We start from the raw sequence: 72,089 nt of genomic DNA, 5'->3' as shown, positions 1-72,089 counted from the left end.
TTGAATAAATATAGGCTATTCAGATGGTCTGTGTCTTCCTGGGTGAGTGTTGGCAAGTTGTGTCATTCAAGGAATTGGTCCATTTCATCTAGGTTACCAAAATGTAGGGCCATAGAGTTGCTCATTGTATTCTTTGATTATTCTTGTTTTTTCATTGAGAAATAAATGGACATATAACCTTGCATTAATTTCAGTTGTACAATGTAATAATGATTCGATCTATGTATATATTGTGAAATGATTACCATGATAAGTACAGTTAGCATCAATCATCACACATAGTTACAATTTTTTTCTTGTAATGAGAACTTTTAAGATCTACTCAGCAACTTTCAAATATATAATACTGTACTGTTAACTATAGTCACCATCCTGTGCATTATATCCCTAGGACTTATTTATTTTATAAATGGAATTTTGTACCTGTTGACCACCTTCATTATTCTTTTAGTGCCTATGGTACCTGTTGTGATGTCCCCTCTTTCATTTCAGATATTAGTACTTTGTACCCTTTTTCTTTTTTTCTTAGTCTCATTAGAGGTTTATTGGTTTTATTGATTTTTTCAAAGAACCAGCTTTTGGTTTCATTGGTTTACTCTATTGATATCTTGTTTTCAATTTCATTGATTTCTGCTCTAATTCTTATTATTTCTTTTATTCTGCTTACTTTGGATTTATTTTGTCATTCTTTTTCTAATTTTCTAAGGTGAAAACTTAGATTACTGATTTTAACTCTTTCTTCCTTTTGAACATATGTATCCAATGCTATAAACTTTCCTCTAAGCACTGCTTTTGCTGCATTCTGCAAATGTTGATACGTTGTGTTTTTATTTTAATTTAGTTCAAAATATTTTAAAAATTTCTCCTGAGATTTCTTCTTTGACCCATGTGTTATTTATAAGTGTGTTGGTAAATCTCCATACATTTTGATATTTTCCATTTACCTTTCTATTATTGATTTCTAATTTAATTTCATTGTGGTCTGAGAGCAGACATTTGTATGATTTATATATATTTTTACAGTTTGTTATGCGGTGTTTTATAGGATGGAATGTGGTTTATCTTGGTGAATGCCCCTTGCGAGCTTGAGAAGAGTGTGTATTTGTCTGTTGTTGGATGAAATAGTCTATAAATATTCATTATATGTGGTTGATTGATGGTGTTTTGAGTGCAACTATGTTCTTACTGATTTTCTGCCTGCTAGATCTGTCCATTTATGATAGAGAGCAACTGAAGTCTCCAGTATGGAGTCATCCAATTCTCTATGAATCATTATGAGTTTTAGCCTTATCTATTCATAATAACTTTCCTTGCTTTGAGGTCTGCTCTATCTGAACTTAATATCACTACTCCAGTCTATTTTTATTCGTGTTTGCATGGTATGCTTTTCTCCACTTATTTACTTATAATCCGTATGTATATTTATATTTAAAGTGGGTTTCTTATAGATAACATAGAGTTAGGTATTGTTTTTTGATCCACCCTGGAAATCTCTGTCTTTTAATTGGTGCTTTTAGACCATTGATATTCAAAGTGACTATTGAATTATTGATATAGTTAGATTAATATCTACCATATTTGTTACTGTTTTTTATTTGTTGCTCTTGTTCTTTGTTCTTAGATTTTTGTCTGCCACCCCTTTTCTGAATTTTATGATTTTAATTGAGCATTTTATATGATTTGATTTTCTCTCTTTCTTAACATATCACTGATACTTCTTTGAAAACTATATTTAGTGGTTGCCCTAGAGTTTGCAAAATATGTTTACAACTAATCGAAGTCCACTTTCAGGTAACACTATACTGCTTCCCTAGTAATTTGAGTAACTTATAATAACAATGTAACTCTAATTCCTCTCTCCCATCTCTTGTATCATTGCTGTCATCCATTTTTTATATATAAGCATATATATAAATATATATATGCCTATATAATTAAGTACATCGTTGCTATCATTTTGAATAAACTATCTGTTCAATCAACTAAGGATAAGAAAAATCAAAGTTTTTATTTAGTCTTTATTTATTCCTTTTTCAATGCTCTTCTTTCTTTATGCAGAACCAAGTTTCTGACCTATATATTTTCCTTCTCTCTAAAAAAACCTTCTTTTAATATTTCTTGCATGATAGGTCTACTGGTAAAAAATCTCTCAATTTTTGTTTGCCTGAAAAAGTATTTAACACTCCTACACTTTTGAGGGACAATTTCACAGAGTACAGAATTGTTAGTGTTTTTTCTTTCTTTCTTTCAACACTTTAAATATTTCACTCCAAATTTTTCTCTTTTTGCTTGCATGGTTTCTGAAGAGAAGTCATAGGTAACTCTTATTATAGTTCCTCTATATTTAAGGTGTTTTCTCCTTTTTTTCAGAATTTTTTTCTTTATCTTTATCTTTGATTTTATATAGTTTAAAAATGACTTGCCTATGTATAGTTTTCTTGGCATTTATCCTGCATGGTATTTACTGAGATTCCTGGATATGTGGTTTAGTGTCTTATATTAATTTCAGAAACTCTGTCATTATTTCAAATATTTATTTTCTTCCTCTCCTTTTTTCTGTTCTTTCTGGTATTCCCATTATGCGGGTGTTCCATCTTTTGTGTTTGTCTCAGAATCTCTGAATTCTATCCTTTTTTTCCATTTTTTTCTCTTTGCTTTTCACTTTGTGAGGTTTCTACTGAGATATTCTAAACTTAGAGATTATTTTTCTCAGCTACTAATAAACCCATCAAAAGCATTCTTTATTTCTGTTACAGTGTTTTTGACATTCAGCATTTCATTTTGATTCTTTCTTAGGGTTTCTATCTCTCTGCTTGTATTATTCATCTGTTTTAACATGCTGTCTACTTTATCCTTTAGAAACCTTAGCATAACAATCATAGCTGTTTTAAACTGCTGGTCTGGTAATTTCAACATTTTTTGCCTTGTCTGGTCAGACATTTGCTCTTCTTCAAATTGTACTTCTTGCCTTTTAGTATGTCTTGTAATTTGTTCTTGATAGCTAGACATGTACCAGGTAAAAGGAACTGTTGTAAGTATAACTCTAATAATATAGTTGTAGGGGAAGGGAAGCTTTCTATAGTCCTATGATTAAATCTTATTCTTTTTAATGAGTCTATGCTTCTAGACTGTGAACTTCACCAAGTATTTCTCAGTTTTTTCCTTCTTCCATATGTGGGACAAGATTGCCAGAGTGGGCTGGAATTGGGTAATTCCCTTCTCCCACGTGGAAGTCTACAGATGACTATAGTTGGGTATTTCTCTCTCCCAGGTCAGTTAGGCCCTGAAAATACTCCAGCAGATTAGGTTCTGGTTGACTAGTTTCTCCTGAGCAAAGGCTTGTTGAGACCACCAGAATGCTCTGGTGTATTTCAGAATTGTTCCTTTTCACCTCCCCTTGCCAAAAGCATAAGGAGATTTTTCTCTTATATTTACTGTGAATACCTGGTGGAGCTCCTGGAAGCAAAACTCACAATACTGTGGAGCCCTCCATATGACTGAGCCCCCTTGGAGTTTTTACCTTTCAGGGTTGTACACACTGAGCCTCCAGCAATTCAATTGTAGTTCAGGTTTTCCTACCTTCACACTGGTTCCCATGATGATCTCCTCTCCTTAGTCTCTGCTCAGAGAAGCCACAGCTCCCTGTATTTGACTGCCTATTTCTCCAATCTTCGAGAAGTGAGTTTTTCCCTCACTTTTCTTACAAATGCAGAAGAGTTGTTGATTTTTGCTCTTCTTTAGCTTTTACTTGTTGTTAAGACAAAGTGATGACTTCCAAGTTCCTTACATTCAGAAATGAAAACTGAAAATTTATTAATTTATTCTAATTTTTCTCCTCTGTGAAATATAGCTATTAAGTTTGTTTTGACTAAAAAATTGTTACTGATAACTTATGTATTCCCAACTCTTTGGGAACTTAGGATAAGGAAATTAAAGATTCAATGTGAAATGCTTGAATCGTAAAAGTGTTTTATAAATGTGACTTATTACATCATATCAATTTTTAAACCCAGACAGTAGATGTGGTAGCCATTATATTACCTTGCACTTTATATTTATATCACATTATTATAATGTAAGTTATGTTTATATTATAATTTATTATTCCCCTCATTATCATATATTTCCATAAAACTTACATTTGGTTCTTGGCCATTTTCAATATATTTTTATTTTTATTATTTATGTAGTACTTGACCATTTTAAAATTTAAGTAGGGGCTTCCCTGGTGGTGCAGTGGTTGAGAGTCTGCCTGCCGATGCAGGGGACACAGGTTCGTGCCCTGGTCTGGGAAGACCCACATGCCACGGAGCGGCTAGGCCTGTGAAACATAGCTGCTGAGCCTGCGCATCCGGAGCCTGTGCTCCGCAACGGGAGAGACCACAACAGTGAGAGGCCCGTGTACCACAAAAAAAATAAAAAATAAAAAATAAAAAATAAAAATAAATAAATAAATTTTAAGTAAATTAATGATCCTTAGTTAATTACTTAAATGAAAATTTATAAGGTACAGTATAAAGAACAAAAAAATCTTCTGAGTGATTGATAAGAAAAAATACTCGAGCTATAGGTGATTATTCTATATTTGTTTAAGACCTTCACAATAATGAAACTATAAGGACCAGCTTCATTTAGGAAAAAAAAAGAGTACCTTATAACTATGATAGGTGGTATGCTAGAGAAACCTTTAATTTTATTTTGTTTTATTTGTCTCCAAATGCATGTTGATAAATCAATGTTTAGGCAAAAATAGTTGAGTTTCTGTTACTTTTCATTGTTAAACAATCCTGAATATTAGAGCAAATTCTATCAGAGCATCACATTAGTTTTTCATTTTTTGAGACCTTGACTTAGGTCACAGTGAAGAAAATGAATTAAGATTGGAAGCTCATTTGGGATGGATAGGGCCTTGTCTAGCAAAAAACTAATCAATGCTCCCTGCCTCACAGGATAGAATTTATTATCCATTACCTACTGCTAAGAGATGGCTGTCCATGGTCCTCAACTGGGGGGATCTCAGTCCATTCGCCAGAGGTCATATGTTTCCAGGGAAAACTACTGCCCAACTGGTATCACACCATTTTAGTATAGCAGAAACTGGGTCAGTGAAGACAGAAATCTATGGGTCAGAATTTAGTTGCATTGTTAATTGGTCAAAGAAAATGCATGTTTGGAGATTCATAGGTTGCAGATATAATTCTCCCTATTTACAAACCCAAGCCAGAAATCAAATCACTATCCTTAGGACACTTTTTTAAGAATACTGTTTCTGAAGTAATTTGTCATTGACAGATACTGCAAGAGTGTATTAGGAAGAAGACAATTCCAAAGATTAAAATTTGCATGGGAGTATGCAATATTATCAATTTTAATGGAAGAACCTTTCTCTGAAATAATCCTAGAGATTATAATTCTGTTAAATTAAGCTGTGCAATACACATAGACTTACAAATGTAAAATAGTAGAAATATCTGGATTGACTGCATATTGCTAATCTTAGCAAAGGGATGAGGATGACAAAGATGCACATTTCTCGTACAGTTTCCAGGGCTTTTTTACATTGATTATTTCATTTTATCCTCCAGACATCTTTTTAATTAGTTACTTCAATCCACAATTTTTCAGATGGAGATATTATATAAATTTCTCAAGAACACACATTTCATAAGTGGTGGAGCTGGACTCAAACTCGCATCTTTGGACTCTTAAGCACTGGTCTTTTTCAATAAACTTCAAAATTAAAAATAAATTTATTTTTCTTTCATTGGAGTGATATTTTACTTTCCCTTGAGACAATGGCTGTCTTTTTTTTTGGCTGTCATATTTTACTATCACTTCCACAACTCACTTCAAGGGAATTTATACTGAAGAAGAAACAATAGAGAAATTCATGAAGATCCAGGAGGATATTCTTACCTACACATTTTTTCACATCGGAGATAAATCATAAAAGGTTGTAGAAAAGGGAAATGATAGGAGCCGCAAACAGTCTTTCCACACGTGTTCAACCATCTTAATTCTTGCTTTTCCACCTTTACTTCTTTTCACCTATTTGGGCCTTTCTTGTTGTCTTAGGAAGAAAAACATCATCTGATTCCTCCAGTTAACACAAAATTATTAGTGATCTAGTAATTTATACCCCTATGATTCTGAACATTTCTAAAAGATAAAAGTATATAAAATGTCTATACATAAAGAAAACCAAACAAATGAGATAAAATCCATGCAATTGTATGTGGTGCTAAGGGTGGAGGTGGGGGAATCTCAATATAAAGAGGACAGAATATTCATACTAATTATTATATTTGGGAGTTTGGCAGCTGCATGATTAAAAGGTAAACTTGGACTGTGTTTCTGTTTTGTTTTTTTTGCATTATTTTTTTGTTCTCTTCATGTTAATACATTTACAAGAGAAAACTAATAATCCCACTCAAAAAGACCAAGTAGAATGGGAACAGTTTAGTTCTCCTCCCTATGCCTGAGACTTCACAGACAGTGTGCCCTGAAAAGAAAAAAATCATATTTCTATTTGTCCCTTCTGTATTGACAACATCTAGAAATCAAAAGGTAATTGTAGACAGATTGGATTTTTAATTTAAAGATATGCCTACTTAAAAATTGTCAAGAGCCACTTACTTTTTTTTTTTTTTTTTTTTTTTTTGCCGTACGTAGGCTTCTTACTGTTGTGGCCTCTCCCGTTGCAGAGCACAAGCTCTGGACGCGCAGACTCAGCGGCCATGGCTCACGGGCCCAGCCGCTCCACAGCATGTGGGATCTTCCCGGACCGGGGCACGAACCTGTGTCCCCTGCATTGGCGGGGGGACTCTCAACCACTGTGCCACCAGGGAAGCCCAAGAGCCACTGACTTTTAATCATTTCTTCTTTCCTAGCACAGAACAAAAGATATATATATATATATATATATATATATATATATATATATATATATATATATATGTTTTTTGTTTGTTTGTTTGTTTTTGCATTTTTTTTGGCAGTATGCGGGCCTCTCACTGTTGTGGCCTCTCCCGTTGCGGAGCACAGGCTCCGGACGCGCAGGCTCAGTGGCCATGGCTCACGGGCCCAGCCGCTCCGTGGCATGTGAGATCTTCCCGGATCGAGGCACGAACCCGCGTCCCCTGCATCGGCAGGCGGACTCTCAACCACTGCGCCACCAGGGAAGCCCAAAAGATATTTTTTAATAATAATTTCTTCCTACATAGAACATAAGGCATATATATTTTTTAAAGTGAACAACAGTATTCAACTTTTAGGGGGCTTTCCCCCCCAACCAATGCAAAGGAAGTATTAAAATTACAAAATAATTATACAGGTAAGTTTCAATGACAATAGTAATTTAGGAAATGTGTTCAAATAGAATCAAATCAATAATACTGAATCTCCTGTGAACACAGTTTTAGATATTGCTCTCTGTCCTTTCTAGGGTTAGGTTATGGATTACAAAAGTTGCTCCCAAACCTCCCTTTGGAATAATTATACTCTTACTTGCTTGTCTTTTCCCCCCAGTGCCATGAAAATTACAGCATTCTGATCAATAATGATACAAAATGAGAGAAACAGAAACAGTGATTTCTGCCTTTCCCAGGCACTTCACCTTTTTGTAAACACAAATATTTGTCTGCAATTACTTTTCTCTGAGGCTTGTGTTTTCTGAAACCTTTTCAAATGAGAAATACTGGATAAGTTTTCGTTTTGTTTTGTTCATTTCTCTTTTCACATCCCATTGGATTTTCAGCTAGTTTCATTTGTTTACATCATGCCTCAAAATATAATGGTGAGAAATACGAACACAAGTTTCAGCTGTAGTTAAAAAAATGCTACAAATGCATTTAAAATCAATACAAGCACCTAAAATCAATGCAAGCACTTAAAATCAGTAAGCATTCATACTATTGATTCAGATTTGTTGAGCTTAGTTTTATTTTCTTATTGCTAATGTGCCAATCCGATCTTAATTGGGTTGGGTATTAGAAGACCAAGGATACATTGAACCATATTCTCTTTAGCTAAAAGTAGGATTCAGATAATTTTAGTGATTCCTAAAAATAATGTAAAAGAAACTATGTCACTGCTTCTTGATAATAGGTAGAGGCATATCAAAACAGATTAAGTGGAAATTCTACTTCAGTTTGAGGTTTTCTAAATTGTTAAAGGAAAAAAAAAACACAAAAAAACAAGAAGCATTCACCTCACCCAGAAGAGGTCCTTTAAAACCCAACCCCCTGGGACTTCCTTTGTGGTGCAGTGGCTAAGAATCTGCCTGCCAATTCAGGGGACACCGGTTCGAGCCCTGGTCCAGGAGGATCCCACATGCTGCGGAGCAACTAAGCCCGTGTTCCACAACTACTGAGCCTGTGCTCTAGAGCCCACTAGCCACAACTACTGATTCCAAATGCCACAACTATTGAAGCCCAGGCACCTAGAACCCGTGCTCCACAACTAGAAAAGCCACTGCAATGAGAAGCCCACACACCGCAGTGAAGAGTAGCCCCCCGCTGGCTGCAATAGAGAAAGCCCAGAAGCAACGATGACCCAAAGCAGCCAAAAACAAACATAATTAATTAATTAATTAAAAAAACCCCAACCCCCCAAAAAAAATTCACACACAAAATTTGGCTACCAGACCTTTATTTTAAGTATGTGTTCTAGAACCAGGTGCACATGGATTTGAATCTTATCCCCACTGCTTTTTGGTTGTGTAATTTTGGCCAATGTTTAAACCTCTCCAAGATTTGGTCTCATTCTTTGTACGCTGTGGTAACATTAATGCTTATGATGAAGTTGCTGAAATAATTAGATAATTTGTTTCTTATAAAGTGCTTGACAGAGTATAAGGCAAGTAGTAAGTATTCAGTAGATACTATTAATTTTGTAACTTTATTACTATTATTATTAAATAGTCCATGGTAGCTGTCAGCTACTTCAATCAGGGACTACTCTATCTCCCTCTCTATTGAACTTACTGCAATACCTGGTAGATAACAGATTTTTTAGAATGAATGAGCAATGATGATTAAATGAAAAGAAATAACGAGGAAAATGGGAGTTAGTAGTACTACAGCCTGTTTCCTTTGCCTGTCATATCTCCTTTGCCTTACTTTTCTTTTCTTTAAAATTATTTATTTATTTATTTATGTTTCTGGCTGTGCTGGGTCTTCGTTGCTGCACCGGCTTTCCCTATTTGCGGCGAGCAGGGGATACTCTTTGTTGCGGTGCGTGGGCTTCTCGTTGTAGTGACTTCTCTTGTTTTGGAGCATGGGCTCTAGGCATGTGGGCTTCAGTAGTTGTGACACGTAGGCTCAGTAGTTGTGGCCCATGGACTTAGTTGCTCTGCAGCATGTGGGATCTTCCCTGGCCAGGGCTCGAACCTGTGTCCCCTGCATTGGCAGGTGGATCCTTAACCACTGCACCACTCGGGAAGCCCCTCCTTTGCCTTTCTAAACTAAGAAAAGTCTACTTGACTTAGCATAAAAATATATCTTTAGTTTTTAAGTATTGATTACCCGTCCTGATGCTGCCGCATCCTAGTTTGTTACTGATTATATTAAAATCCATGGTTGCCGACTCATAACCTTTCATGAAGCTGCCATGTCCCTAAGGACCTTTCTCCATACATTTTTGACCCCATGGACTGCATTCATTTGGTAATGAGATGTAGTTACACTTGTTGATGACTCCCCAAGTTCTCCTGAGAAAGAACAGTGTGTGATTCCAGTGGAGTGTGGGAGGTCAGAAGAAGGAGAGAAAAAGACAATGCACTAAGCTCCCAGAAATTCAGCTCCTTTCCAAATTGCTTTTTCTTTGAATGCCCTGTCTATTGTCTAACTTTCTTTTTGTCATACCAGTCTAGTTAACTTTAGAGATGGAGTGTTGGGGATCAAGAAAATTCTATTAGTTCAAAATAGTAGCATATTTTCCATATTATAGAATTTCTTGCATCCCAAACTCTGCTCTCCTTTTAGAAGAGCAGAAGGCACCTTCAGGAGGATTTTTATAAGTTTGTGATATTATTTTGTGATCTCTCAGTTGCTGTATCTTGAATAACAAAGTTCTGCTTGGGGTACATGTATTAGTGGGAAATGATCTCAATCAATGCTTGTTCATGACGCTTATAAAAGTCAGTTGACCCAGTCAAAGTAACAAGGAAAAAAATTGGAGGGGAATAAGTTTAAGTCAGATTGAGTGATAATTCCTGGGAATTGATCCCTTAGTAGCAGGGAGAAACAACAATTGTAAATAGGCCTTTTCAAAATCTCCTTATTAATAGCAATAGAGTAAGTGGTTACATTATAGAGCTCATAAGCATAACTTTGTATGAAAAGTAAAAGGCAAACTAGTTCTAATGCATATGAATGGGTCCCAGTGGCTTGGATAAAAGTTTCAGTGATGGAAACATACATTATGCATAATTTCACAGAACTCTTGATGAAAGTGAAAATTATATATTCTAAAAACCTAGGTGATTTAAAATGTGAACCCAATAATGACCCATACACTAACACTGAAGAAGGACAGGGAGAGTTTTAACAAGTTGTTATAAAATACCAGTATAAAAATAGCAATATTTCTAAATTGCTACAGTACTCTCTATGAAAATTTCATGCATTATTATAATGAAGTTAATGAACTAAGTATCTTCAGAAAGTATTGTACCAACATGTCAACCAATAAAACATTGAATGTTCACTGTATATATAGAAGCTTGCCTCACATTCTGGTTTTTATTACATTCAGGCATATGGCGTAATTTATATTTATTATTACTTAAATCTTTGAGCTTTCTGCCAAGTAACCCAATCGCTTTACTTTTGTTGAGTGTGTATGTGTGAGTGTCTGTATGTGTCAGGGAGGATCTAGGGGCGGAAAGGACAGTTTGAAATGCCAGTGACAGGGAAAGTGACCTTATATTACCAGATAAATTATGGATTCCTTTATTCCCCTGTTTTTTAAAATTATTATCACTTTCTTTGCTTTTTCCATTTCTATTTCTCCATATGAAGCTCCATCCATGGCTTACTAAGAAGAATTTATAAATTCAGGTGTGTATGTGTGTATGTGTGTGTGTGTGTGTGTGTGTGTGTGTGTAATTTTTGGGGTGGAAGAGGACCAGAAACATCTAATAACCAACATTTTTCTTGCCGGCAAAAATTGCAAGAAGCCGAAGAACATGTTGTGAAATGAAACAAATATAGGACTTTAACCAATATCAAAAGGAGAGAAATAAATCCCTTTTCTCAACAATGGTCTAAGTGTTCAAGAATAAAGAACAATTTTTGTTAGAGCTGTAAAATAGAGCTTGCTGTGGTGAAGGGCCATGGTGGATTTAGATGTTGAATGAGTTTTTAGCAGGCGCCTTACATTAAAATACTTTTATTTCTAGTTTTGAAAGAATATGTTTTGCTCATTTGGAAAATCCTGTACCAGAGTAGTTCACAAAGCTGCAGATCTGAAACATATTATTTTAAATAACTAGACAACTTTGAGTATTCAAAACAAAGTACATTCAAATTGAGGTAGAATGTATAGGATATGCTGACAACAAGGATTCCATTCAGTTCACACTACTTTAAATAGACTTTATTTTAAATGACTTACTCCACATAACTGTGTACTTTGAGTGGTAATTACATTTAAGTCTTTGATGCCTCTTCTGATAAAATTTTTATTGAGCAATGAGCCATACTGCATAATCACCAAAAGGCAAAGGAATAGTCACTTCTCTTGTTAGTTAGACCTGGTGCCTTTGCAATACAACTGAGAATGTTGTATTTTTATCTGATATTATGTCTGATTTTCTTCTGTGGCCATTAGACTGAAGTACTGGAGTCAGATAAGTTAGTTGAATGCTGAGCCACTCAACGAATTGCTGGTTATTACATGTATAACATGTAATTGAGTAACATTCCTTGTTACTCAATAAAACTCAGCAGTTTTGCATTTTCCATCACTTAAGTATGTGATTTATCACATTTTAATTACTTAAACAAATAGATACCTTGCATTGTGTGGTCTCCAAATAAGAATGTTAACTCTTAGGTTATCTTTGAAACAACTGGTAATCATACAGGTACATACTTGGATCCTGTCCAAATCAAAAGATAAAACAATTGTCCTTTAGTATATTTATCCTCCTCCCAAATATACATGAACCATCATGGTAACTTTGTAGTGATTCTAGACAGATATTTGAATAAATAGCTATTTACATTGGATATTAAAGTACAAAAGTATTTCCATGGAAACCTCCTAATGATTATTTTAGATAGAAAAATAAAAACTGTGTGCCAAACCCCATTTTAATTACATTTCTGATGTAATGAACTTTTAACTGATGATTCAATTGGTATGTATGAAATAAAAAGTGAATCTTTTCTTTGTTCTTAGAAAACTTGTTAAATCGTGTGATTTCATGAATAGAGGTATTTTTTGGTAAAAATCAGTCTTTAATTTAAAAGGAAGTTGGCATTTCAGCATCTACCTTAAAAAGGAACATTGACTCAATGAGAATGCCAAATAAGTAATTTTTTAGAGTTCTGTTTTTAGAAATAAAATATATGGTACTTTTCACAAGAGGCTTTGGGAAAGATATTATAGATTGAATATTTTCATTCTGCGGGAAAAACATGCCCTTTCATTTGGTAGCAAAAGAGAGCATCAACATAATATATGATTCTAAAATCATCTTTGATTATGTGCATATGATTTTATGTGCAGGAATTTTGATAAGATCACATCATACACAGAAAAACACTCTGGAAAATTGGGCATAGAGTTTTGAAAAAAAATAGGTAAAGATGGAAGATATGAAGAGTTGATGTGTTCATTGTTTGGAATGTATGAATACTGTTAATTTTTTAGAATTTACTTTAAAATTTATCTTAAAAAAATTCTCTTCTTCTTTGTATTACTCCTGTATATGTTCATTTTGTTAATCACTCTATTAATTACTCCCTCACCCTTCTTCTTTTCCAACACATATTTACAATCTCTGGAATTAGGAAAACCATGTTTGTTGGACAAATTCTGTACCTCTCATGACTAGCTATGAAATGGCAGCAACTGGTTACTTTCTAGTGAGGGGAGACGAGAAGTAAAGTACATAAGTAGATTTTATAGCAGGCAAGATACTGACAAGTGCTAAGGAGAAACTTTAGGCAGTAAAAGAGGATAGGAAGTATGTACATATACGTATGTTGGGGTGAGGGAGTTAGCATTGTCATTTTTAACAGAATAGCCAAGGAAGACGTCAACGAGAATATGAGTAAATATGTGACAGAAGAAAGGAAGGTATCCATGAAGATATTTACAGAACTATCCATTTAGACAGAGGAACTACAACAGTCCAAGGGAACAGCTCCAGTCTTTATGGTGGGGCATGCCTGGAATGTTTGAAGACCATCAGAGAGACTGGAAAGAGTAGAGGGGACAAGAGAAAGAGATGCTGTCAGAAAGATCACAGCAGCCTTACCATCTAGACCTCATGAATATATTAAAGACTTTGGTATTTCTCCTCTGTGAAATGGGAGACTGGGGAAATTTTGAACAGAAAAGTGGCATGCTGTAATGTCTGGTTTTTGTGTTCAGAATAGTCTCAACAAGGCTGAGGACAGAGAACAATAAGAAGGAAGCAAATCATCTGGCAGATGACTGTGGCTTGGAAGAGCAGGATAACAGTAGGAGAGGTGAGAAGAGATCAGATTTAGATATTTTTTGACCATAAAACCGATAGGATTTGCCAATGAATTTGATGTGGGTTATAAAAGAAAAAGTGGATTAAAATACAGTTTACCCTTGAACAATGCAGGGGTTAGGAGCATTGGGGCCTCCCTCCTCCCCTTCAAAATTCCTGTTATAACTTTACAGTTGGCTCTTCTTATCCATGGTTCTGCATCTGTGGATTTAACCAACCAGGCATCCTCTAGTACTGGAGTACAGATTTATTTTTTAAAGTCGACATATAAGTGGACCAGCGCATTTCACACCCATATTGTTCAAGGGTCAAATGTATTCCTTTACTGTTTTTACCAAAGAAATGAGAAGAATTGAGATGCTGTTAACTGAGGTAAGGAAGACAGTGGAAAGAGCTGAGTTGAGGGGAGGGTAGGCCTATTGGAAGCCCAGTTTTGGACAAGTTGACATTGGGATGCATATAACACATTCAACTGGAGAGGTTATATAGGTAATTGAGTTTATGAGTCTGAAATAGGGATCCTCAGCAAATAGGTGATATTTATATATTCCATTATTCTTTTATCTGTTTTGCCTTTACTTTAGTGAAGTACTGAGGATCAAGACTGGGTTTGAATATTAGCTTAGGTGTAGCAGGATGTAAACTTAGGCATGAAAGTTAGACATTAATCTGTGGTCATTGTTCACTTATACAGTCTTAGCTAGAAGTTAAGAATTTGTTTTTATTTTCCATTTTTATGGAAGTTTGTAATATTGATTGTTTTAAAATAAATATAACAACAATTATGTATCTTTCTGACATTTTTTTTCACAGTTCCAATGGTTAGCACTTATGGGTATGAGGCTTGGAGAAAATGATGACCAAGGAAGCTACTGATCTTGATGTTAGTTTAGACATCTGGCCAGAGATGCCACAGTACCCATTCACTATTGGCAAATTCACCAAGAAATTATCCTGAACTTTGGATCAAAACTTTGGTTAGTGGTATTTTCCTCTGCACATATATCTCTCTCAAAGGTGATTGTAGTAGGAACAAGATTTAGAGTTTCTAATCCTGCCCACGCTCTGACACCATTAACTGGGGCACCGTGGTTAGTTGGGTAATTCTCAGAAGACCTCTTTCCCCTCTTTCCTTCACAATGTTCTTTCCCTGAGGCAGCTCAATCCATGAAAGCCACAAAGCAAGATGTATGAGGCAGTTACCCAGAGTCTTTACTCTCTAGGGATGGTTCTTGCCTACACTTGACCTACATCTAGCACCAGAAGCTTCATCTTTTTCTCTTATGATGAAATTTTCTTATTAATTGGCACAAGTGCTCTCCATAGGGATAAGAAATTGTTGGGTGAGCATTATTGGGAATAATTATTTCCCTCCAATCTACTAGCTGTCAGTTCTGTAAAAATTAAAAGACATATAAATATTATGCAGATAAATACTCTAGAGGGATATTTAGATGCCATACACTTTAATTTCTAATTGAAAGAATCAGAGAGTGGACAAGGTGTTACCTATGGTAGAGGGTGTGGAAGCATAAAAAAAATGCATTTGTTCCCACCCCGGGTTATGTGACAGGCTTTGCAATCAGAATCTGTCATGTGTTGTGGCTGGATTTCAAAGATGTAAACTCAGTAGCTCAAAACTTAGTGAGAAATGCTGCAGGAATGACATTTTCAAGGTGATAGCTTGTTAATTGAGAATACTGGTGGTTTTCTTCAGTTCTGTATAGATGTTTGTTGTTCCCCTGCAAAGATAGTTCTGCTGGCAAAATTCGTATTTGTGTGTGCAAAGGCAATAGCCCCTTGACATTGAGGAGAGAGTCTGAGTGGTTTTTATTGAGATGCAAATAATACAAGGTCCCCTGACTCTTTGCCTCGCTACCTGATTCTGCCTGCTTAGGGGCAGCAGAATAGCAAGTGTAATTCAAAATCACGCTTGACATGTATTGTCTTATTTAATCTTAACTACTCTGAGATATAGAAAGTATATTTTCATTACAAATAACTACATATCATGGGTGTTGGTGCTCCTTGCTAAAATGCCAAACCTCAGCTGTTAAGCATATAAATGTATGTGGATTAATACACTCACTTCTGTATATGACAGATAACCAACAAGGACCTACCGTATGGCACAGGGAACTCTACTCAATATTCTGTTATAACCTATATGAGAAAAGAATATTAAAAAAATGAATATATGTATGTGTATAACTGAATCACTTTGCTGTACACCTGTACATCACTAACACAACATTGTAAATCAGCTATACTCCAATAAAATTAAAAAACTGTAAGTGGTTTACTCTTATGTATATATGACAAAGACACTGGGTTATGGAATTTTATTCAGGTGCATATTTTTCATAAGCTTATTTTGAGGCATCTTGTCTTTAGACTATTTTTTAGAAGACCCGGTGTTGCTTTAGGTTCCTTCTTTCTTTATGATTGCTTACTCATTTGTCCAAAATGATACATTTCATAAAAATGTCTATAGTGAGCTTGGATTTCTGGAATCTTTCTTGTTTTCATCGTTGAAGTTTCCACAAATCCTGTTGCAGAATAAAGCAGGATGAAGTAAGGCTTTTCCCTTGGCATTCTTAAAGCATATATTTATTCTGTAGCCATCCAGGAAGTGAGAGCTGGTCCTTGACAGCTTGCTCAAGTAGCTATACATAGTTGCCTTAGATACTTCTCACTGAGCTTTTAATTCTGTAACTTGAATTTCCCAATTTCTAAAGATTGGCTAATTAAGGTATGCTGACATTCTTCTTCACAAAGCATACAAAGTTATTCTTGAGTTTTACCATTTAAGATGGTTTATATGAGTCCTCCAGTTTCTTTATTGCCAGAAACCTTCTTGGCTTGTAGGTATTAACCGAAATTACTTAATGGCAATTGCAGATTGGGTTCAGAAAAATACATTGTGTTAGCCAATGTTAAAAAAAATAAAGTAAAACACAAGTAAACCTAAAAAAGATATTAAGGTAACATTGGCTTATTTGCCCATCACTTAGTAGTTTCATTCAATCTATCATCATGGATTTCTTATATTACTGTTACACTAAAACACTTCTGCAGATTATTTTATGAAAACACATTCCAGGGATTTTGCAAGTGCATGTAAGTGGATGAAGAATTTATTTGACATTAATTAATTTCTAACTACTTTATTAATGTCTATGTGTTTTTAAATGTCCAATATGATGAAACAAAGAGAATTGTTGATCTTTTTCAGTGTTTTTGCTTGCTACTCCTTCATCAAGATGCCTGATGTGGTGCCGGAAGCCTGCACCAACAATGTTTTCTTAGAAATGTTGGTGGTGAACCTGGGGCAAAAAGTACCATACTCCAGTGACACCATAGCATGACATATTAGGAATTACTGAAGTACATGGAAGATCCCATCATAGAACATATAAACCTACCAAAATACTTTTCTATTGCAACTTGAAGAATGCACAAAATTGTCAGTATGACTTACCATATGCATACTTTGAACATAATAATAATATGAATAAGAATACTTTTGCTTCAGATTTACTGCCTAGATACTCAACTGGTTCTGAACTGTATAAAACTATTAAGGATTATGTTGTCAATGAATAAATTTGGTATGGAAGTATGTTCTGATGGTACAGCTGTAATGATGGGACAACATTCTGAGTAATTACCCAGATTAAGGATCTTTCTCCACAATGTAAATCAACTCACTGCTTTCTTCACAGAGAAAGTTTTATGATGGAAGAAAAAGGCAATTGATATAACCACTGTACTTAGCAATGTAGTAAGATTTGTGAATTATATAAAGACTATTAGAGTCTATTTTCTTTAGTATCTGATAATATAAATGTTGATTATTAAGAATTACATTCATAAGTATGATGGTTATTGAGAGGAAAATTTCTGCTGATCGTATTTGAACTATGCAACAAGTTCTTTGTGTTCCTGCAAGACAAGAAAATAATTTGGTCCAACTTTTAGTATAAATCAGCAGCAAACATGCTTATTTTTCTGATTTTTTTCTTGTTTTTGTTTTTAATGGCTTTAAAACTTTCCTATAAGTCATGTCATATATATATATATATATATATGTGTATATATATATACACACATATATATATATATCTTTTTTTCCCCAATGCCAGATGACATCAAAGGAAAAAACAAATTTAAAGCTTGAAAGAACAAAGTGTCTACACATCATTATGGCATGCTCCATAATTTAAAGACAATCATCAATCTATATCACACATATGGAAAAGTAATCACTGAGCATTTTCCACATTTGATAGAATGATTTGAATTTTATTTTTCACCAAAAGAAGATTCAAATGTAGAAAATTCATGGACTTGATACTCATTTTTAAGATGAAAATGTAATTTAAATTTAGCTATATTTTTATGGCATAAGTTGCTGAAATTGGCTACTTATGAATGACTAACATTAACTTTTGAAATGATGATATTCTTCACTTTATTTTGGATGAAATAAAATTAATATCCTGAGATTGCTTTAAAATATCTTTTTGATTCGTATCAATATATCTATTTTCATCTGTTTTTTTCTACTCTGAGTGTTATTAAACACACATTATAAAATTTAAGATATACATTATGGCCCATGAGTAGTGTTGTAAGGGTATGTGTGCTGCCTGCAGGAGACTGGGCAGATTTCCATGAGGTCCTTTCTAATTTTCAGAAGTCACTGTTGACTACTTCTTAAATTCTGTCTACATTCTGCCTTCCCATGACTTCTAGTGCCTTTGTATACAATATTCCTATATCGCATGATGTATACCTGAATAAAACCTAACTGTAGGAACTTTACATATAATATCACTATAAATTCCACAAGATTGGAGTATACAAAGCAAAGTCTTGCCATCAGGTTTTTGCTTTACACAAGAACTACTATACTTTTGCCCTAATTTGAATGTGATAAAATAGTTCAGTGTGTCAGTTCTTACAGGGAAGTGATTGTTTCCCAACATATTTAGGTATAGTAATTTTGGATAATCATCTGCCATTTTTTACTCATTCCCTGTATTATCCGCTCCCTGCTTTTTTTTTTTTTTTCTTAATGACTTTACAGTACCTTCCTCTTGAGTAAGTGGAGCATATTTCTTTCTTTTTTATTTTATTTATTTATTTATTTATTTACTTTGCGGTACGCGGGCCTCTCACTGTTGTGGCCTCTACCGTTGCGGAGCACAGGCTCCGGATGCGCGGGCTCAGCAGCCACGGTTTACGGGCCCAGCCGCTCCGTGGCATGTGGGATCTTCCTGGACCGGGACACGAACCTGTGTCCCCTGCATCGGCAGGCGGACTCTCAACCACTGCGCCACCACGGGAGTCCACGTATTTCTTTCTTTTTTGTTTTCCCCCCATAGATACTGGCTTGGCCCCATGACCAATGAGATATCAGTGGATTTGATATGAACAGAAGCTTGAAATGTGCTTATGTGGTTTGACTAGCTCACATTTGCTTTTGTGATCTGTTGCAAAAAGAATATGCCTCCAATACCTGGTGGCTCAGGGATAATGTGGACACATTTGGAGTGGACTGGAACACAATCCAGAACCTGAAACTAAGTCCAGATGAGCCCAGCTGACCCAGCAGAGCTATGGCAAACTCACAGACTAGTCCGTTGAAACCACCAAAATGTTGATGGCCATGGATATTTTGAAGCAGATAATTAATATATAGATTCCTAAAATTTAAAAAAACCTTTTTAATTTCTGGCATTTCTTGGGCTCCTATGACTATCATTTTAAATCTTTTCTTCTAGAAACCATCCCTTTCAGCAGGGTAAGATGAAGGAATTATTACAGCTCTTCCACCTGAGTTTACATGTTATGTAGTCTGGTGTATTACAAAAAATATACAAAAATGGGACCAAAATGATGGGTCTTCTGTCATCCATTCCCTGACAAAGTAGATGAGGAGCAAAATAGCAGTGGTGTTTTTGTAGCAAGATTTGTTTGGAATGGATTCTATTGTTTATAGCTAAGAATCCTGGCATTGGCCACGAGAAAGCAATATCCCTCTCCCTCTCCCCCTCCTTCTCTCTCTTCCTTTTCATTTATAGATTCTGTGTGAGATGGTAGAACCATTTTCTTAAATCTTATAATGACCCTTTCTAGATGGCTTTCATTTTGTCCCAGTTATCAGTGATTTTAGCACAAAGTGCTATCTGCAGTAACACGTCCTCCTTCAATAACTGCTGTACCATCAGGATTTGACATGAGCATTTTCATGTAAACATACACCTCTTTCTTTTTGCTACACTGTTTGTATCATGAAACATCTTTGCCACATTTACATAGATCTTTCATTCTACAAGGCTGTGCTTCACAAATATCACCATTGAGGGATAATTTTAAAAGTTTTTCATAGTCCATTGTGACATTTTGCAAAATATAATAAGAATGAATTGCTAGAAAAATAAAACAGAATTAAAAAAACAGACATTCATAACAGAAGCTCATTTATCTTTATTACAGATTCAACAGGAATATAATTACATTTCAGTAAATATAATAAAAATAAATAGGGTCAAAAACATAATTTTAAAACTGTACACATTGTTTATTGAAAGTGTGCACATAGGTGATTAATCTAGAGAATTTCTATTATGTGTGTAAATTTGCATGTTATACAATACTAACGAAAAATTATGAGTAAAATGGAAAAATTTTTATATCAAATGCCTATTCACACCCTGAATGAATACCACATATATTGATATTTAAACTCTGTTACAAATGAGCTTGCTTCTTGCTTGTTAACTTATACAGTCTCAGGTGGATCTGGATTATGAGTGAAATTTTTCCTCTGATAACCTATGACATATAAGTTTATTATTCTGATAGTATAAGTGAATTGATCGTTAGAGAAGACGAAATTTGACTTACAGCAATTTTGTTTTCTACACGTCGGCAGATATGCTGTGGTTCTACTGATTAAGCTGGAATCAGTTTGCCTTAGTGAGATGGGCTGGGACCTGGGACCCTTTGATGCAGTGCTGCAATGCTTGTACCTGGACACACCTCTCCTCGAGCAATAAAATATAAAGAAACTATATGGGACTAAAAATAACTGTGTGCATGCACAGTTGGGGCAAATTATTGACAAAAAGATACAAAAGACCAAAGCACTCAACTGCCACTTCTAAAGAGCCAGGAGCAAAAGCAGGGGGTCAGAAGCAAAGGTAGGGTACTGCCCATGCCCCCTGCACACAACACCACCTAAGGGGTGGGCAGACCATCTAAGCCACCCCTCAGGCCCGAACCCTGGACACACCCCTACCTTCACCCCATATAAGGAACAAGCTCGCCCCCCTGAGGGAGAAAGTGAGCAAGGGAACTTGTTTATTATAGCTCCCCCCTGCTGCAGCAGGGGCCCCAGTAAAGCCTTGCCTGAATTTCTTGTCTGGCCTCTAGTCAATTTCTATTGATTGGGGAAGGCCAAGAACCCTGGTTGGTATCATTAGTGCCAGATGTGCTTTGTTTTCAGGTCCTCCCCATATGCCTTCATGTCCTTGGACTGAAAGCTACTTGGAGGGAGTATGCTTTTCTTGTAGTGCATAGGATCACACAGAGCAATGCAAATGATGCACAATTAAAGCCTCTACTCAGATCAGGAACACTGACATCCCATGGTTTGAAGCAAGTTCCATGGGCAAATCCAAGTTTAATAAAGCATGTCTACTTACTCATTGAAAAGCTGTTGATGCCAGAAGTGACTGATGACAATTATCTAACCTACCACATCTATTTTCACTAGAATCCATTTACCAAATTCAGTGTTAGTGCTAAGACATGGTTATTGATTAAGCCAGCACAAAGCAGGGTAAAAGTGTAATGATTCTTGGCCAAAGTCATAATCCTAGTGGCAAGACTTCATATTGTAACCACAGTTCCTCTGGTATTCTTGGTGGACTTTGGGAGCAACTGTAGAAATGGGGTTTGCTTTCGGCATCTACTTTCTTTCTGGTTTAATGTTTATCTTAGATTAGCATTTAGAGTTTATTATCGTTGGTAGATTTGTTTATTGGAAAGTTCCCACATTATGGTTCTGTTTTATACACTATATGTAATATACTACTATGATATAACAACTAGAACGCACAAGAGAGCAAACTGTAGATAGAAATTGAGAGGAAGTCAAATGGCAGGTGAGAAATAACCTTAGGGAAATGTGACCGCTCTCCTCCAAGACAGGCCATATAGCCATCACTGGCTTCAGAAAAAATTATCCTGACCCTCTTTATGAATCTCACAGAGAAAGGCAACATATAATATCACATTATATCATAAAAGACCACATTATTTTAGTACATTTAGAAAAATGCACAACCATTACAATGCCACTATTAGTGATGAGCTATAGTGGAACTATTGCTACATTTTTATTTATAGTACCTGAACCTTTAGTAGTAATACAGCAATGTGAACTTCCTGAATTTGATGGCTTGCACAGTATTATGACTATATAAAATATGTCTTTGTAGAAAATACGCAATGATGTATTTGGGTATAGGGGACATTGTGTCAGCAACTTACTCTCAGTAGATTCAGGAAAAAATAAAAAATTTCCTTGAACAGTTTTTTCAAACTCTCCACAAGGTTGAGAATTGTGTCAAATTATTTTTTAAAAGCTACACCAGTGACAAAAATGTAATATAGTTAGTAATAAATGTAACAAAAGACATTAAACCTTTTGTGTAGAGATAATAAACTTGTATTAAAAGATATTAAAAAGTAGAGACCTTCAAGATGGCAGAAGAGTAAGACGTGGATATAACCTTCCTCCCCACAAATACATCTACATGTTGAACAACTCCTACAGAACACCTACTGATGCTGGCAGAAGACCTCAAAGCTCCCAAAAGGCAAGAAACTCCCCACGTACCTGGGTAGGGCAAAAGAAAAAAGAAATAACGGAGACAAAAGAATAGGCACGGGACCTGCACCTCTGGGAGGGAGCTGTGAAGGAGGAAAAGTTTCCACACACTAGGAAGCCCCTTCACTGGTGGAGATGGGTGATGGTGGGGGGTCAGGGAAGCTTTGGAGCCACAGAGGAGAGCGCAGCCACAGGGGTGTGGAGGGCAAAGCAGAGAGATTCCCGCACAGAGGATTGGTGCCGACCAGCACTCACCAGGCTTGTCTGCTCACCCACCAGGGTGGGCAGGGGCTGGGAGCTGAGACTCAGGCTTTGGAGGTCAGCACCCAGGGAGAGGACCGGGGTTGGCTGCGTGAACACAGCCTGAAGGGGGCTAGTGCACCACAGCTAGCTGGGAGGGAGTCCGGGAAAAAGTCTGGAACTGCCTAAGAGGCAAGTGACCATTGTTTCAGGGTACGCAAGGAGAGGGGATTCAGAGCACCACCTAAACGAGTTCCAGAGACAGGCGCGAGCCGCGGCTATCAGCACAGACATCAGAGATGGGCATGAGATGCTAAGGCTGCTGCTGCCACCACCAAGAAGCCTATGTGCAAGCACAGGTCACTATCCACAACTCCCCTCCCAGGGAGCCTGTGCAGCCCACCACTGTCAGGGTCCCATGATCCAGGGAAAACTTCCCCAGGAGAACGCACGGCGTGCCTCAGGCTGGTGCAACGTCACGCCAGCCTCTGCCACTGCAGGCTCGCCCCACATCTGTACCCCTTTCTCCCCAAGGGCCTGAGTGAGCCAGAGCCACCTAATCATCTGCTACTTTAACCCCATCCTGTCTGAGTGAAAAACAGACATGCTCAGGCGACCCACATGCAGAGGCGGGGCCAAATCCAAAGCTTAACCCCAAGAGTTGTGCGAACAAAGAAGAGAAAGGGAAATCTCTCTGTGCAGCCTCAGGTGGAGCGTATTAAATCTCCACAATCAACTTGATGTACCCTGCATCACTGGAATACCTGAATAGAAAATGAATCAACCTAAAATTGAGGAGGTGGAATTTGGGAGCAACTGTAGAAATGGGGTTTGCTTTCAGCATCTACTTTCTTTCTGGTTTAATGTTTATCTTAGATTAGTATTTAGAGTTTATTATCATTGGTAGATTTGTTTATTGATTTGGTTGCTCACTTCCTTTTTTTATATATAGATATATTTTTTTTTTCCTTTTTCTCTTTTTGTGGGTGTGTATGTGTATGCTTCTTTGTGTGATTTTGTCTCTTTAGCTTTGCTTTTACCATTTATCCTAGGGTTCTGTCTGTCTTTTTTTGTTTATTTTTTAGTATAGTTTTTAGTGCTTGTTATCATTGGTGGATTTGTTTTTTTGTTTGTTTGCTCTCTTTCTTTCTTTATTACATTTCAATTTTTCTATTTTTAATAATTATTTTAAAAACTTTATTTTATTTATTTAGTTTTTCTTGTTTGCTTTTTTTCTCCCTTTTCTTCTTAGCTGACAGGGTCTTGATGCTGCAGGCCAGGTGTCAGGTCTGTGCCGCTGAAGTGGGAGAGCTGAGGTCAGGACATTGGTGCACCAGAGACCTCCCAGCCCCACATACTATCAAATGGTGGAAGCTCCCCAGAGATCTCCATCTCAATGAAAAGACCAGGCTCCACTCAACGACCAGCAAGTTCCAGTGCTGGACACCCCATATCAAACAACTACCAAGACAGGAACACAACCCCACCCATTAGCAGAAAGACTGCCTAAAATAATAAGTTCACAGACACCCCCAAAACACACCACCCGATGCGGTCCTGCCCACCAGAAGGAAAAGATCCAGCCTCATCCCCCAGTACACAGGCAGGCACTAGTCCCCTCCACCAGGAACCCTACACGACCCACTGAACCAACCTTAACCACTGGAGGCAGACACAAAAAACAATGGGAACTATGAACCTGCAGTCTGTGAAAAGGAGACCTCAAACACAGTAAGTTAAGCAAAATGAGAAGACAGAGAAACACACAGCAGATGAAGGAACAAGGCAAAAACCAACCAGACCAAACAAATGAAGAGGAAATAGTCTACCTGAAAAAGAATTCAGAGTAATGATAGTAAAGATGATCCAAAATCTTGGAAATAGAATGGAGAAAATACAAGAGATCTTTAACAAGGACCTAGAAGAACTAAACAACAAACAAACAATGATGAACGACACAATAAATGAAATTAAAAATTCTCTAGAAGGAATCAATAGCAGAATAACTGAGGCAGAAGAACGGATAAGTGACTTGGAAGATAAAATATTAGAAATAACTACCACAGAGCACAATAAAGAAAAAAGAATGAAAAGAACTGAGGCCAGTCTCAGAGACTTCCTGGACAACATTAAATGCACCAACATTCGAATTACGGGGGTCCCAGAAAAGAAGAGAAAAAGAAAGGAACTGAGAAAATATTCGAAGAGATTTTAGTTGAAAACTTACCTAATATGGGAAAGGAAATAGTCAATAAGTCCAGGAAGCACAGAGTCCCATACAGGATAAATCGAAGGAGAAACACACCAAGACACATATTAATCACACTATCAAAAATTAAACGCAAAGAAATAATATTAAAAACAGCAAGGGAAAAACAACAAATAACATACAAGGGAATCCTCATAAGGTTAATAGCTGGCCTATCAACAAAAACTCGGCAAGCCAGAAGGGAGTGGCAGAACATATTTAAAGTGATGAAAGGGAAAACACTACAACCAAGATTACTCTACCAGCAAGAATCTCATTCAGATTTGACAGAGAAATTAAAAACACTTACACACAAGCAAAAGCAAAGAGAATTCAGCCGCACCAAGCCAACTTTACAACAAATGCTAAAGAAACTTCTCTAGGCAGGAAACACAAGAGAAGGAAAAGACGTACAATAACAAACCCAAAACAATTAAGAAAATGGTAATAGCAACATACATATCAATAACTATCTTAAATGTAAATACATTCAATACTCCAACCAAAAGATATAGACTGGATGAATGGATACAAAAACAAGATGCATATATATGCTGTCTACGAGAGACCCACTTCAGACCTAGGGACACATACAGGCTGAAAGTGAGGGGATGGAAAAAGATATTCTATGCAAATGGAAATCAAAAGAAAGCTGAAGTAGCAATTCTCATATCAGACATAATAGACTTTAAACAACTATTTACAAGAGACAAAGAAGGACACTACATAATGAACAAGGGATCAATCCAAGAAGATATAACAATTGTAAATATTTATGCACCCAACATAGGAGCATCTCAATACATAAGAAAAATGCTATCAGCCATAAAAGGGGAAATCAACAGTAACACAATCATAGTAGGGGGCTTTAGCATCCTACTTTCACCAATAGATAGATCATCCAAAATGAAAATAAATAAGGAAACACAAGCTTTAAATAATACACTAAACAAGATGGATATGATTGAAATTTATAGGACATTCCATCCAAAAACAACAGAATACACTTTCTTCTCAAGTGCTCATGAAACACTCTCCAAGATAGATCATACCTTGGGTCACAAATCAAGCCTTGGTAAGCTTAAGAAAATTGAAATCATGTCAAGTGTCCTTTCAGACCATGACGCTATGAGACTAGATATCAGTTAGAGGAAAAAATCTGTAAAAAATACAAACACATGAATACTAAATAATACACTAGTTAATAACCAAGAGATCACTGAAGAAATCAAAGAGGAAGTCAAAAAATACCTAGAAACAAATGACAATGAAAACACGATGACCCCCAAACCTATGGGATGCAGCAAAAGCAGGTCTAACAAGGAAGTTTATAGCAACACAATCCTACCTCAAGAAACAAGAAACATCTCAAATAAACAACCTAACCTTAGACCTAAGGCAATTAGAGAATGAAGACCCAAAATTCCCAAAGTTAGCAGAAGAAAAGAAATCATAAGATCATATCAGAAATAAATGAAAAAGAAATGAAGGAAACAATAGCAAATATCAATAAAACTAAAAGCTAGTTCTCGGAGAAGATAAACAAAATTGATAAACCATTCACCAGACTCATAAAGAGAAAAAGGGAGAAGACTTAATAGAATTCAAAATGAAAAAGAAGTAACAACTGACACTGCAGAAATACAAAGGATCGTGAGAGATTACTACAAGCAACTCTATGCCAATAAAATGGACAACCTGGAAGAAATGGACAAATTCTTAGAAAAGCACAAACTTCTGAGACTGAACCAGGAAGAAATAGAAAATATAAATAGACCAATCACAAGCACTGAAATTGAAACTGTGATTAAAACTCTTCCAACAAACAAAAGCCCAGGACCAGATGGCTTCACAGGCGAATTGTATCAAACATTTAGAGAAGAGCTAACACATATCCTTCTCAAACTCTTTCAAAATATAGCAGAGGGAGGAACACTCCCAAACTCATTTTACAAGGCCACCATCACCCTGATGCCAAAACCAGACAAAGATGTCACAAAGAAAGAAAACTACAAGTCAATATCACTGATGAATATAGATGCAAAAATCCTCAACAAAATACTAGCAAACAGAATCTAACAACACATTAAAAGGATTATACACCATGATCAAGTGGGATTTATCCCAGGAATGCAAGGATTCTTCAATATACACAAATCAATCAATATGATAAGCCATATTAACAAACTGAAGGAGAAAAACCATATGATCATCTCAATAGATGCAGAAAAAGCTTTCAACAAATTTCAACACCCGTTTATGATAAAAACCCTCCAGAAAGTAGGCATAGAGGGAACTTTCCTCAACATAATAAAGGCCATATATGACAAACCCACAGTCAACACTGTCCTCAATGGTGAAAAACTGAAACCATTTCCACTAAGGTCAGGAACAAGACAAGGTTGTCCACTCTCACCACTATTATTTAACATAGTTTTGGAAGTTGTAGCCACAGCAATCAGAGAAAAAGAAATAAAAGGAATCCAAATCAGAAAAAAAGAAATAAAGCTGTCACTGTTTGCAGATGACATGATACTATACAGAGAGAATCCTAAAGTTGCTACCAGAAAACTACTGGAGCTAATCAATGAATTTGGTAAAGTAGCAGGATACAAAATTAATGCACAGACATCTCTTGCATCCCTATACACTAATGATGAAAAATCTGAAAGAGAAATTAATGAAACACTCCCATTTGCCATTGCAACAAGAAGAATAAAATATCTAGGAATAAATCTACCAAAGGAGACTAATGACCTGTATGCAGAAGCCATAAGACACTGAAATTAAAGATGAAAGAAATGAAAGATGATACAAATAGATGGAGAGATATACCATGTTCTTGGATTGGAAGAATCAACATTGTGAAAATGACGATACTACCGAAAGCAATCTACATATTCAGTGCAATCCCTATCAAACTACCAATGGCTTTTTTCACAGAACTAGAACAAAAAATTTTACAATTTGTATGGAACACAAAAGACCCCTAATAGCCAAAGCAATCTTGAGAAACAAAAACGGAGCTGGAGGAATCAGGCTCCCAGAGTTCAGACTATACTACAAAGCTACAGTTATCAAGAGAGTATGGTACTGGCACAAAAACAGAAATATAATCAATGGAATAGGATAGAAAGCCCAGAGATAAACCCACGTACTTATGGTCACCTTATTTTTGATAATGGAGGCAAGAATATACAATGGAGAAAAGACCACCTCTTCAATAAGTGGTGCTGAGAAAACTGGACAGCTACATGTAAAAGAATGAAATGAGAACACTCCCTAACACCATACACAAAAATAAACTCAGAATAGATTAAAGACCTAAATATAAGGCCAGACACTATAAAACTCTTAGAGGAAAACATGGGCAGAACACTTTATGACATCAATCACAGCAAGATCCTTTTTGACCTATTTTTGAAATAAAAACAAAAATAAACGAATATGACCTAATGAAACTTAAAAGCTTTTGCACAGCAAAGAACCACATAAACAAGACAAAAAGACATCCCTCAAAATGGGAGAAAATATTTGCAAATGAAGCAACTGACAAAGTATTAATCTCCAAAATTTACAAGCAGCTCATGCAGCTCAATATCAAAAAAACAATCCAAAATTGGGCAGAAGACCTAAATAGACATTTCTCTAAGAAGACATACAGATTGCCAACAAACACATGAAAGGTTGCTTGATATCACTAATCATTAGAGAAATGCAAATCAAAACTACAGTGAGGTATAACCTCACACCAGTCAGAATGGCCATCATAAAAATATTTACAAACCATAAATGCTGGACAGGGTGTGGAGAAAAGGGAACCCTCCTGCACTGTTCATGGGAATGTAAATTGATACAGCCATTATGGAGAACAGTATGAAGGTTTCTTAAAAAACTAAACATGGAACTACCACATGACTCAACAATCCCACTGTTGGGCATATACCCTGAGAAAACCATAATTCAAAAAGTGTCATGTGCCACAATGTTCATTGCAGCTCTATTTACAATAGTCAGGACATGGAAGCAACCTAAGTGTCCATCGACAGATGAATGGATAAAGAAGATGTGGCACATATATACAATGGAATATTACTCAGCCATAAAAAGAAATGAAATTGAGTTATTTGTAATGAGGTGGGTGGACCTAGTGTCTGTCATATAGAGTGAAGTAAGTCAGAAAGAGAAAAATAAATACCGTATGCTAACACATATATATGGAATAAAAAAAAAAATATTCTGAAGAACCTAGGGGCAGGACAAGAATAAAGACGCAGATGTAGAGAATGGACCTGAGGACATGGGAATGGGGAAGTGTAAGCTAGAACCAAGTGAGAGTATCGCATAGACATATATACACTATGAAGTGTAAAATAGATAGCTAGTGGGAAGTAGCCACATGGCACAGGGAGATCAGCTCAGTGCTTTGTGTCCACCTAGAGGGGTGGGATTGGGAGGGTGGGAGAGAGATGCAAGAGGGAGGAGATATATGTATATGTATAGCTGATTCACTTTTTTCTAAAGCAGAAACTAACACACCATTGTAAAGCAATTATACTCCAATAAAGGTGTTAAAAAAGCAAAAGATATTAAAAATTAAATAAGTACGTATACCATGTTCATGGATAGGACGTTGTAATATTTAAAGATGTCAATTATCCTAAAATTAAGCAATTCATTAAATTGATTCCCTTATAATTAGTAATGGAGTTTTTCATGGAAGTTGGCAAGTCGATGCACAACTTCACATGGAAGCGCAAATGGCTGGGAATAGCAAAAATTCTTTATAAGAAAAATAATAACAAAAACACAAAAAAGATAAATTTAGTTGTATAAAAATCAGGGAACTTTTCTATGATATAACAAGTCTTATTATAATGCTTCAAATACAGAGTTCAGAAATAGATTTATATACATATGGAAATTTAGTTCAAAGCAGATTTGACACCTATATCAGTGAGAATAGGATATCTTTTTCAAAATAGTATTATGATTACCAGTCATACAATTAGATTAATATTTCTCACCGGAAAATTTTAGTGCTTTTTCAATTCTCTCATTGCTCTCAAAATCATGAGTATGTCCCTTTGTGTAGATTATTTTTATTAACTATGCAGGAAGTATGGTAAATATTTTAAATATGAAAACTAATGCAATTCATTTAGTCTAAATAATTTTCTTGAATTAATTTTTTGGTAATTTCCTAAATTTTATTTATGATTTTTTTCTGATTTTCTTGCAGGCACTCTCATTATTCACATATTGGTCCTTTTGTACTTATCTTCTAATATTGTTTTATTTTCTCCTATTTTAAACCTATTTTTTAGTATACTTAATGGAAAATTACCACAATTTTTTTCTGTACCCCTATATTTAGTTTTAATTTCTCCTATATTTTTATATTTCAAGGGCTGGTTTTGTTCTTTAAATATTCCTTTTCATAGCAGGCTGTTCTTTCATATGTGCGATGTGTTCTTTCTTTTTGTTTTTTTTTTTTGCAGAAATTAATTATAGATCCTTTTTGCAATTTTATTCTCCCCACTTTGTTTCCACTTATTCCAAAATCTTTTTGGAAATTTGTTTTCTATATGTTCTGATAGGTAATTTCCTCAAATAGCTATTGGTATTTGGCTGTTGCCTAAAAATAAGAAAGGCACCTCTCCAAAACTGATTGGAAGCTCTATGAGTTGGTGAGGTCATTTCTCTGGTGGGTTTTACTCTACATGACCTGCCTGGGGTATTTCATTTGAGAATTGTATGTGTATGTTTGTGAATATATATGTTTATGTGTGTGTGTATATATATATATATATATATATATATATATATATATGTATATATATATATATTCACATATACATATTTTTTCCCTCTGTGAAGAATCTTCCATTTTCAGCCTGTAGAGTATAAATTTCTCTATCATTATTCTGGATCCTGAGTAGGGGGATAATAAGAGTAGTTAGCACATATGTAGTACTTATTTTTCTGCCCAGCACTAAAATATGTACTTTACATGTATTCACCCATTTAAACTTTGCATCAATCTAATAACTGTGTACCCATTTTTCATTTAAAGAAATTGAGGCACAAAGAAGAACACTAACTTAGCCAAGGTCATAGAACATGTTACATGCAAAGCTGGGATTCCAACTCAAGAGGCTACACTCCTAAGTGGGATATACCTGGTTTCCTATCTAGACATACATTTAATCCCCCACCCCTGCTTTCTTTTTTGATGAAATCACCCTCTTGTCTGCCTAGTGTTCCTCCTGTTCTAACTATTTATTGTTGACTCTTTGTAGATGATATACCTTCAATATTTTTCTAGTGCAGGGAAAGGGTCATTGCCAGTCTGAGTCAGGTCGGTGAAGATCAAAGTGTCCAACAGCTTCTTAAATAGATTTTCAAACTATCCCCTGTATTTAGCTCCCTCTAACCCCATTTACAGAGGTCTGGAATTCAGCAAATTCTTGCACATTTCTAGGGTAATGCAATGCAAAGCAGGCCATTCTCTGTCTTTCTCTCTGGCTATCTTAAGTTTCTGCTTTCTCTGGTCTTCTAAATTTGTTACCACTAGCCATCTGTTTTACATTTCCTTATATTTTCTTTGCCATTTTAATTGTCCTTATATACTATTTCTTCTTTGAAAAAAAATAACTTTACACTTGTTTCCATGGGAAATTAGGAGGAAATTATGTTGGTTGTATTTATGCTCTTATGTTTAATACAAACCCACATTTATCTATTTTTCTTGATACAAATTTACTTGCTAATCACCTCATATTTGTAGGTGGCAGACTCCATAGCTGAGAATGATGTACTGGATAAAGAAAATTCTCTTTTATTATCTAAATTTTTAAATTTCAGTTTGTCGAGGAGATAGCAAATCAGATGCCTGATCCTAGAGATTAGCTGGAAATAATGATTTTATCGCATCAGTTAGGGGGTTTCTAGGGCACAGGGTATGCGGGTCTTAAATCTAAGTTTAAGATGGGGGGAATAAGAATGACACTTTCAGGCTCTACTCAAAAGAGCAGGAACCAGAAGCTTTAGGAAGATGAATATTGATGCAGCATTTCTGTTTGCCTATTTAAAGTTCCTCCGTCTTTAAGCTACTACAGCCTTAAGGCTACACAAATTGTCTGTTTAAAAACCAGACAAAATAACTGCTACAAAGACGAAACTATGATGAAATTTAACTGTGTAGTGCAGTGGTCTTTAGCCTCTGCTTCATATAAAAATTACCTGTGGAGTTTTTAAAAGTCCCAATTCAAAGTGTGCCTACAAGCCCAATTAAATATGAATCTCTCGGGGTTGGATCCAAGTAACAGTATTTTTTAAAGCTTCACAAGTGATTTCAATATGCAGCCTTGTGCATTGGTCTTGTGCATGATTTGAGCAAACTTGGCTCTAACAATGAGTATTTTAAAGGTACCTAGCTTTCAGTTTCTCTGCAGCCATCCCTGGCTCTTTTGGTATGAGACTAATTCAATTACAGAGCAAAACTGAAGACAATTGATCTGCAGTAGAGTGTTTGGCTAGTCCCTCTCATTGGTATTCCTTTCAGAACTCACTCCAAGCATTTCTTCTTTTATGAGAAGTTATTTTTTCTAAGACCTCTTAAACTCCTGCTATAGGCTTGTTAAAAAAAATATATATATATATATATATATTATATATATATATATATATATATATATGATTTTTTTTCTTTGTAGAAAACTTTTTAGCAATTAGAGACAACTCTTACAACAAGGTGACTTGGAAGGCTGAATATAAATAACTCGATCCTGAGCTGCTGCATTAATTGGTAGAGATGGGAAGTGGGAAAGTGAATTTCAGGCCTGTTAGATTTTGTTACGAAGCCACCTCTTTCCCCAGCAGCCATCTTAATTTAATTACCACTTTACCCATTATTGGCTGAATTTGTGACAATGGCAGCTTTATGTGTCTCTCTTAATAGGAACTGAGCTCATCTTCCACTTAAAGTGTCAGGGTCAGAGGAGCAGTTGTTGAAATGCTTTGGTATATCACCTGAGTGGAAGAGCTTTCCAGTTAACATACTTAGGGGAAGTATGAACCACTCCACTCCCTCCCCTTCAGCCCTTTGAAAAAGCATCCTGCTGAATCCTAACTGTGTTGGGAAATACTAAAGCTCATTTAAGGAAACAGTTTGTATGGCATATAAGGAGAGAGGAAGGGCACGGAATCTTTAAAGAAGTTGACGATGAGAACAGTGTTAAGCTCCTTGCCATATGGGAGACATACATTCAATCAGAAATTGGAAGTAGTCATTATGGGAAGGATAATATCCCCTCTGAAATAAATGAAAACTCCACAGTGCAAACACATGCTTATGTTTATGTCTGGGGAAGTGGACTGCTTGAGGAATACGAATGCGAAGCACTCTTTCTCATTTTTATCACCTGTTATGGCCACAGATTTACATGAGATTTGTCTCAGGCCGGTGTGGAATCTGAAACCAGTTTCAACAGTGCAGATTCAACAGATAAATGACCATGTAGGATCTTATTTATTTCTCATTTCATCCCAACTTTGACCCTAAAATTTCTCCATTGGATAGTTAGAAATAATGGTAATAATCTTGTAGTGCTTGATTTTTATTAAAACTGAGGATTCTTTTATTTGTGCTTGAAATAAAATTCCTGAAATTAATTGACAATAAAGGTAAACACTGTATGAACCAAACACAGAACCCTAAGAGATTTCCATTGGCCAGCTCAGGATAGAAGTTGGGTGAGCAGTTGGGGGATGAATGGTAAAAAAAAGACTAAAGTTAGGAAGCAAAAAGCAAAGAAAATATGCTTGCAAAAACTTTGCCAACCAAATTCCTGAACCACTTTATTAAAGAACTGATGACATTATAAAACAATTTTAAGACAGTCAAAGAAAAAGAGTGAAAAACTTAAAATTGTGTTAAAATATATATCAAACAGCACGGTATTGAAGTTTATTTTAGAAAAGTGGAGGATGGATGCCATTTTCCAAACCCACATATAAATAACTTTGGAAATTACATGTTAAAAGGATGCAGGAAAATTAGCATGATACCTGACACATAATGGGTACTTTTATTGGTCAGAATTCTTTTGGCTGCAATTAACAGAAAGCTCAAAAATTTAAGAAAAAAACAAGAAATGTATTGTCTATATAATTAAAAGTCCAGTGTTCATCAGTGAGCAATTTGGAATTAAACACTTGACCAAGATAAATGAAATATGCTGATTGGAGAAGTAAAATCAAATGCACACCACCAAAGGAAGGAGGTCAGATCTAAGCCTTCTGAAAACTGTGTTGGAAGTAAAAGGAGGGGTGATTTTTCCCAAAGGAAAATCAAGATGCTGTCATCAGAGTAAAATGGGATAGATAACCGGAAAAGAAAAATAGCCGATGTTACCATCAGCAATCAAGTCATGCTAACTGAATGAATGACTATGTCATGAATGGGGCAAAAAGAAAATAGTGAAAACAAGTACATGAACAAATTTAGAAGACTGAGGCAAAATTAACATTCTGCAGTGCCGCAGAAGTGTACAGTGGTGTCCTGTTTACTTTTATCATTTGGATTAAAAAGATCTTCTTTTTTCCATTTAGGTACATACAGTTTTACGCTAGAGATAAAAATGTGTAATAATTTCTAATTTTTTTTTTTTTTTTTTTTTGCGGTACGCGGGCCTGTCACTGTTGTGGCCTCTCCCGTTGCGGAGCACAGGCTCTGGACACGCAGGCCCAGTGGCCATGGCTCACGGGCCCAGCTGCTCCGTGGCATGTGGGATCTTCCTGGACCGGGGCATGAGCCCGTGTTCCCTGAATCGGCAGGCGGACTCTCAACCACTGCGCCACCAGGGATGCCCCTGATGCTTTTATGAAGATATTCTGTTTCCATTACTGCTTAGGACCAGGGCTATCAAAAAGTTTCTGAATCAAACCAGGGGTTGGTTTGTTTGTATGCTTTTGTTTTTACTTTCTTCTTTTCCCCCTTGTTTTCCTCCATATAACAGGATCTCCTCACCCTTACACACTTTTTTTTTTTTTTTGAATTAGGGTTTAGGGGAAAAGGAATAGAAAATAATCTAACTTTGTAACAAGAGCATGCAACACTGATAACGATGTTTTCTTTAGGACCTCCGATGATTAGGTGAAGAGCAAATCAGCTGTGACCTGGAATGGTCATTCCCTGCTAGATCTCAGGATTCCCAGTGAGGGCAGCCACGTGAAATTTCAGTAACAGTTCTATTTCCAGTGTTTCTTAGGGGCCCACAGAAAGATTATACTCATTCTTAGTGCATCTTGTTAAACTTGATAAAATGAAACAAGTTCAAATAAAATAATACTAAGAGACTAAGAAAATAAAATCTCCTCGAAAAAGTACTTACATAAATGAGAAAAACTTCTAGAGTCTATAGAACTATTGTTTTAATAAAATTTGAGATTTAAAGTATTTTAAGTAAATATCTTAAATAAGGACAACATGGGATGCCCTAGAGCAAGATGGAGGCTTTCAAAATGTGACTGTGTCATTTGAATTTCCTGTAGCGCTGAAAAGAGCATGAAAATCAGCTGTCCAGGGGAAATACTCAAGGAGAAATGTAGTGAAAGTTAGGAGATTCTTTGATGAACTATTTTATTCATTTGCATGTTTATATACTTTTAAACTATATGTGTATGTAGTTGAATATGTATCTCTACATCTACATCTATTTCTATATCTATATTTATATCTACTTCTTTATCTATATCTACATCTACATCTACTTCTATATCTACCTATATCTATATCTATATCTATACCACTGGAATGTAAGTTCCTTGTGTGCTAGAATACTGTCTGTCTTGTTCACTTCAATATTATTAGCATTTGAGATAGTGGCAGGCATATAACCATCATTTCAAATAAGTATTTGGAAATGAATAAATAAATGAACACTCGGGTAAAGATTTTTGAAAGAGTTTGGAAACCTAGTTGGAACATAACAAAGAATGATTGGAAAAAAGTGACTTTGTGTTTTTTGCTCAACCAACTGAATATATCAGAAAAGGAGACTATGGAAGGATGGATTTAAAAGCAAAAAGCAGAGATTACATGTAAACATTTAAAAGTCCCTCTAGGGCTTCCCTGGTGGCACAGTGGTTGAGAGTCCGCCTGCCGATGCAGGGGACACGGGTTCATGCCCCAGTCTGGGAAGATCCCACATGCCGCGGAGCAGCTGGGCCCGTGAGCCATGGCCGCTGAGCCTGTGCGTCCGGAACCTGTGCTCCGCAACGGGAGAGGCCACAGCAGTGAGAGGCCCACGTACCTCAAAAAAAAAAAAAAAAAAAAAAAAGTCCCCCTAGAATGAGTATATTTATAGCTTAATTTGGAGTGCAAAGAAATTTCAGACTTTGCTGCATGCTCTACTCTTCAATATTTAAGGTGGGATGGAAGGAATTGACATGATGTTGACTAAAACAGTTTATCCTTATTATCTGCATGCTCTGTTATACTTGTCCACACAACAGGGAAAAATATCAACCATCATCAGCTAGTGTGGGATGGTACCTTAACTCTTAGGCTAAGACTTCTATATACCCTTTAACAGACAGAACTTCTTTGGGGTGTGGGGAACACACTCAGTTCATTCCCACCCTTGAAGCAAGGGTTAATTTACATACTCATACATACAAATACACACATTCACACATACACACACACATTTAGACACATAAACATACATCTTAGTCCTTCACATTGAGCCAGGAGTGAGATTTCGGAGGGATCTGGTTTCTAGGCTCTTTCTTAAAAGGTAGAAGAAAGAAAGGACTTCAGGAGGAAAACTTAAAAAAAGTGTTATTAAATTCTCACTAAAGTCCTGTCCAGCTGTAAAGTATCATATAAATGTATATAACGTTACCAAATATTCCATATTCTTATACTTTGCAATCCCCATGCAGCTTGGTGAAATCAAATGCCTGTCCCTCAGCTTTCATTGTCTGATCTCACCACCAAAGGGACTAAACAGTGAGAGTGAGACCACAGAGAGTAGACCTTCCATCATTCTGAATCTCAGAATTGCTCTATGAACACTGGCAGACATTCAGTGTAAGTGATGACAAGACACTCTTCTTAATGTAATTTTAATCAGGCTCCTTTGAGCCCCCTGCTGGACCCGGGTGGACATTGGGCTCCCTCTCTCCCCTTGAGAAGAATCCTTCTAAGTCAGTTTAGCAAAAATCCCCATCCACCCTCAGTGTCTGACCACCCTCAATATCTCATCACCTTGGCCTCTCTTCAGCAAGAATTCTGTTGAGTTAGTCTAACAAGACTCTCTCTTACTCCTGATGTTTTCTCAGTAATCTTCCATTCACTGACCCCCACCCTGCTCCTTAGTTATAAATTCCCACTTATCCTTGTTGAAGTCAGAGCTGAATCTCATCTCTCTTCCCCCAGGGCAAGGCCCCATTGCAGTGGCTCCCACACCCATCTCGATGTCTACCTCCCTTGAATAAGGGCTGCCTTAAAATTCTTAAACAAGGGTCATTAAATATTTTTTTCTTTAAGCATGGGCAATACATTTTATTCATTGAAATCTTGATTTACTGAGATCTTGTGGTTATTTTATTATTACAATAGAAATTAATCTTTTCTGTCCTTGTGGAATATTGCATGGAAAGTAATAAGGTTGAGAACAATAAGTATGGATGGATGTGTCAAGCACTTCTTGGGTTGATTTCTTGGTTATGTGATCTTAGCTTAAGACTAAGTTTAGCTCAATTTTCTCATTGTACTGATAACTATTTCCTAGAAGAGTTAGGAGAATTAAACTAGATAAAGCGATTAGCATTTCACCTGTCACCTGGTGGCTATCAGAACAAGGATAGTACCCTTCATTTTTAGATTACATAATTTATCAATCAGTCTTAGATTTCTAGAATGTTATTTAAGAAATATTTTTCTGGAATGTCAATTTTTTTGTCATAGGGAATAATGAAGTAAATAGTATGTTCTATTTAATTTTTGAGGAAATATGTTGTTCAGTTTAATTTCTCTTCCTTGTAAACACTTTATTATTTTTTAACATGAAATTATAGATTCAACTTAAGAAATGCCAATTTCTAAACAAACAATGTTTTATCTAGAACCTGCTTTAACAGGAAATAAGTTATTCCTAACTTCATGCTATTTTGATCTAGAAATCGAGCTAGAATTCAATACGATGTGATTTGAACCTCACTATGACAAAGCTCAGATTTCTTTAGCAACACAAAGTATTTGCATACTTGAGAGAAATGTTAATTTTTAAGACAACAATGCAAAGAACAAAGGGGTATAATAGTTCAATGCTTCCAATGTTCTCCAAGTAAAAACAGAGCAATTAATAAATACCCACATCACCGATCTAAATTATACTCCTTTATTCTGTCAATAATTGTGACAGCCTCAAAAGGGATTACTTATGAAAGATTTTGTCACATTTCTGTTAAAATGTATTTAATGACATGCATCCTACCTTGGATCTGAGTCATAGTTACTTATTTTTTGAGACGTTTTAGTGAAAATTGTACAGAGATGAGGAGGTGGGTTAATCAGAAAAAATATATTGCCACATACAGTGTTTTTCTGTTTGTGTAGTGTAAGACTGGCAGTATCTTACCCTTGTTCATTATTATTTTATCTCTAGAATATTTGCTTCTCCTTTTTGTTGTATTTATTATTATTATTTTCAGATCACTGAATAATAATCTTAGATTTCATCAATAATTTTAATTTCTAATATAGCCTTACCTATTATAGAGTGAAAAAAAATCCTTTAATCTTTATCCATTAAACACTACTGAAAATACAGAAGCTGGTATTAATGCAAGATGTTTTTGGCGAGAAGAAAAATATTCTGCGGTAGGCTTTTACTTGTCTGAGAGAACACAATTCTCATGCATGAGTTTATATTTTCTTATAATCAGCATCTACAATCCAACTCCAAAGCAGCAATGTCTATGGATGAAAAATAGCCATTCCCCAATGACTCATTCATACTTTGCCCTTCTGATCAGAAACATCAGAAAACATGCTAATACATGTCAAAATATGTGACTTCTTAGATATGCCAGGTTTTTCTTGGTTCCTTGAATAAATGGGCTATTTTGGCTTTTTGTGGTTCTTTGGTGCTTATTATGTTCCTTTTATGTGCCAGCTACTTCATTAAATGAGCACAGCCAAATTTTTTTTTCAGATTTAACCAGTATTAACATTTTGCCATATCTACATATATATATTCTAGGTTATATATATAGTTTTATATTAGGTTTCTTTTTTTTTTTTTTTTTTGTGCGGTACGCGGGCCGCTCACTGTTGTGGCCTCTCCCGTTGCGGAGCACAGGCTCCGGACGCGCAGGCTCAGCGGCCATGGCTCACGGGCCCAGCCGCTCCACGGCATGTGGGATCTTCCCGGACCGGGGCACGAACCCGTGTCCCCTGCATCGGCAGGCGGACTCTCAACCACTGCGCCACCAGGGAAGCCCATATTAGGTTTCTTTTTTTAAAAAAAGACATAAAATATTACCTCTAAAGTTTCTCTCCTTCCCCACCCACTCACTGTCAGCCATCCCCAGAGGTAACTGTTATCTTGAGGTTGGTTGTTAGTCCTCCCATGCATAACTTAGTACTTTAATTTCCTATGTCATTGTCCAGTCATAACATAGTATTGTTTTGTGAATTTTTAAATGATTGAAGACTGTGTAATACTTTCATATCTATTTGCAATTTGCTTTTATACAATTATATTTTTATGACATATCTGTGAGGCTATGCCTAGCTCTAGATCATTTAACAGCTGGATGGTATTCTATCCTATGAATGTGACATGTTGTATTTGTTCGTTCTTCTGTTGGTGGCCAAAATAAATTAATAAATATTTTTTTAAAAATTAGAAATAAGTAAAATTGAGCACAGCCAAATTTTATACAACATATAAAAGTATCAATGTAAATGATAAATACAACAGGAAATACTGGAACTAAATCCAGATCCTGGTTCTACCATGTAGCAGTTTTATCATTTCTGTGCCTAGGTTCCTTCATCTGTAAGACCTAAGGTTGCTGTGGGTATAAATTATACTCTATATAGTATAAAATAGTTATACTATTTATAAACTATAATATAGTTTATAGTATATATAAACTATATACTATTTATAAACTATATAAATAGTTTATAGTATAAAATAATTATCCATATTTTTTTGATTTCTCTTTATCTACCTTAGAATACTGCCTGGAATATATTTTTTGCATAGGTATTTTTATTCATCTAAAACCACATACTTATTTTGTTTTAATTTGTTTTTGTTGTTTATTATTGTTATAAATGTATCCACCATTGGACTTGAAATTGTTTGAATATACTTCACTGGGTCATAATCAAATGTCAAATTTACACCACTGCTACTTTATCTAGTACAAGTACTGGAGGCATAAGCTGACTAAATGTTGACTTGAATTGCTAGAAATCCAACCTATACTTAGACAGGCTAGTTTCAAAAGAAATTGGAAACTGAATGATGAAGTAAAGGATGAAAACTAGACAGTTATAGGTAATGGTTTACTGCATGTTAATTTACATCAAAATTGCCTGATGTTCAGTATCTTGATAAGCCATGTTTCATGTATTTCATGGAGATTTTTTGTTTGTTTTAGGCCAGAGCATAAATTCTGTGTTTGTTACTTGATATTGGGTGGAGTATCTGTGTTTCTTAGGAAAGGAAACATATCTTATTAAATGAGATTTATTCTCCAATATGACACTACAGGTGTGATATTGGTTACACAATCAATTTGACAACTTATGAGTCTGTTTTTCCAATTATATATCTTGGTAAAAAGGAGGATGGATTTTCATTGAGCCTATGTAAATAAAGTGATTGCTTGGAAAATGTAAGGTGATTCAGCAAAGTATTTCTCTCTCAATTCTGAAGAGTTATTGAGAACAAATTTTATTTAAAATGGCTAATTTCAGTTTGGAAAAGCATAACCTACTATATTAAGAATTAAAAGGGTTTCCTCATTTTCTTAGTCCATTTGGGCTGCTATAACAAAATACCATAAACTACGTGGCTTATAAACAACAGAAATTTATTTATCACAGTTCTGTAGACTGGGAAGTCCAAGATCAAGGTGCCAGTAGATTCAGTGTCTGGTGAGAACCTGCTTCCTGGTTCACAGACAGCTGTCTTGCAGTCTCCTCACATGGTGGAAAAGACAAGGGAGCTCTCTGGAGTCTCTTTTATAAGGGCATGAATCCATTCATGACAGCTCACAGTCATGACTCAAATCACCTCCCAAAGGCCCACCTCCAAATACATCACATTGGTCATTAGGATTTAACATATGAATTGGGGGCAGCAGGGTGGAAACAAACATTCAGTCTATAAAACTCATATATACATAAAATTAGGACAATAAAATGATACCAACAATATTTCCAAAATATCACCACAATTGAATTTCCTTCATCATTTCATTATGTAATTTGTAATTTTTTAAACTATGCATCTTGAGTAAGTGGTCTGCTTTCATAAAGTAGGTCTGCTTCCAGATAGAAAAGAGTTCTAGAATTACTGACTCAGACCACCTATATTGTATGAATGTTTCCTAAGCGTTGTCAGCTTGGAAGATACTTCTAATTATCTGTTCCTTGAAGCAATAGTAATTTAGAGTGTCTGGTGAAGTCCTTTCAGTAGGCATTCTGACTGCCTTTTTAAATCAGTATCACAAAGTCCAACCTATAGTTTATAGCAAGTCTTCTGGCAAATTACTTGAGTGCTGCATAATTTCTGAAATACTGATTATAATAATATTTGACCTATATAAACTTTAATAAAGAAAAGGTTGTGTGTTTCTGCTGTTTTGATGATTCTTCCCACACAGATTTTACAATAATGTTAAGCTAATTATGAAATATGGAACACAGCAAACAACCCTAATTGTTACTATCATCTTTTTTTATAAGGTAAAGCAACAGATCTTTGTACTTGTCTAGAAGACCTATAAAGACCCCCTAAATATATTGTTTTATTTTTTTCTAAATTTGGGATCTGATATTTGAGGCAAACCAAAAAATGAGAGCAGATTTGATGACTCAAGATAGGACCATTGATGCGGAGAAACAGTATTTGGCTATCTTAAAGGGATAAAATGCTTTAAATAAAGATAAAATTATAACAGTTTTGTAAGAAACTTTCCTTTTTCCATAAGTGAATAAATATTTTCCTTTTTTGTTTTAAATTAACCAGTTGCATATAAAGTCAAACCTAAGCAGAGAATATTATTCTGATAAGATATGGCATCTCTGCTACGTGGGAAGTTTATGTAGAAGATAAAGAATGATATTTTATTATCCATTAAGAGTTTCTAAGACTTAGTTTTCAATTTGACAGAGAAAAAAGCCAAATTTTAATTTTGCATCAATGCATGTTTGACAGCAAAATTTTCATGAGTCTCCCCAAACCTCTTTAAATTATCTGGTGAGTAAGTCCATTGAAACTGACTTAACTTTGCCAAAATTTAAAACTCTTCATAGAGCCTTTCAAGCCCAGGTATTATAAACCAAGGCAAACAAAATTAACTTCCCTCATACCTTCTACTACTTGCTGTACACAGCAAAGTCTTTTTTCCTTTTCTGTGTTTTTTCTTATTTTGGATCAAACTTGTACTTTAAGACAAAATCACTCTCCTTTTTTCTTTGAAAGCAAATGCCTCAATTTTACATACACAGTGATTTTCTCAATGATTATTACTCCTAGTATAGTCTCAGTAACCAATATTAGTTATAATTTTTAACCAAAATTACCATCTTCTATTGAAAGAGGAAACTGGAAGATGGTACTGAAACTTTATTATATCTAAGCACAATTTTAGCAAATTATCACAGCTCATAAATACATATAACATAAGTATAGCTACAAACATCCATTTTCTGCCTTATTAAATTGGCAAGAAAGAACAGGTTCATTACTATGAACCAAAGATAAAGCCACTCCACACCACATGCAAATAAGAAGTAAATAATATAAAATTAAAATTATGCTATGTAACCAGTTGTTCACTATTCAGTCTAAGAAATTATCTAAGAATTTAAAGATTATTCACTAACTCATTTTAGTATTAGTTGAAGGATTTTGGTTATCTAAAGATCTAAGAAATTTTGTTCAGTATGATATACTATAAAACATATTTATACTTTTTATAAAAAAATCTTGTCAGAATTATGATTCAACTTAATAAAATCCACACTTACATTTTTAAAAATCATTTTCACATTTGTTCTCTTTTTTCAAAATTTGTTTATTTTTGGCTGCGTTGGGCCTTCGTTGCTGCCTGTGGGCTTTCTCTAGTTGCTACAAGCAGGGGCTACTCCTCATTGCGGTGCACAGGCTTCTCATTGTGGTGACTTCTCCTGTGGTGGAGCATGGGCTCCAGTAGTTGTGGCATGTGGGCTCAGTAGTTGTGGCTAGCGGGCTCTAGAGCACAGCCTCAGTAGCTGTGGTGCATGGGCTTAGTTGCTCCGCGGCATGTGGGATCTTCCTGGACCAGGGCTCGAACCCATATCCCCTGCATTGGCAGGCGGATTCTTAACCACTGTGCCACCAGGGAAGCCCCTCACACTTACATTTTTATGAGCTTAAACATTATATAGATTTAATGTTAGTAAACCAGTATGAGAAGTTTAGAAATTTCAGACTAATTTATCTCTTTATGAGAAAACAAATCCAAATTTTATAAAAAATAAAGCTGTTATAAATCTTATAAAATAGATAATATTTTTATAATCTTAGAAAAGGTTTATATTTTATGCCATATTGAAACAAGTAACAAACATATAGTTATCATTTATCTTTAAACATAAAATTATTTAAGTAATAATATAATTTTAAAAATTCACATTGTTTATATGATCTTGGACTCTAAATGTTTCTATGATAGCAGTGTCTATAATAAACATATGTCTTAGTACTTTTAAAGGATCATTGATTCATTTTACTTATTTACTGTGAAATTTAAAAATATTCTAATTTTTATATGTGCATACATATAACTAAAACAATTGGAAGATAATCTATTTAATTAAGAAATGTTATAATCTACTTTGTACCCTCTGGAATTAGGAAAATATTTCACACTCAAAATGAAAGGTTAAAGCTTTCTTCAGTTACAGACACATAGACAAATTATGTTTCAATTCTACAAACTAAATCCTGAGTCAAAAGTAAACACAAGGGCTTCCCTGGTGGCGCAGTGGTTGAGAGTCCGCCTGCCGATGCAGGCGACATAGGTTCGTGCCCCGGTCCAGGAGGATCCCACATGCCGCGGAGCGGCTGGGCCCGTGAGCCATGGCCGCTGAGCCTGCGCGTCCGGAGCCTGTGCTCCGCAACGGGAGAGGCCACAACAGTGAGAGGCCCGCGTACCGCAAAAAAAAAAAAAAAAAAAAAGTAAACACAAAATGAAAAATCATCTTTTCAGGTTTCAAAGAGCTGTTTTCCTTCTCAGTGCATATGCAATTTTTAATTGATATACACTCACAAATAAATCAACAGGCTAAAAAGCAATTTTAAAAAACTAACAAATAAATAGACTAACAAGCCATATACTCCTTCCTAGCTCAAACAACATAGAATAGATCTCTATAATCTTTTTGATGGAGATTATCAAATATTTAGACCATAAAATCAAATATTTGATTTTTATTATTACCATAGTAGAATAACTTGTTGTCTGTGTACAAACTAGAAACAAAAACAAAATGATAAAAACAGTAGGAAGTAAAGAAAAAAAAGTCACAAATATCTTAGTACTATTGTCATTTGGGATTCACTCATGGAACCAAGAAAAGATATGCCTGGGTTTAAATCTGTCACAGGGTACACTTCTCTGCCATTACTGCTTACTTGCTGCCATCAGGTGTGTCCATCTGTCATTTCAGTGGATGATATACAGTTTTCTTTCTTTCTTTCTCTTTCTTTTGTTCTTTTTTCATTTTCTTTCTTTTTGCCATTGACATAGACTTTTATTTCCCTGTGCCATGGTAGTATGGGGCTTTAATATCTGACTTTTCCTTATTTTGTTGACACATTACAAAAAAATAATGCAATGTAAAATGACCTACTTCCAGTTCATAAGCCATTAAGAAACAGAAACAGCAAATATCATTATTCAAGAAGGAGTCAAAGGTAATGAATGAGTAGGATCTACGTACCATTCACTTTATGTGTGCAATGTCATTTAATCCATACACCAGTCTCATGAGATAAGATTCCTATTTTATATATGAGGACCCTGAGTCCAAGGTCTCCTTAAACAGTGGTGGCGTTTAAGCTGTGGTTTGCCTAACCAAAAAGCCTGAGTATATTTTCCATTGACTATACTATTTACTAACCTCTCCATGGGATTTACTGAAAAAAAAAAATCTTAAATACAAGGAAGTGTTATCCCTATTTTAGATTCCCTAAGTATCAATCTTTTATTTTCACAAAGGCACAAGATTACTTTTGTGCACTTATTTGAGTTTCAAGCTTTGTTCTAGCCATATGCCAATAGAACTATAATTTACTCAACAGTTCTCTTGTATGAATTCATTTTTAATTTAAATTTATTTAAAGAGGAAGCTTTACATCACTATTATAAAGGTAAATCCACCATGTTTACCAGAAAGAGAACAAAAAAGAGAAATAACTATGAAAATATGGGAGTTCATACAGCTTCTAGAATGCTCTTAGGCAGGCATCCTCAACTGTGTCTCCTGGAACCCTGGGGTGGTAGTAGTGATACAGGACTGGCAAGTGAGAAGGCTTCTTGCAGGTAGAGGAGTGGTCTGCTGGACGAGTTTCTTGAGAGTCCCATCCAGGCCTCAGTGTCATCACATCATTTACTTTTCTACTTTCAGACATCAGAGATTCATGGTATTATGGATGAGATTCAGCCCATTACATGAAATTTTCTCTCTTAAACATGACAAAATTACAGTAACAAGGATCCATATGTTATTGGAGCAGGAGCTTTAGAATTTCAAGTGTAATAATAATCAGAATAAATTAGTTTCTGCTGTGTACTTATTTTGGTTTTCCTGATATAAAAACTTGCACTGAATGCTGATATATATACATAACACCCAGTGACTGTGTAATCAAAGATTCTAAAATGAAAGTTTAAATACACTGTATCTCCAGTACAAATCTGTTCAAATGGCTGCTTCTCCTGGCTCTTGGCTCCAAACTTACAGTTCCATAAAGAGTAATCTTCATTAATTTTGGAAACCTTGGGTCAATAATCCAGATCAATAAAGTTTTCTCTTAAAACCTCTGAGCTGACGAAACTAAATTTGTATTCCAAATATGTGATTGGACTTCTATTATAAAAAGGCATATGAGCTTCACAAAATTAAATTATCTTTTATGTATATTTTCATGAAGTTTTAAATCAGAAGTTATTTTTAATTGAATTTTTTTATCTGATTAAAAATAAAAATTGGTGGGTCAGAGGCCTGGAAGCCTCTGATAGCATCAGCTGAATGACTCTAAAAGGTGAATTAAAAGGAAATTTGTAGACTTTCCTGGTAGTGCAGTTGTTAAGAATCCACCTGCCAATGCAGGGGTCACAGTTTCAATCACTGGTCCAGGAAGATCCCACATGCCGCAGAGCAGCTAAGCCTGTGCACCACAATTACTGAGCCTGCACTCTAGAGCCCAGGAGCCACAACTACTGAGCCCACACACCAAAACTACTGAAGCCCGTGAACAAGAGCCCATGCTCTGCAACAAAAGAAGCCACCACAATGAGAAGCCCGTGCACCACAATGAAGAGTGGCCCCTGCTCTTCTCAACTAGAGAAAGCCCTTGTGCAGTGACAAGGACCCAATGCAGCAAAAAATAAATACATAATTAAAAATTTTTTAAAAAACAGGAAATTTGTAAAGCCTATTAAATGTAGAATCATCGGTTGCATCAGTACTACTAGAAATCAGAATGGCAGAGTCAAGCAAAATCACACAAGGATGAGCCAGAATATCCTAAATGGAAACCCACTGGTGGGAGCAGAATGTTTAAAGTTAAATTTTTTAAAAGGTAAAATCATGACTTTCAGGCTCATTCAAAAACAACTTTTTTTTTTTTTTTTTTGCGGTACACAGGATTCTCACTGTTGTAGCCTCTCCCGTTGCAGAGCATAGGCTCTGGACGCGCAGGCACAGCAGCCATGGCTCACGGGCCCAGCCACTCCACGGCATGTGGAATCTTCCCGGACCAGGGCATGAACCCGTATCCCCTGCATCGGCAGGCGGACTCTCAACCACTGTGCCACCAGGAAAGCCTGAGAAACAACTTTTGTCATAGATTTTATTTAACTCATTAATTAATGAGGAAACTGGGAAGATGTTAAAACTTGTCCACACAACACTTAAGAAACTAGGGTATTTGTAGTAAATTTAAGAAAGTAATGTTAGAATAAGATTGCCTGGTTACATACAAAACTTGTTAATATCTCACAGAGCAATAAAATAAAACTGTGTACACACTACTATATATAAAATAGATAATCAACAAGGACCTACTATATATCACAGGGAACTCTACTCAATATTCTGTAATAACTTAATGGGAAAAGAATTTGAAAAAGAATAGCTATATGTATATGTGTAACTGAATCACTTTGCCATACACCCAAAAATAATACAACACTGTAAATCAACTATACTCTAATATAAAATAAAGATTTTTAAAAAAAGATAACCTTGTGGTTATCTGTTTTACTGAACAAAAATTGGCACCTCTTCTAGATTAAAAAAATAAAATACCTAGGAATAAACCTACCTAGGGAGACAAAAGACCTGTATGCAGAAAACTATAAGACATTGATGAAAGGAATTAAAGATGATACCAACAGATGGAGAGATATACCATGTTCTTGGATTGGAAGAATCAACATTGTGAAAATGACTATACTACCCATAGTAATCTACAGATTCAATGCAATCCCTATCAACCTACCAATGGCATTATTTACAGAACAAGAACAAATCATCTTCAAATTTTATGGAGACACAAAAGACCCTGAATAGCCAAAGCAGTCTTGAGGGTAAAAAACGGAGCTGGAGGAGTCAGACTCCCTGACTTCAGAGTATACTACAAAGTTATAGTAATCAAGACAATATGATAATGGAACAAAAACAAAAACATAGATCAATGGAACAAGATAAAAAGCCCAGAGATAAACCCACGCACCTATGGTCAACTAATCTGTGACAAAGGAGGCAAAGATATATAATGGAAAAAAGACAGTCTCTTCAATAAGTGGTGCTGGGGAAACTGGACAGCTACATGTAAAACAATAAAATTAGAACACTCCCTAACACCATATACAAAAATAAACTCAAAATGGATTTGAGACCTAAATGTAAGACGAGACACCATAAAACTCTTAGAGGAAAACATAGGAAGAACACACTTTGACATAAATCACAGCAAGATCTTTCTTGATCCACCTCCTAGAGTAATGGAAATAAAAACAAAAATAAACAAATGGGACCTAATGAAACTTAAAAGCTTTTGCACAGCAAAGGAAAGTATAAACAAAATGAAAAGACAGCCCTCAGAATGGGAGAAAATATTTGCAAATGATTCAATGGACAAAGGATTAATCTCCAAAATATAAACAGCTCATGCAGCTCAATATTAAAGAAACAAACAACCCAATCCAAAAATAGGCAGAAGATCTAAATAGATATTTCTCCAAAGAAGACATACAGATGTCCAAGAAGTACATGAAAAGCTGCTCAACATCACTAATTATTAGAGAAATGCAAATCAAAACTACAATGAAGTATCACCTCACACTGGTTAGAATGGGCATCATCAGAAAATCTACAAACAACAAATGCTGGAGAGGGTGTGGAGAAAAGGGGACCCTCTTGCACTGTTGGTGGGAATGTAAATTGACACAGCCACTATGGAGAACAGTATGGAGGTTCCTTAAAAAACTAAATATAGAATTACCATATGATCTAGCAATCCCACTACTGGGCATATACCCACAGAAAACCATAATTCAATAAGACACATGCACTCCAATGTTCATTGCAACACTATTTACAATAGCCAGGTCATGGAAGCAACCTAAATGCCCATCAACAGATGAATGGATAAAGAAGATGTGGTACATATATCCAATGGAATATTACTCAGCCTTAAAAAGGAATGAAATTGAGTCATTTGTTGAGACGTGGATGGATCTAGAGACTGTCATACAGAGTGAAGTAAGTCAGAAACAGAAAAACAAATATTGTATATTAACGCATATATGTGGAACCTAGAAAAATGGTACAGATGAACCGGTTTGCAGGGCAGAAGTTGAGACAGAGATGTAGAGAACAAACGTATGGACACCAAGGGGGGAAAACCGCGGTGAGGTGGGTATGGTGGTGTTCTGAATTGGGCAATTGTGATTGATATGTATACACTGATGTGTATAAAATTGATGACTAATAAGAATCTGCAGGGCTTCCCTGGTAGCACAGTGGTTGAAAGTCCGCCTGTCGATGCAGGGGACACGGGTTCGTGTCCCGGTCTGGGAAGATCCCACATGCCGCAGAGTGGCTGGGCCTATGAGCCATGGCCGCTGAGCCTGCCCGTCCGGAGTCTGTGCTCTGCAACGGGAGAGGCGACAACAGTATAAACAAACAAACAAACAAAACAAAACAAAAAAACACAGTTAATCTACACCCTCACTCAATTTAAGACTTTTAATCAATTGGAAACAAGTCAAACTAAAGACATTTCCTTTGGTTTTCATCTGGTGGCCTTCAGTCCATCCCACCCATCTTTTTGATTAATTCATATATTTTGGTTTACATTTTCACAACAGTATAACAAGAGAATAGTGATCCCTGGCACAAAATAAAGATATCCTGAGCATTATCCGACTCATTTCCCATCCCTTAAGTTCAAAGCAGAGGTTGGGATGATCAAAGGTAAAAAGAAAATCCCTTTATTAACAGCAATCCAAACGAATATGATAGGGGTTTCCTGCCACCAAGGAGCTAAGTGTGGAAGTTCCAAATGTATTGATATTTGGACCTATACCACTATGTTGTGGGTACAACTGAAAATAAGGGAGAAATTGCCATACTACCTGGGAAAAAAAAGGAACACTGGAGAACAGGAGTCAGGTAGTCACCCAGCTGTAAATACTTGATGCTGGAAGAGTACAATACATGCCTTGAAGTGCACTGTGGGTAGACTGAGTATCACCAACTGAGCTGCTTGAGAACTTGCAACAGACAATCAGGAGAAGTGCAGACAATGATTTTTAGGAAAAATTGAACAAGAGTTTAGGTGATGATGAGTACTGGCATGAACTTGTTGCAATTCAAATACTAATGACCAAAACAACTGTTGATAAAGGTGAAAAGCACTTAATGGAGTGTTAGGATAGCAGAGAAGTAAGTACTTTGACAAAGTATCTGTCTTGGAAATTCCCAAGGGAAGACCAGAATGAGAAGGGACTTGCATCCTGTTTGTGAGTTATAAAATTGGCCCTGTGGACTCTAAGATCAACTAAAAAAGCACATTTCCATGGAAAGTACAAGTTGGTGATGACCGTGTGGTATTAAGGTTACAAATAATACTGCATAAGGGGGTGAAGTCAAAGAGTTCTAAATCTAAAGTTACTATATGCAGAGACGAATTATATCATTTCTCCTCATCCAGTCAGGGAAGAATAGATATTTCCTGTACTTCTCAGAATGTAATTAATATACGTTTCTCTCAAATAGAAAGCCCTGATTATCCTACTGAAGCTGTCCTGACACACCCATAGTGTGTTAATCTCACCTGATTAAAAAAAGGAGGAATATGGAGCTTGGCATCAGATGAAATTTTGTGGGTAGAGGGGGTTAGCAAAATAGCAGAGGTTAGATCAATTTTTGAAGAGAGAAAAAAATCTGAATGAAAGAAATTAGGATGAAAATAGTCTTTCTCTATAAAGGGACCTTCTTCCCCGCCTGCCTCCTTAAAGCTTAACCTCTTGAATAAGTACCCTTATTTTGTAAGAAAATTATTATGTGGCACATATACCAAAGTTTTCTCCTCCTACACTGTAATTACATTTCATTTTCTCAAGGCTTTAATTAAGTCTTATACACCTGTATGTTTTATATAATAGTGTCATGGAAAATAAAGATAGAGAACAGTAAATAAAGTGTGACTTGCCCTATAGTAACCTCTCCAATGGCACTAGTTGGAAGAATTTTGAGTCCTATCGTGGAAACAGTGAGACCAGACAAGGCCTTGATCCTAAGGAACTCCTCTTCAAGACTTTGGTAAAAGTGGGTGACAAGCAGAATACCCCAAGGAGCACTAATAAACAGACAACAAGAAAAACTAGAATAAAATCTACACTAGACAACGGACCATTGATTGTAGTGGGATAGAAGCTTTGTAGAAGTCTCCTCAGAAATGAAGAAACTGTACATGAGCACGCATGACCACAGGCAAGCTGCTTGTCCACAGCAATATCAGATAGAGCCTGAGATTTTTCAGATGCAGGTACAATATTATTTTCACTGGATTAGTTTTCACAGGAAGAGACTTAATGGGAATACAACCCTGACAGGTTCCATGAAGGTAAGAGCATACCTCATCTTATTGTGCTTTGCTTTATTGCACTTCACAGATAGAACGTTGTTTAAAAATTGAAGATTTGTGGCAACATTTCTTCAAGCTAGACTATCAGTGCCATATTTTCTAGAAGTATTTGCTCACTTCATGTCTCTGTGTTACATTTTGGTGATTCTCACAATATTTCAAACTTTTTCATTATATTTGTTATGGTGAACTGTGATCCGTGACCTTTGATGTTACTATTGTAATTGTGTCGCGGCACCACAAACTGTGCCATATAAGGTGGTCAACTTAATAAATATTGTGCGTATGTTCTGACTGCTCCACCAGCCGGCTGTTCCCCCTTCTCTCTCCCTCTCCTCGGGCCTTCCTATTCCTGAGGACAAAACCATATTGAAATTAGGCCAATTAATAACCCTAAAATGGCCTCTAAGTGTTCAACTGAAAGGAAAAGTCACAAGTCTCTCACTTTAAATCAAAAGCTAGAAATGATTAAACTTAGTGAGGAAGGCATGTTGAAAGCTGACATAGGCCAAAGTCTGGGCCTCTTGCACCAGTTAGCCAGGTTGTGAATGTGAAGGAAAAGTTCTTGAAGGAAATTATAAGTGCTGGTCCAGTGAACACACAAATGTTAAGAAAACAAAACAGACTTATTTCTAGTTATGGAGAAAGTATTAGTGGTTTGGATACACCAAATCATACACAATATTCCCTAGAGCCAAAGCCTAATCCAAAACAAGGCTCTAACTCATTTCAATTCTGTTAAGGCTGAGAGAGGTAAGGAAGCTGCAGAAAAAAGATTTGAAGCCAGCAGCGGTTGGTTCATGAGGGTTAAGGAAAGAAGCCATCTCTGTAACATAAAAGTGTAAGGTGAAACCATGAGTGTTCACGTAGAACTGCAGCAAGTTATCCAGAAGATCTAGCTCAGATAATTAATGTAGGTGGATATACTAAACAACAGATTTTCAATGTAGATGAAACAACCTTATGTTGGAAGAAGATGCCATCTAGGACTTTCATAGGTAGAGAGGAGAAGTCAATGCCTGGCTTCAAAGTTTTAAAGGACAGACAGGCTGACTCTCAGCCTGTCTAAGGGCTAATGCATCTGGTGACTTAAAGTCAAAGCCAGGTCTCATTTACCATCCCCAAAATCCCAGGGCCCTTAAAAATGATGCTAAATCTATTCTGCCTGTGCTTTAGAAATGGAACAACAAAGTCTAGATGATGGTACATCTGTTTACAACATCATTTAAGCCCACTGTGCAGACCTACTGCTCAGAAAAGATTCCTTTCTAAATATGACTTCTCACTGACAATGCACCTGGTCACCCAAGATCTTTGATGGATATGTACAAGGAGATTAATGCTGCTGTCATGCCTGTTAACACAACATCCATTCTGCAGCCCATGGGACAAGGAGTAATTTTGACTTTCAGGTCTTATTTAAGAAATACATTTCACAAGGCTATAACCTATAAATGGCGATTCTTCTGATGGACCTTGGCAAAGTAAATTGAAAACCTTACGGAAAGGATTCATCATTCCAGGTGCCATTATGAATGTTTATGATTCCTGGGAAGAGGCTAAAATAACAATATTAGCAGGAGTTTGGAAGAGGCTGATTGCAATCCCCATGGATGACTTTAAGGGATTCAAGTTTTCAGTGGAGAAAGTAACTGTAGATGTGGTGGAAAGAACTAGAATTAGAAGTGGAGCCTGAAGATGTGACTGAATGCCTGCAATTTCATGTTAAAAATTGAACAGATGAGGAATTGCTTCTCATAGATGAGAAAGAAAGTGTTTTCTTGGGATGAAAGCTACTTCTGGTGGAGATGCTTGAAGATTGCTTAAATGACAAGAAAGGATTTAGAATATGATGTTAACTTATTTGATAAAGCAGCAGCAAGATTTAAGAGGATTGACTCTGATTTTGAAAGAAATTCAGCTGGGTGTAAAATGTTATCAAACAGCACTGTGAGCTACAGAGAAATCTTTCGTGAAAGGAAGAGTCCATCAATGGGGCAAACGTCATTTTTGTCTTATTTAAAGAAATTGCCACAGATACCCCAGCTTCAGCAACCACCACCTAATCTGTCAGCAGCCATCAATGTTAAGACAGGAACCTCCATCAGCTAAAGATTAGGACTTCGCTAAAGGCTCAGAGCATGGTTAGCATATTTTAGCAATAAAGTTTTTTTTTTTTTTTTTTTGCAGTACGCGGGCCTCTCACTGCTGTGGCCTCTCCCGTTGCGGAGCACAGGCTCCGGATGCGCAGGCTCAGCGGTCATGGCTCATGGGCCCAGCCGCTCTGCAGCATGTGGGATCCTCCCAGACCGGGGCACGAACCCGTGTCCCCTGCGTCGGCAAGCGGACTCTCAACCACTGCGCCACCAGGGAAGCCCTAAAGTATTTTTTTAAATTAAGGTATGTACATTGTTTTTTTAGACATAATGCTATTGCACACTTAATAGGCTAGAGTATAGTGTAAACAAACTTTTTATGTACTGCGAAGCCAAAAAAAATTTGTGTGACTCACTTTATTGTGATTTAATTTATTGATGTGATCTGGAATTGAACTCACAATATCTCTCAGGTGTGCCTGTAGTAGAGAAGATGCACTCTCTTCCATAAAGTAAAACAAAAGAAACCACCAGAACCTGGGTTCAAGATTCTACTTGACCCCTAATAGTTATGGGAATTTAAGCAATACAATTCACTACTTTGAGCCTTACTTATTAATGAAATGGTTATGTTAATACCTTCTTGGAGTGTTGTTGTGAGGTAAAATAATAATCTGTAAATATAAAGTTTTGATAAAATAAATGTTCTATAAATCTAAAGTATAGATAATATGCATACAATAAAAAGATTCTTTCCAAATCTTTATGCCTATCTGAACTTTCTCCCCTTCTTTAGTTGAATTTACCCAGGTAGGTATAGTCATCCATTCAACAAACACTATCCTTATCACTAGAATATGATTCCCTTACCTTTATATCCCATTCCCTCCCTCCCCCACATTTAGAAGACTGCCATAGTAGAAATGTAATATTTGTTAAATGATTAAAACCATGACGAATTTATTTAGTGCCACATTTTTCCTGATTCTTTGCTTACTGCTTCGAATGAGATAAATAAGAAATATCCCTTGTCCCCATCGTCTTCATCTTTTTTCTGTCTTAATTATATAAACTTTTAATCATTGCATTTTGACTTCCTAGTTTACCACCAAATGTGATTCTTTTCAGTAAGGAAGTGCACCTATGCAGAGCAGTTCACATTTTATGCATATTTAAGGAGCCCAGTGAATTGAAATCTGTGTATACATCTTACCACGTTGTGGTGCCATTTTAGGTGATAAATACAAACCCAGTGTGTGCTTATCTGGCTCAGTTTTAAATAAAGCACATTTTCTATCATGTGTCACCTATGAACACATCTTTGTTTTAAATGTGGCCACAAAAAGGAATCTTAGCAAAATTAAATCAAAAATTAAATCAATTATAATTATCACTATTCTATTGTGGTTTTCGTAATACATAATACTATGTGAATTTAGCAAGTGTCCTTTGATAACCCCTCTGTATCTGCCACAAAGTACACATGGCTGCTGGAAACCTCGCAGAGTATCCTCCTCCTCCTGCTGGTACATATGTGAGGGTGGTGAGAAGTGAAGGTAAAATAATAATAAGGAATAAAAGGTCCTTCTCACCCTCAGATGATGTCTTAAACTTCAGTGGGTTTCTGTAGGCCCCCCCTCAGAGAGGAAAAGGGCTACTGTCAAGTGAAAGCCTGCATTTCAAAATTGTCTCTCTGAGGCTGGTGAAACCATGATTAATTGTAACTTCTTACATCATTTCTCATATCCTCTCATTTTTTCCTTTATCATATTACATGTTTCCATTCACTCAGTGCTGTTTTTTCCTGCTGTGTGCCTACCATTTGCAAAAGACATATGTAAAAGGCAGTATTTGATTACTTTGGAATTTTAATTTTGCCATAACTTTATTTTTATTTTTGTATATAAAAATAAAATGCTAGCTATTTTATCTTATGCCAAGACTAAATATTAAAATTCATTTTTCATTTGTATAGCAACTTTCTTAATATCTCCAAACTCAACTTTATGTAGTTTCATCCCGTATGGATCAGTTTACCATTTGCTTGTTCATAGTTATTTCTAATTTTCAATGTAGAGAGATTCTCCCTTCAATGACACCAAAAGTTCCTGGAAGTATGCTATCTTTTCTTTTTTTCCGAGTTTTGAAAAATGAGATGATTCTCTAAGCAGAAAGGAAGAGGAAGGTCATTCTTGACAGAGAGGACATTGTAGGCTTAGGGTCATATAGGTGGAATATGGCAACTCAGAGATGTGAGTCCAGCTCAGTACCACTGCAAAACCCACAGAGGCCCTCTGAGTTCATATGCAATAAGAAATCTAGTTGTTTGAAAAGTTCTCTAATAAGTATACAAATTTTGGCAATCATCTATGTGAGAAAACATTTCCAGGTGACCCTTGATTTGAAAGTCTAAGCAGATTCTGGAGATATTTTTGTCTGTTTCTTTTTCTGGTGCTATTTACATAAAGGAAACATTGGCAGAAATCCTCAATCCTGGTGTACATCCAATTTCTTTTTGTTTTGATTGGCTAGGCTTCAGTAAATGATTTTCACATTAACAAAGAGATATTGAAATACTAATTTGGAATCCTGTATTCCTTTCTGATGCTGATGTTGATGAGTCTGAAGTTCATGAAGGTAATGTACACAGGTTTTGACTTATGAAAAAAATATGGCATTTATTTCAGATTACCGGTTATATTACAGTAAAGTAGACTTCATTTTTGACTTGGAGAAAGGAAAGGAAAGGTAATCAGATGCCACTTAAAACAAATTTCTAGATTGGAAATATGTAAAAAATTTCATTGTCTGCCATAATTTTGATAGGTTATATTCAATTACTAAGAACTATTTAATTTGTTTACCTCAACTACTTTTGAGAAGATGCAGATTTGTGTGGTTATATGTAATTTAGCTCTAATTGTTAAGTTTTAAGATCTTAGAAACAGAAATCAGCAGAAAAACTATATTCTTTGAGAAACTGATTTATCAGTTGCAGAGAGGTTGGAAATAGTAAAGACTTTTGATGAAATTTTAGTAGTTTAAATACATGATTATTTGTGGAATATAAGGAGGAGTAGTCCAATATGATCTAGTAGGTGAATTAATGAATAACAAAAAATTTCCTTTTATACATGATGTGCTATTCTGTGCTGGCTACAGTGTACAAATATGCATTGTACATGTACATTGTACAACTGGCTACATTTTACAAATATACATTGTACATGTACATTGTACAACTACAGTAAGATAAGAAAAGCAAAGGTGAAAAAACTTAAGAGGAATGAGGCCATTTATTTTCAACAGTTTATTCTGATTTTAAAAGTGTTCCCTGAGAAATGTTGGACAATATAAGAATATAAAAAGGAGATTAAATTATTGATAATTCCAATATCCAAAGTTTAATATTTTGTTATGCTGAAAAGTTTTTCACTACTCAGATGATTAATAAATAGATGGATAAAAAATAATGAAGGTAGAAATAGATATATATTTATAAAATTGGCATTAAACTACTATCCTGCAAATACATTATTGTATATTTTTTAACTCAATACTTGCTTTTAGCATTAGGCTATATTAAATATTCTTCAAAAGTATAAAATATTTGATGAATAACATTCTATAACATATGAGTAACATAAATTACTGAACAATCTCATCTATTAATTTGTAGGTTAGTTCTTTTTTTTCCCTGTAAACAATTCTATAATGCATATTCTCACCTAAATTGCCACACCTATGAATGAAGTTTTGAGGAATTTAATTCTGGCCCAAAGGATAGAAAAATACTTTTGTCCTCTCTATATAGACCTCCAAAATAATTTCCAGACCTGCATCACAATTTTATCTTTCATCAACAGTAATAATTTCTGGTCACACCATACCCTCTCTCACAAAGTACTAGTCCTAAAAAAAATTTTGGCAGCAAATAGAATTTAGTTATTTTAAATTAAGTAATTATATCAATATTAAAGTAAAACACTTCTTTAAAAAATTGTACCCATTCTTTCACATCTATTTTTATTGCTGTATATGTTAATAAATTTAGATTTATGACATTTTTACATATTAAAAATTAACTTCGATCATACTTATTACAAAATTTACAAGTTTATTTTTTAATCTTTTAATGTCATCTGTGACTATTCAGGGTTTAAAATATCTATAAAATGTGTACTTAATATGTCACCTTATTCACCTCTGATTATTTTCCCTTAGAACATCATCATTTTACATTTTGTTTGTACTGTTTTTGGTGTTTTAAGACTGTTCATTTTTACACATAACTTGTAAATTTATTGGGCGGCATATAGTTTAGTTGTTCTATGATGTAAAGATCCAAACTTAATTTTTTCCAACCACTTTTCTAAAAACTGTATTTTTTAAAAAATACTTTTCCATTAGTTTGTAATGCTCTCTTTAAGATAACATTTAATTCTTACATGCCAAAAATATTCAACAACATTTGTAGGTTTCTCCTGGCTCGGAGAACATAGGAGATTTAACTCCTCTTAAATCGGATGAGAGGTGCTACGGGGAAATTAGTCATAAATACCAGCACTTACTTGGGAGCAGTGTGTGTCACACTGCCCAATCATTTCCATCTTGAGTTAGTAAAACACTAAAAACTCTTTAGCTTCTTTAGCAGGTTTCTTGTACAGTCTGAATGAAGAGAAATAAATGGTGTTTTGGGGGAGAAATCACAATAACAGGACAATTTTTAATGAACAATTATGTCTCCGGATAGAGTTTGGAAAAACCAGATATAGCTATAAATAAGTTTGAAATTGCTTCGCATAATAATATAAAGGAGTTTTTTTCATTTCTGGCATGTCATATTTCTACCAATTATTGCTTTAGGAAAACAATCATTCTTTATTAATATGGATTTAGACCTCATTGAATCTGAGAATAATTTTATTTCCTTAGAAGATATATGTGAGTGTGCGTCTCTGGGGTGTGTGTGTGTGTGTGTGTGTGTGTGTGTGTGTGTGTGTGTGGCATAGCCTAGTCTGAATCAACTCTTTTGCTGAAATTACTTTGCCCCTTTAACACACCGTATTAAATATGATAGGGCTTCCCTGGTGGCACAGTGGTTAAGAATCTGCCTACCAATGCAGGGGACACGGGTTCGAGCCCTGGTCCGGAAGATACCACATGCTGCAGAGCAACTAAGCCCGTGCACCACAACTACTGAGCTTGCACTCTAGAGCCCGCGAGCCACAACTGCTGAAGCCTGAGCGCCTAGAGCCTGTGCTCTGCAACAAGAGAAGCCACCGCAATGAGAAGCCTACGTACCGCAACAAAGAGTAGCCCCTGCTCACCACAACTAGAGAAAGCCCGCACACAGCAACAAAGACCCAACACAGCAAAAAATAAAATTAATAAAAAATTTTTAAATGATATTATTCCTAGATTGAGCGTTGCAATTTGGGGAAACGCATTGGTGAAAGATTTTGAAAAAATGTTAAAGATATTTTTTCTCCTTTTTTGACATTTTTGTGGAAGTATAATATATATATATACAGAAAAATACACAATCAGAAATGGGGGGATTAATTTATAAATTTACTACACCTGTAACCAGCACTGGCATGTAGGAACAGAACATCCTAGCAGCATCCTAGAAAAATCTAGCATGTAATCATCTATTCATTTCTCCCCCAGGGTAATCACTATTCTGATTTTTAATATTATAGATTCATTTTGCCTGTTTTAAACTGTACATCAATAGAATCATACACTTTTGGTATCTGGCTTCTTTGGCTCAAAATAATATATCTGAGATTCATCCATGTTGTTGCAAGTAGGTGTAAATCATTCATTCTCATTTCTGTAGAGCATTCCATTGTTTGACCATATCGTATTTTATTCATTCAACTCTTGATTGGGATTTGCGTTGTTTCAATTTTAGGGTAACTTATGAATAGTGCTGCTATAAACACACTAATATATGTCTTTTGGTGTGCACATTTCTGTTAGTTACACACCCAGAAATGGAGTCGGTGGGTAATAGATTATGTTCAGTGTAGTTTTGTGCTACCAAGTAATTTTCTAAAGAGTTTGCTAACAACTTATATACCCACCAGCAGTGTATAATGAGATTCTCTTTTACTCCAATTCCTTGATACCTGTTGCTATGATCCCTTTTACATTTTACAATGTCCCTTGTGTATTCAGTGAAATTTTATTGTAATTTAAATTTACATTTCCCTGATAACAAATGAAGTGGGACACTTTTCATTTGCTTTTTGGCCATTTATGCACATCCTTTTTTATAAAGTAACTCTTCAAGTTTGCTTTTTTCTACTGATTTTAATCAACTTGTAAAATTTTCTTTTGCTATTTTTTGAGAACTAGATATTTATCAAATATGTGTGCTACAAATATCTTATTCCGTTCTATGTATTGCCTCTTCATTCTTATGACCCATCTATTGATGGAAAAATGTTCTTAATCTTCTTCATACATTGCTATTTATTTTTTATTTCCTTTTTTAAAAGTATTTTTAAAAATTGAGCAGGAGATGGCTACGCCTAATCCAAGTTCAGGAGACATTCTCTATGTTTTCTTCAAAAGTCTCTATTAATTTACCTTCCATAACAATGTCAGCAGCATATCTGGCATTGAATTTTTGTTGTCATAAGAAGAACAAAGTTCCTTTATTTCCTGTATGGAATCAACTTACCTAGCACCCTTCATTTTATTTTTTTGAATTTTATTTTATTTATTTATTTATTTATACAGCAGGTTCTTATTTGTTATCTATTTTATACATATTAATGTATATATGTCAATCTCAATCTCCCAATTCATCACACACACCTCCCCCACGCCACTTTCCTCCCTTGGTGTCCATACATTTATTCTCTACATCTGTGTCTCTATTTCTGCCCTGCAAACTGGTTCATCTGTACCATTTTTCTAGGTGCCACATGTATGTGTTAATATATGATATTTGTTTTTCTCTTTCTGACTTACTTCACTCTGTATGACAGTCTCTAGATCCATCCATGTCTCTACAAATGACCCAATTTTGTTCCTTTTTATGACTGAGTAATAGTCCATTGTATATATGTACCACATCTTCTTTATCCATTTGTCTGTTGATGGGCATTTAGGTTGCTTCCATGACCTGGCTATTGTAAATAGTAGCACCCTTTATTTAAAATTCTACCCTTTCTCCATTGTACTGTGGTGTCACCTGTTTCATGAATCAGTTTACCATGTATGTATGCATCTTTATTGTGCTCCATTGGTCAATTTGTGTATTCTTGTTAAATTACCACACTCTTTTGAAAATTATAATTCTATAATAGAAATCAATATCTTGTACTGGCTCACTTTGTTCTTCTTGAAAAATACCTTGGCTATTCTTGGCCATGAAAATGTAATTGTGTCCTAGTTTACCCTGCTGATGTGGGTGATGGAATGAAGGATGCAGAGAGGTTGATAGAAGTTATAGAGCCAAGCCATACCCTGAGAAAAGAAAGGTGTTTTTTCTTTGTTTGTTTGTTTTTTAATTTCAATCAAGTCCTCTTTCTCAAACATAGAAGAGGACATACTTCAGGTCAGGCATGCTAGTTTGTATGTGAACTGAGTATGTGAGTAGTCTCTTCTAAAAGTTTTGGGTTTTTTTGAAAGACTTTTTTTCCTTAGTATCCAGACATATTTTCCTTTAGTTTTTCCCCAAGTAATCTATAATGTTTCATATATACAATGTTTTTATTTAAGTTGAATTGAAGCCAATTTAGGGATAACACTGTGAAAGGAAGGGTGGTTTTCCCCTGGTGTTCTGTCTCTACAATAAAATTTCACAGCTGCAAAGAAATTTAGAGACAATTTTCTGCCTTTGATCTTAGCATAAGATGAAATACAGAACTTGAGGAAAGGGCAGAATTTGAGGAATCTGCAGACTTTAAGTTTGAAGATTATACTCAAGATTTTATTTGAGGAACTACTAGTCAAATGTCTCATTGGTTATTATTAGTGGCAGGGCACTATAAATTCGATTGCAGAATATTCCATGTTAAGATAATAAATGGAACTGTCAGAGGTGGCTTTTGTCTTAGCTTTAAAACACATTAAAGCAACACTAGTTATATTTATAGTACTGGAATGGAATCACTTCAGCATACTGATTTCATTTCTTCACATGTCAATAACTAACATTTTCATTTCCTGGACTTAAGCCAATCAGGAAAGAAAAATAGAATACTCATCATTTATAATAAATCATTTACCACTCAGTCAAGAAAGTAGGGTTGTATATTACTTTCTATAGCTGTCAGAAGCTTTAATTATTAATACAATTGCATCTTGGGTTATGAGGGCTTAAAACTATGGGGCTTATGATTTCTGAACTTCCATAAGTGACTTCAAAAAGACAATAGAAAGCTATAAGCATATTTTTATCATTCTTGTTTTTAAGTTCTCTCATTTGATACCCAATAGTTACAAGATAATTGTTCTTCTGTTTTTTGCCAAAGGCTTTTAAGTAGTATCTTTTCTTTTGTTATTGAATCCCAGGGTTAGTTTGTCTGAACTCAGTATTTCAACTAGCTCCACGCTGAGAACTATACTTGAATTGGTTCTGTGAAATGTGAAGGAAACAAAGACTGGATACATTGTCATTTAAACTTTCACTAGCCTGGACCCAAAAGGTTAGAAAGGTATTTTCCATATTCCAGTTTAAATGGGTATGTAAATAATATTTTAGAGACAAAAAATGTATAATATACTATTTATTGCAAATATATGCAAATTATAAAGCATGATAAATTATTTAAATTTTGGGAGCAAGGACAATGTGAAGAACATGACCTTTAAATACCTTAACTAATTGTTTAAAGCACCCAATAATCACTTAATTTTTTAGGAGAGTTTACTTTATTTGATTTGACTATTTGCTGTTAAGGGCTTAGACTACAGAAGTAACATGTTAACTTGTAGACCTGTCTAGTCAAAATAATAAATTTCTGGTAGAAAATAGAACTCTAAAGATTACAATTTTATTGCCCTATGCTATTAACCAGTTTGATTTAGTACACATATTTTGTACTATCTTCCCAAGTGGATTATAAATACTCTGTTCCTAAAAATATCATTTGAACATGCTTATTAATTAGTAAGCTGCCTAAGTCTGACATATAATCACATTTTAAAGTGTTCATAAATTGTATTTTGACAGTTTTGGAGAACCCACCAAAAGTTCAAAGGACTCACCTGCCAGAGACAATTAAATCGTCTTGTCTGAAAAGCACACTTCATGGACTCAGGCAAATCTTTTCATAGCCCCTGAAATGATTCTCAGGTAACACTAGGACCTTACTTTCACTGACTCTATTTCTCTAAGTTTGTGTCCTTTCTTGTAATCTTGATTTTTTTGGTTTCTTTTTTTTCTTATTGAGTGTGTTATTTTGTTTGTATCTTGCCTAACTCATGGTCATGTCCATGCCTTTTCCATAAAAAGGCCCAGGGACTTATTAATCTGTATCTCATCCTGGGATATACTACGTTGTCTTACCTGTATAGCAAAGAGAGTACTGCAGGTATGTGTCAAGCTGATTTGTACACAGTTGATAATTTATTCCATTATGAAGCGGCAAAGATTGTATTCTGGTTTATGTGACCATTTGATGATCTCAGTCAGGTGGATGATGGGATCTATTCTTTGTTGGATAAGAGATGACAAAGGATCAAGTTTTTTTAGACTATTTCATTTTAGTCTATTTGTGAGATTTACTGCCGACTGGAAAGGAGAACGGCTCTTTGAGATATGAAACTGTGATTTTTTTATGCTTCTGTGTTTACTTTGACTAGGGTAATCTCTGAGCTTTCTGTAGGTCTGTCATCTGTAAATAGAAAGGGTCTTTATATCTCCTTGTATGAATGTGAAACATTTTTTCTATGTTTAAAAGTATTAATAAATTAGATTAAAATACCTCTTAAAATAAGAATATTTTAATTGGTTCATAAATAAATGTATATAAATTAAATATTCCAACATTTCCAGGAGATAAACTAAATTTCTAATACTTTAATCATGCTCAGTATTTCTCAAAAGTGTGTTGTCTATGAGGTCAAAACTATTTTCATAATAATATTAAGACATTATATGCTTTTTTATTCTCACTTTTGATGGGAATATAGTGGATCTGTCTAGATGTTGCATGATATTTGATGAGAATATTTTTCAGACAGCTAATGGAAAATGTTTTTATGATTGCTAGAATTTCTAAGGTAGTAGCTTTTGTATGTAAATACATGCATATTCAGACATTGACTCAGTATATTCTCAGTAGTATTACTATCCTCTTACTAGCTGTACCTACTGCTATCTCCGTAACCCCATCATTGTCCATTTTTACTTGACAGAATGATAAATAGACATAGTTATTCAGATTTGGATATTTAGCACATATTTTCTTAAAAGTGAATACGTACATCTATTAAGTCAAGGAAAAACTGACAGCACTTGTTATTAAAAATTTTTGAGCTTTCAAACAAAAATTATAATTTTGGAAAACTTGTATCTGTCACCAGGATCTTAAGAACTTGCTAGTAGTAAGAGATTTTTCTGATGAGATCACTGGTGATATTAACTAATACAATTTCTGATATCATATGATCAGTTGTGTTTACATTTGGAAGATCTGTATAACCCAGTGAACTAATATTTTCCAAATGACCAATGGAAGATCTTACAAAAGGAAGGGCAGAGAAAAGATCCATTCAAAAGACAGAATACATCAATGGATTTTAAAGAAACAGTATGAAAAATTTACTGATATGATATCAAATTCCACATTGCAAATAACCTTTAGAAATAACATATCATGTTTTTGAAGTAGTATCAAAGGAAAATATCTACAATGATCTAAAAAAGCTATTCAAAATACTCTTTGTTTTTCTAACTACATATCTAGTGAGGACAGACGTTCTACATAAACTTGACAGGTTGAATGCAGATATATATTTTATTAAGGAGGTCTATTTTATTAAGGAGATATTAAAGTATAAAATACTCCCATTCTTCTCACAATTTTATTTTGGAAAATACAGTTTAATAAATAAATCGTGTTTAGACATTAATATGTTATGGATTGATTATTGTTATTTTTAAATAAATTAGTAAAAAATATTTAAAATGGCTAATACAGTAAACGTTGAGAGATAAACCCACCGAAAACACTTAAAGTTTTTCATATATTTTTAGGAGTTGTAGAGAGTTCTTGAGTCCAGAGTTTGAGCACTGATGATATTAGTCTTTCGAGAAAGAAAGAGAGTCAGAAACTGCTAGCTCAGAAACCTTCTTATGTAAGATTGAAAGTTCGTATTAGTAAGAAGAATCCTTGGTTGAATCAGACTAGTTTGATACTTTCAGTTGAAAAGAGGAGAGAGAAAATCACTGAAGTCAAAAAGCACTATAGGAGGGCTTCTCTGGTGGCGCAGTGGTTGGGAATCTGCCTGCCGATGCAGGGGACACGGGTTCGTGCCCCGGTCCGGGAAGATCCCACATGCCGCGGAACGGCTCAGCCCGTGAGCCATGGCCGCTGAGCCTGCGCGTCCGGAGCCTGTGCTCTGCAATGTCAGAGGCCACAACAGTGAGAGGCCCGCGTACCGCAAAAAAAAAAAAAAAAAAAAAAAAAAAAGCACTATAGGAGAAATATAGTGGAGAGAATTTTTTCTTCTTGGTTAGCCTCAAGATGAAAGAGATAATAATAAAGGCTTTCACATTATACAATTTGAGATTCCTTGACGAAATTTTGAGACAGAAGTTAATTCTCTTGCTTCAGAATGTGCTCAATACTGTATACTCAAAGAGCTTTATATGGTTAATTAACACTTCTTGTAGCCCTATGTAAATAATTAAGCCAAAGCCCATTGGGACTATTTTTTTTTTAACATCTTTATTGGAGTATAATTGCTTTACAATGGTGTGTTTCTGCTTTATAACAAAGTGAATCAGTTATACATATACATATGTTCCCATATTTCTTCCCTCTTGCATCTCCCTCCCTCCCACCCTCCCTATCCCACCTCTCTAGGTGGTCACAAAGCACCCAGCTGATCTCCTTGTGCTATGCGGCTGCTTCCCACTAGCTATCTATTTTATGTTTGGTAGTGTATATATGTCCATGCCACTCTCTCACTTTGTCACCGCTTACCCTTCCCCCTCCCCATATCCTCAAGTCCATTCTCTAGTAGGTCTGTGTCTTTATTCCCGTCTTTCCCCTAGGTTCTTCATGACCTTTTTTTTTTTCTTAGATTCCATGTATATGTGTTAGCATATGGTATTTGTTTTTCTCTTTCTAACTTACTTCACTCTGTATGACAGACTCTAGGTCCATCCACCTCACTACAAATAACTTAATTTCGTTTCTTTTTATGACTGAGTAATATTCAATTGTATATATGTGCCACATCTTCTTTATCCATTCATCTGTTGATGGACACTTAGGTTGCTTCCATGTCCTGGCTATTGTAAATAGAGCTGCAATGAACATTTTGGTACATGACACTTTTTGAATTATGGTTTTCTCAAGGTATATGCCCAGTAGTGGGATTGCTGAGTCATATGGTAGTTCTATTTTTAGTTTTTTAAGGAACCTCCATACTGTTCTCCATAGTGGCTGTATCAATTTACATTCCCACCAACAGTGCAAGAGGGTTCCCTTTTCTCCACACCCTCTCCAGCATTTATTGTTTGTAGATTTTTTGATGATGGCCATTCTGACTGGTGTGAGGTTATACCTCACTGTAGTTTTGATTTGCATTTCTCTAATGATTAGTGATGTCGAGCATCCTTTCATGTGTTTGTTGGCAATCGGTATGTCTTCTTTGGAGAAATGTCTATTTAGGTCTTCTGCCCAATTTTGGATTAGGTTGTTTGTTTTTTTGATATTGAGCTGCATGAGCTGCTTGTAAATTTTGGAGATTAATCCTTTGTCAGTTGCTTCATTTGCAAATATTTTCTCCCATTCTGAGGGTTGTCTTTTGGTCTTGTTTATGGTTTCCTTTGCTGTGCAAAAGCTTTTAAGTTTCATTAGGTCCCATTTGATTATTTTTGTTTTTATTTCCCTTTCTCTCGGAGGGACTATCATTTTTGTGATGAAGAATAACCTTTGGAGACTATATATTATCAAATTAGCAGGGTCATTAAGAACAATTATTTACAACTTGGAAATAAAGCAGAAATGTGGACAGTATATTCTTTCAAATTTATATAGAAACTTCTGCAACAAATAACGCTCTAGAAAAAATGTAGCTGTGGTTGATGTTGCTATTAAATAAAGGCTCACACACTCATAAATTACCTGTTAAACTTGTAGATCTTATCCAATAGAATTGCAAATAATTTCTGTTTAGTAGAAAAATAACTCCAAAGGTTATGTACTGTCCTGTAGGTCATTAATCATTTTTGTTGCTAACTAAGTAGACTATTTTAGAATGCCTTTTACAGTGGACTTATAATCATTTTTCTTCTAATTCTTGTTTGAACCAGGTTTACCATCTGATCAGTTCCCTCCTTCATTAATGAGCTGAATAAAATCTTTCTCATGTTTTCATTGTATATGTGTCTGAAAATCATTTTTTAACTTTTTGAAAAAATGAACACTTTTTAAAGGTTTGCATTTTGCTTTGTAGAAATATTTAATTGCTATATCACCTGTGAATGCAGTGATATGCGGGGACCACTGAGTATTGGCGCCAAAGAGCTTATTATTTGCACGTTTTCCCAATTTCACTTTCAGATCTGCAATGTTGCTAGTTAGAAAATCAGCCATGATGGCAGTATTTACACCACAAAAATCAGTATAAACTAAAAATCATGACTTTTTGTTTTCTGAAGAACCAATTTACCATCACACCACTTTATGCATGTTAAAAAAATTGCTTAATTTTGCTTGTTTGAATTTTAAAATGGTCTTGTACTTTCTTTTTTCACTAAATATGTTTCTTAGAGTTATCTGTATTGTTGCATCTAGTGGTAGTTCACTCCTTTACCCTGATGTATTATATCAATATGTGAATATTCTATTTATTCATTCCCTTACTAATGAACTTTTGTGTTGCTTCCAGTTTATGTTGTTACAAACATATTGTAGAGCTATAAATACCAATGCACATTATTTAAAATACTAGTTTAAATCTTATTCATTTTCCTACTGGTTTTCTTTATTTTAAATTCATTTGTGGGATATTTATACTTACATATTATAGATATGTGGAATATATACATATATATGTATGTTTTATATATATACATTGTGTGTGTGTGTGTGTGTGTGTGTGTGTGTGTGTGTAGCTTGTGAGCTATATTTGTTGCAAGTAATTTCTCCCACTCTGTGGCTTGCATTTTCATTCTCTTGGCAGGAGTCTCTTGATGAATTCAAGTTTTTAATTTTAATGTAGCCCAGCTTATTATCTTTTCTCATTAACTTTAAAAATATTCTTTGTGCTTATTTTTAAAAAAGGTTTTGCCTATCCTGTAGTCAAAAGCATGTTTTACTAAATAATCTCCTAAAATACATATTTTTCACATTAACATTATTTTACACATCTCTTGAAAGCGTATCGCAAATTTTTCTCAAAAAATCTGAAGTAGGATTATGTTCCACTCTTTTTCCCATGTAGGTAATTTTCCAGCAACTTTTATTGAGAACTTTATTATTTGTCTATCACTCTGCAGTAATACATTCAAGGGTCCACTTATATGTGAGTTTGTATCTGAGTGTTTCTCTCTTTATTCTTATACCAATGTGTATTGCCATATTTATTATAGCTTTATAATTAGTCTTGGCATTCAGTAAAGGAAGTCTTCTCATCTTATCCTTTCAAAATAAATATTTGGTTCTTATTGACCACTTATATTCCCAAATAAACTTTAGTTTTACCTCGTCAAATTTCCCCAAATTCTTATTGGATTTTGATTGAAATTGAACTAAATCTATGGGGGAAAGTGTCAAATTCAAAATATTATCTTCTGTCTAATAAATCTGATAAATCTTGCATTTTATGAAACACAGCTTTTATGGGTTTCTGTGTAGAAATCTTTTACATCATTTGTTAAATTTATTCCCAGGTTTATAATATTTTTGTACTATTATAAATGGTATATGTTTTTACATTTTATCCTATATTTGTTGTTAATACACAGAGTGAAATTGTATTTTTTTAGAAATTTGTTTCATATTCTCATCAAACAAAAATATATAGAATATTTTCCTAGAGAGAATTGTACTTTAGATATGAAGAAAATAATTTTGCTAATTAATTTTGAAATCTTTGCAAGTTCATTAGCACAAAACAATCAAATTCTAGGATTATTTCTTAAATAGGGTGATATGCAAGAAAAATTAAGAGTAATATACTATACAGGATATCTGGCTTAGGTAGTATCCATTTATGTACCATAAAGCCAGAATAATTTCAAGAAAATAACTTGCTGTTTTGTGGTTCTTTAAAAATCTACCAGTTTTCACAGGTTTTCAATCAGACAATTATGTCAATGTGTTATTTGTTATGTTTTTGAGATGAGGAAGACTAGAGGTGAGTATGTAGTGAAGAAAGTATTTGTGTTACTACTTGTACATAAAACTTGAGATGCTTATTAGACATTAAAGAGGAGATTGCAAGTAGCTTGAAACTCATAGAAAGCTTGCCAAGAATAAGAATTTAAGAGTTATTGGCTTATGGATGGTATTAAAACCTATGGGTATGGATGAGATCACAGGAAGTAAACATCATTTTCATCAGTCTATTCACATTTCCTTACCTCACTGTCAGTATTTCCACACCTCATTGTCAGTATTTCCACACAGCTCATGCACCTATCATTCGGTAATGTTCATCCCAGTTCATGTAGGTGCCTAATTGCTAATTACCACTGAATTTAACAAAATTGTTAGGGGACAGCTACGAAACAAGTTCAGTTAAAAGGCATTTGCTGAAATCTCTGAGCTGTAATAAACATTGCATGCTTACTGGTGTACTAATAAAGGTCTAGTTTTACTAAAATAATTTAATTTTCTTTCCCCAGAAAGAGTTTAATAAACATTTGGATTAAATTGGCAGCTTAAAATACTCTGTATAATCATGACTGCAATAGGAAATGTAATTGTGGTTCTCAGGAATGAAGTGAATAGTGATCAGTTATCAGGAAGAATAGAGAATATATATGGAGAAGGAGAGAGATCCCTGGTGCTGAATAAATCATCCCTGTGAGGTCAGGAGTTAGTATTTGAAAATCAAGGTTTACAGTGCATTCGTATTAATGGCACTTTCTTCTATTACTTTGTCCCAGATGCAGAAATGAATTGAATAGGGGATGAGTGAAAGGTGCTGATGGTTTTCCTTCCATTCCTTTGGGAAGGAAAAACGATTTTGTAAATAAAATTTCCCCAATTCAACTCCTTATTGGACAAGATTTTAATTGCTAATGAATGGGAGTTTATAGACAACTGTCCTAATGGTAGGTGAGATATTGTTACCAAACCAAACTTGGGTCCACTTGCCTGCTTGCAGTAAAGCCAGTCTACTGACACCAAGTCATGGTGAAGGAGAGTACGGCATTTATTGCAAGACATCCAACCTGGGGCCAAGCAAGGAGAATGAGCAGCTCATGCTCAAAAGACCTGAACCCACTGATGGCTTTCAGGGAAAGTTTTTTAAAGGCAAGGTGAGGAAGAGGGCCACAGGGTGTCTGATCAACTTGTGGACATTCTTCTGATTGGTTGGTGGTTAGGTAACTGGGTGGTATTTTGGGAGTCAACATCATCAACCTCCTGGTTCCAACAGGTCTCGGGTCTACATGCTGGTGGTCAGCATGCAGTTAACTTTTTCCACCTGGTGGGGATTTTATTGTCTGCAAAACAACTCAAGGATATGGCTAGGGATATTATCTGTAGCCTCTGAGGAGGAACTAAAAGTCCTTGACTTTTTATCTTATGGCTAAACTATTATCATTTTGTTTTGCATGAATGTTTTCCTTTGATTCTGAATTTTCTTACTTCTCTGATTAAATGTGCTCTTTGGAACTCAGGGAAGCCCCAGGAGGCTAAAGCTGAAAAGCTTTACAAACAAGAGGCAGACAGGGGACACCTGGGATCTGTCCCTGGGAAGGCCCTGCAGGGTCCTGCTCAGTTTCAATATCACATACCTGACACTAAAGATTTAGTGTAATCAAGACACCCTAATTTCGATTCAGGAAAATGTGGAATGTGAATTTTAAAATTAGATGGCAAGACATGCATACTGCTTATTACAAATGATGCACATTGTGTATAGATGTGTAGGGTTACACTGGAATTCTTGAAAAAGTCTTGAAAAATTTGGAGGAGTTCGTGGCAAAGAGATATTTTAGGCATCTTTTTGTGCATGCTTGAGGACAGAAGGCATTTTAGGAGAGAAATAAGTGAACCAAAGGGTGGGATGGACTCTGCTAGGGAGAGTAGCTGAATAAATACTCTTTATAATGATAAAATTTCTACATTATGTGGGAATCATTCTTTTAGGGCTCCCTCTATATTAATTACTATATTAACTTTCATGCTTTATCTCATGTAATCAATTCAACAGCCCTATAAAATTGGTAATAATTGAGTTTTAGAGGTTAAAAAAACAGAGACTCAGAAAATCACCTAATTATTGAATAATTAAGCTTAAACTTGAACCTGGGCTTAGTTGATTCCAAAGCCTACATTTTATATGTACATTTATGTGCAGAGCATACACATTTTAACCATTGTATATTCTGATAAAATGTATATTCTCGCAAGTCTAGGGTAGGTGTATAGAGACTCTGGTTACCTGAATGATGTTTTAAAAAATCTCTCATCCGTTGAATACCCTTTACTTATATGACAAAAAGGAGATTATTCAACTAGGTCTAATTTAATCACACAAGTTCTTAAACTCAGAGATAGAAGAGGAAGTCAGGGAGAATTGAAGTGCAAAAAGAAATTGATGTACCATTGCTGGCTTTGAAGATAAAAAGAGCAATGTTAAAAGAAATGTATTTGGCCTTCAGGAGCAGGGGAGAGCCCCACATCCACCTCACTGCCCCCAACTGACAGCAGGTAAGGAAATGGGACCTTAGTCCAACTGATGCAAGGAACTGCATTCTGCCAACAACAAAAATGAGTGTGGAAGACAATTCTTCTCCAGATAATGTGGAAAGGACTAGCCCATCCAA

The 72,089-nt window shown here is 35.3% G+C and overlaps 1 pseudogene; it reads right to left on the bottom strand.

Annotated features, from left to right (window-relative positions):
- Positions 1–46,039: 46,039 nt before the first annotated feature.
- Positions 46,040–67,680, bottom strand: LOC136126997 (AP-5 complex subunit mu-1 pseudogene; annotated as a pseudogene).
- Positions 67,681–72,089: the final 4,409 nt, after the last annotated feature.

The sequence above is a fragment of the Phocoena phocoena genome, chromosome 8 (assembly GCF_963924675.1).
Source record: "Phocoena phocoena chromosome 8, mPhoPho1.1, whole genome shotgun sequence".
Classification (NCBI taxonomy): domain Eukaryota; kingdom Metazoa; phylum Chordata; class Mammalia; order Artiodactyla; family Phocoenidae; genus Phocoena; species Phocoena phocoena.
The sequence above is the reverse complement of the archived record's forward strand: the minus strand, read 5'-3'. Positions and strand labels throughout refer to the sequence as shown.